At 42.4% G+C, this 69968-nt stretch overlaps 1 protein-coding gene across 1 annotated transcript; it reads right to left on the bottom strand.

The window, feature by feature from the left end:
* Nucleotides 1–1078: 1078 nt before the first annotated feature.
* Nucleotides 1079–60115, bottom strand: RETSAT (retinol saturase). The gene is made up of 11 exons (XM_089692472.1): nucleotides 59897–60115; nucleotides 54344–54526; nucleotides 53582–53823; nucleotides 49009–49210; nucleotides 32528–32725; nucleotides 25077–25199; nucleotides 16157–16295; nucleotides 14021–14130; nucleotides 8828–8994; nucleotides 5592–5751; nucleotides 1079–1760 (listed from the first exon to the last, which is right to left on the bottom strand). The coding sequence occupies exons 1-11, from the start codon at nucleotides 60051–60053 to the stop codon at nucleotides 1615–1617; spliced, it is 1827 nt and encodes a 608-aa protein (XP_089548598.1). The 5' UTR covers nucleotides 60054–60115; the 3' UTR covers nucleotides 1079–1614.
* Nucleotides 60116–69968: the final 9853 nt, after the last annotated feature.

Consider the following 69968-nt stretch of genomic DNA (forward strand, 5'->3'; position numbering starts at 1 on the left):
TGGTCCAAAATTACTCCAGATCGTTGTGCAGGTCTGATCTGCAACTACAGGAAACGTTTGGTTGAGGTTATTGCTGCCAAAGGAGGGTCAACCAGTTATTAAGTCCAAAGGTTCACATACTTTTTCCTCCCTGCACTCTGAATGTTTACATGTTATGTGCAATTAAACCATGGCAACATCTAATGTTTGTGTAGTATTATGTTCAGCAGACTGTGTTCTTCTATTGTTGTGACTTAGATGACATTCAGAGCACATTTTATGCCCAATTCATGCAAAACTCCACGTAATCCCAAGGGGTTCACATACTTTTTCTTGCAACTGTAATTGAAGGACCAACATAATTTTGAGGAGATTAACTCTTCCCACAAAAGAAAGTCTTATTATGGTTATTTGCTCCTCTAAAAATGCATTCCAAGACAATCATCCCAAAAAGCATAGAAGAAGCAATGAGGAATTTAACTGAATTTCATTGTAACCCCAAAGACCCAATATTGTACAACAGCACATATTTGATGGTACTAGCAAAAGTATCTCACCCCTGGAATATATAGCCTTATTACCATTACCATTACCAGGCAGCAAAAGGTAAGCTGAATAATGGTATGATCAATGAAAAGCTAGCAGCAGTTTAGAACAATACATGTAGAAAATTCCATATAATATGGCAGCCATGGATTTTGTATTATTAACCAAAATAATTTTGATAAATGATTGCTGGGGTGCAGCTTCCCTCCTTCTTCTCAATTTTTAAACTTCTTTTATATTCCAGTTTACATCTACTCACATTCACAGCACCTGACTTGACCATTGTGTCCTCTAATTTTGGGAACCTCTAATACTCAGCCTACCCAACAGTCCATCAGACTGTATACTCTTTGATATGACATAACGTCTTCTCTATTCTCAGCAGACAGCAGATAATATATCAGCATTGCTACTTTTATCAAATTCTTTTACAATATCTGTATTTTTTTTTTCTGTACAATTTATACGATTTGTTTGCCTAATCTGTGCAATAAACCTGCTTGTGAAACAAAATCAGATTCATACATTTAGGTGAAAAAATATTTAACTGCAGTTACAAAGATTTATCAAATCTTTAATTAAATTTACAAAATGAAATATTAGCATGTAAAATTTTGCCCTACTGTCTAATATAGTCTTCACAATTCATTTTTAACACAGTGTATTTCATGATCCCATATAGGTCGGACATTGCTCTTAAGTCCATTCGATAATGGTTCTTGTTGGCAGCAAGTATGTCAGCTATCTGTATTATTATGGAGCCAAATATGATAAAATTGGCTCTCCAATGTAAAAGACAAATCTGTCTGAAAGGTTTAAACCAGGAGCCCTTTCATTGTGCACTATGGCTATCAGGCTAAAATTGCAGCATAAGCTAATTTTTTTTCCACACAAAACAGTAAGCATTTTTCAAAGTAAACAGCATCACATTCATTAGTGTACCCTATATTATATGTGCTTTCCCATGTGTGGCAAAGCACATAGATGTAGACAAGGCTTTATGGTGCTGCAGCATGTCCTTCCCTCTTGTGCCTCAACAAAATAAACACAACAGGGATTCTTCCATTAAACTGCTTTGTTGCAAGAAAATTAATCAGCCTTTTTAGCGGTATTTTTAAGGATTTGGTGTCGTAACTTCATTAGGTCGAAAAAGAGATTCCGTCCCAGGACTTCTGATGCACATAATACTGCCCCATTGAGAGCTCCGGCAAATCCACAGACTACGATATCTTGACCTGACACAAAAAGCAAATTAATTTTATATCTAAATATATCTGTATACACACACTGTATCATCTAATTTGTTTTTGCTAGTTATCTCTTCTGTCTTAGTTTGACTGTGTAATTTTATGTCTTTAGTTTGGCGTGTATGTAGCAGGGCGCGATCGGCTTCACAAAATACCCATCTCATAACTCATTGGGTAGCAAGTCCTAACTTCACTGTGTTCAAGCACAATACTTACAGTATTTGACACAGTTCATGCCAGCCCTTACCACACTACTGTGCCCACTACAGAAGTAGGAGCTGGTACATGAAATCAAAGTGCATCAGGGGACTATGCATCTGATACTTTTGGAAGTGTGTTGGATTTCTTATCTTGGTCACTAGGACAAATACAGGATAGCAAGGACACAGCAAAACATCTGGCAATGGTTTAAGCAAACTTTGGGAGTTTCCAGTAACCACAAATGACATTGGACCAAACAGAACAGAAATGGATGGAACCAGAACTCAGAAACTTATTTACACTTGAAGCCTCATGTTGGTGCTGACTAAATGTCCCCAAGCAGAGTACATGCTGTTGTTCGAACACAGTGTTCATGTATTTTTGTGCATTAACTACACCAACAGTGTTCAGTAGAGGTATATTCTTCAACCAGTAGATGGCAAGGTTTAGAAGTTTGTAGCTGCATCTATAGTTAAAACTCTAGGTCCTTTCTCTATAACAAAAGGTTCCTATTTCCTCTTTGTAGAGAAGCAGCATGTGGACTGTGCACTGTCTGTTTTGTAGGGCTATATACAGAATCTCTAACAGCTGTTATCCAACTGGAAGACAATCTAATGACTACTGAATCATGAAAATAAAGAATGTCAGGCTGTGGTGGTGGCTAGTCGGGGGTGGTGTTAGGGATAGGGTGGGGAAAGAGATGGTCCTGCAGGACAACATCGTTTTGAGGCTTTATGCAACAGAGGAGAGGCACATCTAAAACTTCTAGGCTACAGTGGTTGACCAATCTAGCCACAGCATGCAGATGAGTCAACGGACTAGCTCATGAAACCTGCGTCATCTTCCTTCTCCTAAGACAGCATGGAATATCTTACCCACCCTCATCGTTCTAATCAGTGCCATCAGCAGTGGGTGTATCCAACCTGATTCATTTTAAGTAACAAAGACTGTGGGTAAGTGTGGCAGAAGAGGGGTCAGATGTTTTGGGTAAGGATGGAAACAGAGCTTAACAAAAGAGGGTGGCCATGGGGGTAAGGGTGGTCAGAGGTAGGGTGACCAGCTGGACATGGTGCTGTGTATAAAGGTAGTAACAGAGTCAAGGAAGATGAGGACGGTGTTCAAGTAAGGGTGGCATGCAAGAGGTGGTTTGTAGAATAAGGAAATGTAGGGTAGGGATAAGGATAAGGTAATGGCCACACCCATCATCATCCTTTACATTAGCTCCGCCTACACCTGAAAATCCCTGCAAATGGACTGTTGCTGACCTTACCTATAACACCATCCTTATCTTGGCCAGCTATACCCAACAATACCCCCCCTCCCATTTGGATACCTTGTGGTCTGCATCAATAACACTCACAGCATGCATGACATGGCTCAGTGGCCAGCCTTATCACCATTCATAACTATCACCAGCCTAAAAACTCAGCCTGTAAACCAAACACTTCATATTCCTGATATGTGATTGTTCTACCGTGTGATTTTATGAAAAAGTATCCTGTTCTCTTTGTATTGCTTCCTTTGTGTGAAATACCTGGTGTTCCGAATAATTCCTCTGCTTTCCTATTAAAACCTAACCACACTAGGCAGGAGAGTAGAACATGGTCAGTTTTTTTGGTTGTGCTTGAATTAAGCCTGCTCTACAATGATCAGGTATTTGTTTTAATTTTTATATGTATACATAAATGTTTTGCCTTTTATTTCTATTTTAAACTGAATTTGTTGTTTTACAAGGTGAGGGTTTACATACACTTTAACTCCACCTGGAATTCCTCATAATACCCTTCCAAGGATCTCTTGCAGACCTTACCCTCAACACCTCCCTCATCTGGAAGGCTCTGTGGCCAGCCCTACTACCATCAATACCCCCCTCATCAGACAAGGTTCTGTGACCAGTCTTGCCATAAGTACCCTCCACACTAGACATGGCATGACTCTGTAGTCACCCACACACTAGACATGGCATGGCTCTGTAGTCACCCACACATATTACCAGCCTTTCCCTTAACATCGTTACCCACATATGGCAAGGATCTACGAACACCACTGACACTGTTTACCAGTCTTACCCTTTACACCATCTTACATTACATGATAGCAGTCTTTTAGAGAGCCCGTAGCCATGTATGCCATAATTTAAGGTATTACCACTAGCACTTCTTTTCCCACAAAATAGAAAACCCACAGGACACTGGTAAGTGTACCAAGACTCTGTGGGTTACATGGTAACAAGTCTCTAGAGCAACTTTAGGTTTTAGGTTGAATCTGGACTCAAACCCATGACCGACGGATTAAAACAAGTGGTGTACAAGACCAAAAGCATGGCCGCAGGACCAACCAACACGCCCGACAAGTTTCTCCACAATAGGCGTCCTCTGGGATTGGAGAGAGCATCCAATGCCAGGGGAGGGGTTGGGCTTTTGGTCTTGAACAACGCTTGCTTTATTCCTTTCAAATGTGAGTGCAATATGAGGCTTCTCCTTTGTACTTAATATATGTGATTGCTTGAGAGCTCTGCTTGGAGTAGGCATGCTTTCCTGATGTGGAGACAGCACTGCTGTATCATACTGATGGGGTCACAGAGCTATCCAGAGGTCTGATGGTGAGAGCATCAGCCATCCATTGAGAGATAAAAGACATGTGATCTCTGTAATTCAAGATTATTCCTGTTTGGTAACAGACCTTATTGCTTGAGAAGCACTTTATGCACTGCAGCACCGTTATACAATTTTGTGAGCAAGGAGCACTTTGATGGCACAATTTTATTATGGACTATGTTTATATGAACTTTTGGATTTAATTACACATTTTTTTAAATTAATAATTATGGCTACTAATTGTGCACCTTTTAGGTATCGATGTATAGGGGTATATACACTCACCAGCCACTTTTTTAGAAACACCTTGCTAGTGCCAAGAAAATATCCCCCACACCTTTACATCACCACCTTCAGCCTGAACCGTTGATCAGGATGGATCCATGCTTTCATGTTGTTTACGCCAAATTCTGACTCTACCATCTGAATGTCACAGAAACCAGTCTGCCCATTCTCCTCTGACCTCTGACATCAACAAGGAATTTTTGTCCACACAACTGCTGCTAACCGGATATTTTCTCTTTTTTGGACCATTTTCTGTAAATCCTAGAGATGGTTGAACGTGAAAATCCCAGTAGATCAGCAGTTTTTTAAATACTCAGACCAGCAAATCTGGCTACAACAACCATGTCACGTTCAAAGTCACTTAAATCCCCCTTTCTTCCCCATTCTGATGCTCGGTTTGAACTTCAGCAAGTTTTCACCACATCTACATGCTTAAATGCATTGAGTTTCTGCCATGTGATTGGCAATTTGTGTTACCGAGCAACTGAATGGTGTACCTAATAAAGTGGCCAGTGAGTGTAATTATGTTTCACTAATTATATTTATTAATTATGTGCATTGATTTATATTTTATTTCATCGTGAATATTGAGTCGTAGATATTTTTTCACTTCTGCTTATGTAGAATTTTAGGAGGTCAATTAAATCACCCTTATGAATATAGACTGTGTGTAATGGGTTTAATAAAAGATTTTAGAAACAAAAATAAGAAAATAGGAGGCATCTCCTAAACTTACCAGTCAGGTAAAGTCCCTTTATAGGGGATTTAGGTCTCAAGGTTGCTACAACTTCAGGATCCATCCTGGCAACATCATGTTCTACCCCATAGAATTCTCCCCGTGAGGCACCAAGGTAGTGCTCATTGGTGAGGGGAGAACCACTAGCATAGCAATCAATCTGTAAGACAAAGAAAATTGTCCTTAGTGAGAGGGCAGTCACCAGTATAGAAATCATCCTGTAAGGTGGAGGTATTGTTAGTGAGCGGGTATTCACACAGCAATCAATAATGTACCTTTAGATCAGACTGGCATGACAAATATACTGGTGTATTATATTACAGCACTATGCATTCAAAAAATAACATCATGCACTGGTGTCAGCTGTCTGGTAGTGCATTATAGAATATATCTTTGTGAATAATAAGAATTACTGAGCAGAAAAAGAAATGTATTGGCACGTGAAATAGTTTACAAAGATATAATTCAACTATGTATTTAGTGTTTCCCTGGAATTCTACATTAAAGGAGTATTCATTCTGGCACGTCATGTTCAAAAAGACAAAGGTCACCCACCTAAAACTGTGAGGTGGTGAAGTTTCTTTGGTCTGCAATTACGTATTAGAGAAGGAGCCATGATTATTTTAGCCTCTATAGCCTCTCTATATTCAGAGAGGTAAAAGAGGAAATCTCGCTTTTCGGTATATAAAAAAAGATTGTTATTTTGTCAGCATCATCAAATGTAAAATATTCAAGCATTGGTTGCTTGCCCTTGTCATTTTACATTTAAAGTGTCAATCAATGACTACAGAGGACTTTTTAATCCTAAAGTGGTTGTAAAGACTAAAGGTTTTTAACCTTCATGCATTCTATGAATGAAGGTAAAAACCTGCTGCCCCCTCCCCAATACCTATTTGAGCCCACTTTCCATCCAGCGATTTGCACGGGAGCCTTGGCTGTCCTGGGTCTCTCTCTCCTCATTGGCTGAGAAACAGCAGCAGGAGCCATTGGCTCCCACTGCTGACAATCACAGCCAGTAAGGACAGAGCGGGGCCAGGGCTAAACCGCGGCTCTATGTGTCTTATGGACGCATAGAGCGGGGCTCAGGAGTGAGCATACACCACTGCTCCCATAGTAAGCAGCTTGCTGGTCAAGGGGGAGGAGCCAGGAGCACCAGTGAGGTTCCTGAGAAGAGGAGGATAGTGACTGCTCTCTGCAAAACCATTGCACAAAGCAGGTCAGCATGAAATGTTTATTTAAAAAAAAAAAAAAATGAACCTTTAATATTACTTTAAAACATATAAAACCAACCTTTAGTGTTAGACCCCGGTCAGTTTTTTTGTTTTTATTGCTTGCAGACTGTGTCCACTAGGGAGATATCCCTTCACTTTCTGTCCGAGAAACACATCAGAAGTATATATGATACAGTAAAACCAACGTACTGTTAGTTTTAGACCCTGTCAGTTTTTTTTTGCTTGCAGTCAGTGTCCACTAGGGAGATATCCCTTCACTTACTGACCGAGAAACACGTCAGGACTATATATGATACAGTAAAATCAACGCACTTTTAGTGTTAGACCCCGGTCAGTTTTTTTTTTTCTTTGCTTGCAGTCTGTGTCCACTATGGAGATATCCCTTCACTTACTGTCCAAGAAACACATCAGGACTATATATGATACAGTAAAACCAACGCACTTTTAGTGTTAGACCCTGGTCAGTTTTTGTTTTTTATAGCTTGCAAACTGTGTCCACTAGGGAGATATCCCTTCACTTTCTGTCCGAGAAACACATAGGAAGTATATATGATACAGTAAGACCAATGCACTTTTAGTTTTAGACCCATCAGTTTTTTTCTGCTTGCAGTCAGTGTCCACTAGGGAGATATCCCTTCACTTACTGTCCAAGAAACACATCAGGACTATATATGATACAGTAAAACCAACGTTAGACCCTGGTCAGTTTTTGTTTTGTTTTTTTGCTTGCAGTCAGTGTCCACTAGGGAGATATCCCTTCACTTACTGTCCAAGAAACACATCAGAAGTGGATATAATATATCTGCAAAGTCACCTCTTAAAAACAGTGGTCATTAGGACTGGTATCCTCATTGGAAAATTTAGCTCAACTGTAAAATGTAAGATTTCCCATCACCCAGTGACAGAGGCCACCGTGACAAATAAGTCCTCATGCACACTGGATGTTTTTACAGCGGCTGTTTTTGGATTTTGACATTTTTTTCTACAGCTAGTAAACCCCCCAGCATGTTATCCTATGTGTCCATGCACACATAAACTGTAATCAATGTTTTTGAGTGGAAAAAATTCCAGGACTAGTGGGTTTCTAGCTGTAAAAACACTCTAATGCTGTAAGAGGCAGCAAACTGGGGTTTTCGCACTTTTTTTTACAAAAAAAAAATTTTTTGCTCAAAAAACGCAAACAAAATCCAAACGCTTCAAAACGTTGCTAAACACTAATGCAAAAGCACTAAAAAAACTCACATTTTTAACATGACTTTACACAGCTAACGTTACCAGCGTTATCCAAACACCAAGTGTGCATGGAGCCTAAAGAGATTGAAGCACCCCAGCAGGGACACAGACAGCTATAGTAATCTGATTTGTTTTTAGAAGCTTTGAAGTATAGCGAAAGGATTTTTTTTTTCATTAGTTTTTGAGTGGAGAGGGATTAGAGCATCTGTCAGGTTTTTCTTGCTGTCAGTGTCCCTTTTAAGAGAGATTCTCCCTCTATCTTTGACCTGGTTGCCTTTATCGCCAACAGCGAAGTAAAAAAAAAAAAATCCAAAGTTTAGGTTGTCACCAGAACAGGAATAAAGGGGAAGTTTTCCAATGGGGACACTAGTTCTGCTGACAACCAGGAAATTCATCACTTTGGAGGGATTTCTTCTCACTTCCTGTTTTGGCTATGACACATGAAGTGAAGGTAGTCTCCTAAATGGAATACAGATAACAAAAAGCCTACAGACCCTCACTTACCCTATCCAAAATTAAAAAAAACTATAAAAAAAACTATGAAAACGTTTTAGCTATAGGCATATTTGGAGCATGGATATTCAAAAGTCAATGAATAGAAGTAATACACTGTATTCTGGAGTCTTACAATTGGAGATACTTTATCACTGCTTCATGAAACCTTTTACAACTGCTCAAGTCTTTTCATTTTGTATTTAGGAGATGTTCCTCATGTCATTGGTCCCTTCCTGCTTCGATACATTCTCATTCATTCAGCCCTGTTACCCTCACCTTGTCTCGGATCTGTGGGAAGATCTGCATGGTGGTCTCCAGCATGGCCTCAGCAAATGCAGTCTTCATTTGTTCATAGTCTTGTCCACGTTTCTGCACCTTCTTGTTTTTCCACTCATCAAACCACTCATAGGGGGCGAAGGAAAGTGCAGTTAGTGTGGATTTACCTGGGATATCAATCAAAAGAGCAGTTAGTATAGTAGGAAAACAAAAACAAAGCATAGATTAACCATTTCCAGGGCTGTTTTTGCATTTTTTTTACATACATTAAGTAATCATTTTAGGCCTGAAGATTGGTTAAAACCCTCTCAACAGTATATACAGTATTTTATGAAAGCAAAGATCCTGGAGAATAAATTAACTGTAGCTCTGTTTTTTTTTTTTTTTTTTTTTTTTTTTTAATGCATGCGGTTTTAGGGCAACTTTTCAATAAAATGTACATTAACTGTTTCCCGTCCACCCTATAGCAGAAATGCTGCTACAGGGCAGCACGAGTGTGCAAAATCACGTATATATACGTGATTTTGCATTTATGAGTGGGGGGGGGGGGCGCGCGCACCCCTGTCCAGTAATTACCCGCCGGCGCCCAGTGATTACCGAGCATCTCAAACGGGGAGGAAGATTGCTTTATTTACAAACAATCTTCCTCCCTGTCAGCTCGGGCACACTGGTCGGGATGGCTGTGCACAGCACAGCCATCCCAATCAGTGTACTTACAGTGAAGCACACTGACACTACCCCCTAGTAAAACACTCCCTACATATAGTTAACCCTTTGATCACCTCTCATGTTAACCCCTTCCTACCCAGTGTCAGTGCTTTTTATTTTTAGCACTGATCACTATATTGGTGTCACTGGGGATGTCAGTGACACCAAGTTTGTTCCTCCCCAGTGTCAGAATGTCCGCCGCAGTTCAACTAAAAGTCATTAATCGCCGCCTTTACTAGTAGAAAAAAATAAATAAATCCCAGTATATATACCATCATTTGTAAACGCTCTAACTTTCACGTAAACCAATTAATTTACACGTGTTGGGATTTTTTTTTAGGAGACCAATAGTCCCGTATGTGATTGCATATTATAGTGACAGTTTCTCTTTACATCTTAGAGATCTATTAGTAGCATTGTGGGTTATTTACTAAACCTGGAAGGTCCAAAACCTGGTGCAGCTCTGCATAGAAACCAATCAGCTTCTAAGTTTTACTGTCAAAGCCTAATTAAACAAATTAAGTTAGAAGCTGAATGACCACCGTACACAGCTGCATTCAGATTCTGAGTGTATCAGTTTTAGTAAATCTCCCCCATGACATCTTTCCCTGCATTTTGCTAACTGCCGGAGTGCAGATCCAGACAATATCAACTACTTGTGACAAAATCCTTGTTGCTTCCAGGTTCTTACTAGGCAAATCAATGAATGGATGTTTGCTGGTCTACCGCCAAAGCTCTGCTATCCTGCCTCCATTACAGGGGTATGTCTGTTCATGAGGTTCATGAAACCGATCCAATGCCTGTACAGCCACTAGATGACTTCCATCTGAAATCAAATAGTTGGCTCACTACATTTACAGCTCTACAATAGTCGGGAGTGTTTGCAGAGCCCCCAACCCCTACTACTGCCGATGAATGACATACATTAATGGCATTGAATGGGTTAAAGTAACTCTAGGGCTGGTGTGAGGGGAAAGCAGAGGTGTTATTTTTTCAAATGCACCAGTCATATGGTTGCCGAACATGTCCAAGCATCTCCCTGTGGTATACAATAAATATACTTTCATGTCCAACAAAGCAGATCCACCAAAGGCTTCTTTTTTCTAAGGTGATGGGATGAGTTGGCTATCAAGTTCAGACACAAAGTCAAAGTTCTGCTAACCACTGCATCACATCTGAAGTTAGATGGATTGCTCTTGTAGGAAACCTGTATTAATATGGATGTTGCAGTTTGCAGAGCTCATCTACAGAAAATGATACCCATCTGGCTGTCACACTAATATTGGGGTTTTCAGTCATTTGAATGAATTGACCTGAACTATCATGCAGCTGATCAGGAGTTTTGAGTGTCTAATCTATAGGCCTGTTCTGGGTCACAGGTGTTCAGCAGAGACATCCAGGCAATTAGTACTCTCAGGGCCATGGATAAGGGGTAGCACTAGTCCTGCTGTATGCGGGCCAGACCAGCAGGGGGGACCAGGCAGCTGGGTGAATCAAAAGTGGGCAGGGAGGGTGATCGGCATGGTGGGGGGCAATTACTGGAACCGATCCCCTGTATGGCTCACTCTGCAGCAGCTGAAAGCTGGCTTCCTCTCTTCTCCCTCCCGCTGGCTTTAAGCCGCTGCAGAGAGTCATACAGGGGATTGGTTCCAGTAATTGCCCCACCCCCCCAGCGCACCCATCAACCTCCCTGTGCACCATATGTTTCCCTCTGCTGCCAAGGCCCCCCTGTGTGCCCCCACAGTGCTGCCGGCTTCCCTCCTCTCTTTTCCACTGGCAACTGTAAGCACACAATAGGATCCCTCAGGATGGAGAGTGGGGGTAAGGGTCCAGTAAATATGTCACATTTACCAGCCCCTTCCTTTCATGAATGGACACAGTGAGTGATCGGTATCGGTCGCTCACTGTGTTCATTTATAACAGAAGCATAATAAAGTGTGTTATTTTCGGGGTGGGGGTGAGGCCTGTCAGGTTGGCAGTATGGGGCCCCGTAGTCTCTAACAGCAGCCCTGAGTATTCTTAAAGAGAAAGTAAGCAATTGCAGCTTGAACATTTCAACAAGTACAAGTTTTCTTTAAAGTGGTTCTAAAGATAAAAGATTTTTTTTTTACCTTAAAGCAGTCTTTGCATTAAAGGTAAAAAAACCCACCTAAATACCCACCTAAACCCAGTCTTGGTTCAGCACTGTGCACGATTGCAGCAGCTTCTCTCTGTTTGCAGCAGCTCCTGCTGCTGTCAGTCGAAACCAGTAAGTAGAGAGCAGGGGGTGGGGCCGAGCCAGGATGTGTCTGAACTGACGCAAGCAGCTCGGCTCAGGAGCTAGCCCTCACGAGTGACTTCCAATGGAGGACACTCAGATGGGGAAGGAGCCAGAAGCACTAGCAGGAAACCCGGATCTGGGCTGCTCTGTGCAAAACCATTGAACAGAGCAGGTAAGTATAAGATGAGTTTAAAAAAGTTCAGCGCTTACAACGTGAATAATAACTACAACCCTTGATAATGTCATTTCTGACGAAACGCGTCGGTGGAGCTAGGGCGGATTTCACCATGCATGCGGACGCTCGTGGCCACCTTGGAAGTGGGCAAACGTGGCTTTTTGCCATTTGATCACCTATATACCTTATTTGACCACTCTATAACATGATGGTCAAATGTTTCCGGTAAGCCTCCCTTGAGCCCTGTGTGTGGTGACACGTTTTGCAATTGATTGTGTTTGGTCACTTTCACATTTTGATCATTTATGATTGCACCCATGGACATTTCACATAGAGTGAAGTGGAAAAGGCTGCACTTGGATATACAAGAACTTTTCCTGTGATTGACGATTGTTATCACATTCAATGACTTTTGCACCAAGTTTTTCTGCACCTGAATTTGATCATTTGTATTATAGAGTTGTTTTGTTGATATATATAATTGTAAGTATTATTCACGTTGTAAGAGCGGCACTTTTTAAACTTATATTTTGGATTCTTTGTATCGGAATATAGTGCTGGCGGCTTTTGTTTCATTTGGACCAGCGCAGATTCTGATGCTACCTTACATAGGTAAATATAACATGTTTGTTATGTTAAAGTTGTTGTAAAGGCTGGAGGTGTTTTACTTTCATGCATTCTGCTTTCATGCATTTCGTGCTGTGCCCCCCCCCAATGCTCACCTGAGCCCCCTCATGATCCAGCGATGTGCACGAGAGCCTCAGTTGTCTCAGGTCTCTCTCTTTCCTCATTGGCTGAAACACAGCAGTGGGAGCCATTGGCTCCCAATGCTGTCAATCAAAGCCAGTGAGCCATTGAGGAGAGGGTGGGGGCAGGGCCAAGCCATGGCTCTTGGTGTCTCAAGGACACATAGTGAAGTGAAGATGTACCAGTGCCCCCATAGTAAGCAACTTGCTATTGGGGGCACTGGTCAAGGGGGAGGAGCCAAGATCACTGCTGGGGGACACGACAAGAAGAGGATCGGGGCTGCTCTGTGCAAAACCATTACACAGAGCAGGTAAGTATGACTTTTTTTTTAATGCAAAAACTTTATTATCACTTTAATAAAAAAAACAAACAAAAAAAAACACAGAAGCTTTAATGTCACTAGAGGTGCAAGAAATATGACTGGTTGTTTTTTGCTACTGTATTTTTCATATTATTGACCTTCATGTTGCTTTTTTAAAGTGTGTTCCAATGCATTTTTGATAAAGTAAGGAGCTGTTTAAATTCTTTGTCAAGCTTTTACTGCTCTGTGTCCCTGCTGGGGGGAATCGCCTGTATTTGTCCTAGTAACCATTGTCAAGACAAAAAGTGAGAGGAATTTAAAAAAATGTGAGCCGTTACCAGAAGAAGAGGTAGAAAAAAATTCCCCAGTGGCAACAGCTGTTATTGTGATAACTAAAATAAGAATTTTCTTATTTCCTGTTGCCTTTCCAGAGCAGGAAGTGAAGGGAAATGTCCCTAGTGGGACATAGGTAGCGCAGATTAAAGTGATATTAAAGCTTAATTTTTTTATTAAATAATAAGCATGTCATACCTATCTGCTCTGTGCAATGGTTTTGCACAGAGCAGCCCAAATCCTTCTCTTCTGGAGTCCCCCACTGGCACCCCTGCCTCCTCCTCTTCAATGAGTGCCCCCCATAGAAGGCTGCTTTCTATGGGGACACTCCTGTGGGCTCTATTGACACACATAGGGCAGCTCAGCTCCACTCCCCGCTCCCTCTTTACAAATTTTATTTGGCTCCCGCTACTATCAATCTGCCCAGTGAGGTGTAAGAGCAAAGAGAGATGCTGCTCTCATGCACAGTGATGGACCAAATTTGGCCTTAGGTATATATAATGGGGGTGAGGGGGGAATTCTGTGATGCAGAAGATTTTTTTTACCTTAATGCAAAGAAATAAAAAAAAAAACTTTAGGCTTTGAAACAACTTTAATGTGAGAGGGGTTTTAACCCTTGCCTACTCTAGGCAACTTTAAATAATCCCATACAATCTTGAGAATTCTTACCTGGACAACGCTCCTCATGGGTGGGATCTTTTGCAGAAGGGGAAGAAATGTACAACATTGGGATGTGATTTGGAGCATCATCTGCAGAACTATCAAGGTATTTTTTCTCCCTGTATTGGAAATGGGCCCAGAAGACAAAAGCCTTACCCATGTGCAAGGAGTATTCAATAATCAGATAAAACAAACTGGTTTATAAAAATAGGATTTCTTATGGATGAACTTGAGAACAAGGTAGGTGCAAAAAAAAAAAAAAAAGTACCTAGCCTCATGTACCAGACGTTTATGAAAAGAATATACATTTCCCATTGCATTCTGATGCATTTATCATATCTGTCTATTTCCAGTGTAATTGAACATAATAGTGTCTTAGAAATTGCTTTGGGTCCATTGAGCATATGAGTTGTAGTTGGCAGCAGTGACTTTTCTCTGCAGAGACAGAGGTGGCCATTAATGCCATTGGTAAAAGGAAAGAATACCTACTGCATGCCATGACTGCAGATACAATGTATAAAACAGAGGTGGTCTGAATTTATTTATTTATTTCAGGTACTTATATAGCGCAGTGCTTCACACACACACGTGTGTGTGTGTCCCTAACTTACATTCATACATGCACATACTGGGGCCAATTTAGACAGGAGCCAATTACCCTACCAGCATGTCTTTGGAGTGTAGGAGAAACCAGAGTAAACCCACACAGGCACAGGGAGAACATGCAAACTCTAGGCAGGTGGTGCCGTGCTTGGGATTCAAACCAACGACCTTAGTACTGCCAGGTGGAAGTGCTAACCATTTAGCAACTTAACATTCTTGGATAGAGCATAGAAAATCATGTCCTGCAGAGACACATTACTTGAATGACACCATTACTAGTAAAGAGAAATATGGCACGCACCTAAATACAACAACATGATTCATCAGTGCCACTTAAGTTCTTACAGTCAGAATGGTCTATGTAGCAGTTATATTTACATATATTCTATGGAGTGCTAAGTGTAGGAATCTTTAGACAGTTCCAGCTATACTCATACATATTAGTTCAATTTTTGTGACGGAATAAAAAACTAAAAAGTATTTTTTAAAATTGTAATTATAGATAAAAGTTCAGCTTAAATTAATTATTTGGTTCATTAAAAATGGAAACCTTTTCCATACTATAAAACATACTGAAAAAAAAAAACTTAGCTCTTATTTAAGAAATACCTGTCACAAATCTGACCAAATTAAATTGCACATATGAAAACGGTAATAGGCAGTCAGTAGATGCAGGCAGCTGAGGTTGCATGGAAATCATGACTTTCCCTGTAAAAGTCAATATTAACTCCACCCCTTCACATGCCAAATTATTGGTCCTTAAAGTGTTACTAAACCCTCAACAGTAAAATCAGTCTGTATATACAGTAAAGCATGCTGGTTATACTCACTGTGGAACGGGTTAATCCTCCGCATTCTGTAAAAATGCTGTTTGATCCCGACTGATTCTGACCTTCTTCAAGTGCCCACCTCTTTTCTCCTGATAAGACATATGGTGTGGAGACACTCTGCGCATGCTCAGTTTGGTGTGTATTGAGAGGTTTTGTTTTTTTTCTTGGGAGAGTGCATGTGATCAGCACAGGGCCAATCAGCACTAGACGACAGAGGTCAGGGGTTCTGCATCTTTCTAGAGCAGAAAGAAAACTCTTCCTACAGGTTTTAACCAGTGCTTGGTTGAACACTGATAGAAATCACAATCATCGCTCTAACTGCTGATGAAAAAAGGTAATAGCAGTTTATTTACTAAAATAATTGCATTTCCATGTTCTGTGTACTGTGGGAGACCAGATATAGTGAATGCAGGGTCCGGGGTTTAGTAATACTTTAACTGCAGCTAGACAGGCCTAGGAAGGCTTGAGAGATTAAAATGTCAGAGCTCAAGCTCAGATTTGTATTTAACATCAGCCACCTATACCCCTGGATCTACAGATCATTTTGACATAAGATGTTTGCTGAAGGTAAACTCTATTTACGCAGTTATTTGCTCAAAGCTTTACATGGAACCTGTAGCTAGCCATTTAAATTGTGTGTTTATAACCCTTAGTTTGCTAAGCTGGTTAGAATCTATAAACCATAGTTGTATTTTAGGAGTCTGAAACTCACAGTTTCTTGAAGTCGGAGTCTGGCAAGTAGATGTAATTAGAGGCAGGAAGGTTGACGTCTTCTTTAGAGCCCTTAACACCAATAAAAAGGCTGAAGCCTCCTGCGCCATGCTTCACCATGCTCAGCTGGGACTGGATCCCTACAGGGAAAATTACAGTCACAAAGAAACGTTAAAGAGGAGCAATGCATGGTTCACCAGTCAGGGGAGTTTAATACAGATTTCCCTTAAATGTGAAATGTGGGCAGAAATGTACATGTCTATAGAAGGTGCTACCTTGAGCAAATGTGTTCTTGTTTCCATGCATAGGTATACTGTCAGTGTTCCAGAATTACAGGCCTCATCCCCTTCACATCCATGAACCATCCTCTAACTGTATGTGGCTAGCTATGTGGGCATTTTTATGTTATCAAGATACAACCCTCAGCATAGCCTCAACTTTAGCCACACACACACCCATCACTTCCTGCATTTCTGTTTACATAATGAACAATGTAGTGCTGCTTCTCTGCACGGATGTGATGTGTGGCAAGAGCAAAGGCCTCCTGGCGCGCACACAAGCAGCGCATTTTTCCAAGGGACGCAATGACATCACTGGGGTTGAAAAACCTTTGACTACCGTATTTTTCGCTCCATAAGACGCACTTTTTTCACCCCAAAAAAATGGGGGAAAATATCTGTGCGTCTTATGGAGCGAATATGGAGCGGCCGGCCCGGTATTGGAATACCGGGCCAGCCACTCGGCTCTATTGTGCAGAAGAACCTTCTCCTCCGTCCTACCTGTTTCTCAGTCTCAGTCCAGCAGTGTCCTGCTTTCACCGGCTGTCTTCTCTATCTTCAGTGTGGGCACCCGGCTGTGGCAGCTTGCGGCTTCACAGCCGAGTGCCCACTGCGCATGCGCAAGAAGCACTGCGTATTGTGAATGGCCCTGTAGTCTTGTGGGACCTGTCATGTGTCCCAGAAGACTATGGGGAGGGGGGAGGACAACTCTGCAGAAGTTGGAGCGGTACCTGTCAAATGCGGGTACCAACCCCCCCCCCACTCCCCAAAGGTCTGTAGTCACTGGTCATCTCCTGTAGTGTGTCTGCAGTCTCTGGTCATCTCCTGTAGTGTGTCCGCAGTCTTTGGTCATCTCCTGTACTGTGTCCACAGTCCCTGCTCATCTCCTGTAGTGTGTCCACAGTCTCTGGTCATCTCCTGTACTGTGTCGGCAGTCTCTGGTCATCTCCTGTACTGTGTCGGCAGTCTCTGGTCATCTCCTGTACTGTGTCGGCAGTCTCTGGTCATCTCCTGTACTGTGTCGGCAGTCTCTGGTCATCTCCTGTACTGTGTCCGCAGTCTCTGGTCATCTCCTGTACTGTGTCCGCAGTCCCTGGTCATCTCCTGTACTGTGTCGGCAGTCTCTGGTCATCTCCTGTACTGTGTCGGCAGTCTCTGGTCATCTCCTGTACTGTGTTCGCAGTCTCTGGTCATCTCCTGTACTGTGTCCGCAGTCTCTGGTCATCTCTTGTAGTGTGTCCGCAGTCTCTGGTCATCTCCTGTAGTGTGTCCGCAGTCTCTGGTCATCTCCTGTACTGTGTCCGCAGTCTCTGGTCATCTCCTGTACTGTGTCCGCAGTCTCTGGTCATCTCCTGTACTGTGTCCGCAGTCTGTGGTCATCTCCTGTACTGTGTCCGCAGTCTCTGGTCATCTCCTGTACTGTGTCCGCAGTCTCTGGTCATCTCCTGTACTGTGTCCGCAGTCTCTGGTCATCTCCTTTACTGTGTCCGCAGTCTCTGGTCATCTCTTGTACTGTGTCCGCAGTCTCTGGTCATCTCCTGTACTGTGTCCGCAGTCTCTGGTCATCTCCTGTACAATGTCTGCAGTCTCTGGTCATCTCCTGTACTGTGTCCACAGTCTCTGGTCATCTCCTGTACTGTGTCCGCAGTCTATGGTCATCTCCTATACTATATCCGCAGTCTCTGGTCATCTCCTGTACTGTGTCCGCAGTCTCTGGTCATCTCCTGTTCTATATCTGCAGTCTCTGGTCATTTCCTGTACTATGTCTGCAGTCCATTGGTTCAGAATATTTTTTTTCTTGTTTTCCTCCTCTAAAATCTAAGTGCATCTTATGGTCAGGTGCGTCTTATGGAGCAAAAAATACGGTACATAAACAGTGCCATTGTAATCTCCACTTTGCATTTGCAAATCCCTCTCCACAGGCTCCATTAAACAATTGCCAAAGTTAGCAGGATCCTGGAGTTCAACTTCATCATTTTGAGCTTCTTCTCAAAAGGTTACCTGAAAATAATGTGTTTCAATTTGCTAATTTTCCTTGCTTCCTCTGAAATAGAAACTGGTGCCAGAGGTGCAGGTCTATGAGTTCGGTTAATGTGGCGCACACCACTCGCATTAGCTATAATGGCATGGGAAGCCTAGTTATTCTGGGTGAGTTGGATCTTTGCTGATAATGCTAGCCATTTTCTTTACTGTAACATATGTGCACATGTGGGGCCTTCCTGAGCTTAAACTCAAAACTCCATATCAATAGAATTAACAGATTAAAAGGTTAAGTTCACATTTTGCACCATGTTAAGTCTGTATTCCAGGTGTAACATGTAACATGGTAGAAATGCCTCCCCTCTACACTGATTCTTCCGTCTACTGCCCCCCTACCCATGACAGTGTGTGGGGGTTCTTCTACCCCACAGCTGCTGTCACATTCAAAAACAGCATGGCTGGCACAGCTATAGTATTCATTCACAGGGATCTGTAAACAAATTAATTACAAATCCTCTCTTCCACTTCCGGACTTGTATTTCTGAATGAACTGATTGTGGTAATCATCGCACTCATAATCCACTGAATTTTCCTCCAACTGACAGCCCATACAGAGATACAAGCAAGGAGCTAGAGGAAGAGTTTACAGGAGCCTGTTCATAGGTGCAATGCTTTGCCGGCTCCTGATGAAAAATAAATAAATATCTATCCATCTTTTTATCTCGGGTAAAATACTGTAAGTATTGAACACGTCACCATTTTTCTAGGCAAATATATTTCTAAAGGTGCTATTGACATGACATTTTCACCACATCAGTGAAACCCAATGTGATCTATACATACAAAGAAACAAAAACAAATAAGTTCAGAAATTAAGTTATGTGTAGTAAAATGGAATGACACAGGGCAAAAGTGTTGAACACGCTAACTGAAATTTATTTAATACTTCGTACAAAATCCCTTGTTGATAATGAAAACTTTAAGATGACTCCTGTATGAAAAAACTAGTTTCATGCATTGCTCATGTGTGATTTTGGCCCATTCTTCCATACAAACTTGTCTTCAAGTCTTGAAGGTTCCGTGGGCCTCTTCTATGAACTCTGATCTTTAGTTCTTTCCATAGATTTGCTATTGGATTTAAGTCAGGTGATTGGCTGGGCCATTCTAGCAGCTTTATTTTCTTTCTTTGAAACCAATTGAGAGTTTCCTTGGCTTTGTGTTTGAGATCATTGTCTTGCTGAAACGTCCACCCTCATTCCATCTTCATCATCCTGGTAGATGGCAGCAGATTTTTATCAATAATGTCTTGGTACATTTTTCCATTCATCCTTCCTTCAATGACATGAAGTTTGCCAGTAAAGTATGCTGAAAAACAGCCCCACACCATGATGCTCCCACCTACAAACTTAACTGTTGATATGGTGTTTTTGGGGTGATGTGCAGTGCCATTTGACCTACAAACATGGTGTGTATTATGGCATCTAAAGAGTTCAATTTTGGTCTCATCTGACCAGACTATATTCTCCCAGTATTTCAAGGCCTGTGTAAATGTTGTGCAGCAAACTTTAAACAAGCTTCAACATGCTTTTTTTTCAACAATGGAGTCTTGAGTGGTCAGTGTGCATACAGGCCATGGCGGTTATTGTTTTCTTTATAACAATTGTACCTGCTAATTCCAGGTTTTTCAGAAGCTCTTCACAAGTGGTCCTTGGCTCTTGGACAACTCTTCTGATAAATATTTTTATTCCTCTGTCGGAAATCTTGCAAGTTTATGGTGAAATGATGTTCTTTCAACTTTCGGATTATGGCCCCAACAGTGCTCAATGGAACATTCAGAAATCCTTCTGTAACCAATGCCATAAGTATGTTTTGCAACAATAAGGTTGTGAAGAGCTTGAGAGAGCTCTGCGACAGGTTGGTAATGAAAGTGTACAATTCAAACGCACACGTTCCTGTGTTAAAAATTACTGTGTGTATAAGTTGGTGCTGCAGCAACCGTCGGCTGGAACCGAACAGAATCAGCAAGGGAGAAAGTCACCAGCACACCAAGGATCACCTACAGTCATGGCCGAAATTGTTGGCACCCTTGATATTTCTCCAGGAAATCATGTATTTCTCACGAAACGTATTGCATTAACACATGTTTTGCTATACACATGTTTATTCCCTTTGTGTGTATTGGGACAAAACAAAAAAAGGGAGGAAAGAAAGCAAATTCGACATAATGTCACACAAACCTCCAAAAATGGGCTGGACAAAAGTATTGGCACCCTTTCACAACTGCGGATAAATAAGAATGTTACAAGCATGTGATGCTCCTGTAAACTCACCTGGGGCAAGTAACAGGTGTGGGCAATATAGAAATCACACCTGAAAGCAGATAAAAAGGAGAGACGTTCACTTAACCTTTGCATTGTGTGTCTGTCTGTGCCACACTAAGCATGGACAACAGAAAGAGGAGACGAGAACTGTCTGAGGACCTGAGAACCAAAATTGTGGCAAAATATCAACAATCTCAAGGTTACAAGTCCATCTCCAGAGAACTAGATTTGCCTTTGTCCACAGTGCGCAACATTATCAAGAAGTTTGCAACCCATGGCACTGTAGCTAATCTCCCTGGTCGTGGACGGATGAGGAAAATTGATGAAAGATTGCAACGCAGAATAGTCCGGATGGTGGATAAGCAGCCCCAAACATGTTCCAAAGACATTCAAGCTGTCCTGCAGGCTCAGGGAGCATCAGTGTCAGCGCGAACTATCCGTCGACATTTAAATGAAATGAAACGCTATGGCAGGAGACCCAGGAGGACCCCACTGCTGACACAGAGACATAAAAAAGCAAGACTACAGTTTGCCAAAATGTACTTGAGTAAGCCAAAAGCCTTCTGGGAAAACGTCTTGTGGACAGATGAGACCAAGATAGAGCTTTTCGGTAAAGCACATCATTCTACTGTTTACCGAAAACGGAATGAGGCCTACAAAGAACAAAACACAGTACCTACGGTAAAATATGGTGGAGGTTCAATGATGTTTTGGGGTTGTTTTGCTGCCTCTGGCACTGGGTGCCTTGACTGTGTGCAAGGCATCATGAAATCTGAGGATTACCAAAGGATTTTGGGTCGCACTGTAGGGCCCAGTGTCAGAAAGCTGGGTTTGCGTCCAAGATCCTGGGTCTTCCAGCAGGACAATGACCCCAAACATACGTCAAAAAGCACTCAGAAATGGATGGCAAAGAAGCGCTGGAGAGTTCTGAAGTGGCCAGCAATGAGCCCAGATCTAAATCCCATTGAACACCTGTGGAGAGATCTTAAAATTGCTGTTGGGAAAAGGTGTCCTTCCAATAAGAGAGACCTGGAGCTGTTTGCAAAGGAAGAGTGGTCCAAAATTCCGGGTGAGAGGTGTCAGAAGCTTATTGATGGTTATAGGAAGCGACTGATTTCAGTTATGTTTTCCAAAGGGTGTGCAACCAAATATTAAGTTAAGGGTGCCAATACTTTTGTCCAGCCCATTTTTGGGGTTTTGTGTGACATTATGTCATATTTGCTTTTCTGCCTCTGTTTTATATTTGTTCCAATACATACAAAGGGAATAAACATGTGTATAGCAAAACATGTGTTAATGCAATACCTTTTTTGTGTGAAATACTTGATTTTCAGGAAAAATATCAAGGGTGCCAACAATTTCGGCCATGACTGTATATGGGTCCAAACATTTTAATGAACGATCACAAAGTTACAGCAAGGCAACGTTTTGGAGTCTTGCAGAACCCCTTCATCAGGCATGTGACCATACCATGACCTTGGTAATGAGACACCTTTTTATAAGGGGCAGGATTGCTTTCTAAATACTGATAGATTTCAGTTGGTGTCTTGGCTTTCCATTCCTTTTTGCACCTCCCTTTCTTCATGTGTTCAATACTTTTTCCCGTGTCATTCCATTTTATTACACATAACTTAATTTCTGAACTTTTGTCTTGGTTTCTTTGTATGTATGGATTGCATGAATTGTTACTGACAAGTGGTGAAAATTTCATGTCAATAGCACCTTTAGAAATATCTTTACTGAGAAAAATGGTGACATGTTCAATGCTTATTTTACCTTCTGCGTATATATGATAAATGCACATTTTCTTCTTATGGATTGCCTTTATTACCAAAAATTGCCAAACCTTAGTGAAAAAAAGCTATATTTCCTGATGCAATTTGTTAAACTGAACAATGTGAGGGCCTGGAAACTTCATGGTTAAATTTCTCACTATCATGAGGTGAGGCACAGATTGGATGGATTAATGATTAATAAGAAACTTTGGCGTAGATCAACACCAACAGTAGAATTCTACAGATTTGGTTTCTGGCCATATTATCCTCATGTGAACTTCAGAACTTTAGTTTTAATTTGGACAGTTTGTATAGGGGCTTGTTTGGGTCACTGCCTTACCCTCTTTTATTCCCCCTGTACTTCCTTTTCCTTCTTTCCCTCTATTGTTCTTTGCACTGTCGCCTACAGAATTTTGTATTTAAATTTCATCTAACACATTAAACTATTCAATGTTTTCAGATCTCCAAGCTTACAGTAATACTTGGCTTTTGGCATTATGAGATATAATGAGTAATTTCTAGAATACCGATATCCTGTTTACTGTACAAATACCAGTAGTTATAAAAGTAACTCAGCAATTTAATGATTCAGCCACGTCCATTCTTTGTATATACAGTTGTGCTCAAAAGTTTACATACCCTTGGAGAATTGGTAATATACAGTATGTACTATTTTTAAAGAAAACATGAGTGAGCAGGCAAAACACATTTATTTCTTATTGGATTTATATTTAACTATAGGTCATAACATAATGACACAATTATAAACCAAAACATGGCAACAAGTGAACAAATTAAATGACCCCTGTTCAAAAGTCTACATACCCTTAGTTCTTAATACTGTGTATTGCCCCCTTTAGCATCAATAACAGCGTGAGGTCTTTTGTATAAGTTGTCTATGAGGCCCTGAATTCTTGTAGGTGGTATAGCTGCCCATTCATCTTGGCAAAATGCCTCCAGGTCATGCAAAATCTTTGGTCATCTTGCATAAACCCCAGGTTTGAGATCTCCCCAGAGTGGCTCGATGATATTAAGGTCAGAAGACTGATGGCCTCTTCAGAAGCTTCCTCTTTTCTGCTGTATCTACTAGAGAGCCAACTTGGCCTTGTGCTTGGGGTCACTGTCATGCTGGAAGGTCCAAGGGCATTCCATGCGCAGCTTTCATGCAGAATAATGCAAATCGTCTGCCAGTATTTTCTGATAACGTGTAGCATTCATCTTCCCATCAGTTTTCACAGGATTCATTGTGCCTTTAGATCTCACACACCCCAAACCATCAGTGAGCCACCACCATGCTTCACAGTGGGGATGGTCTTCTTATTGCTATAGGCCTTGTTGACCCCCTCCAAACATAGCGCTTATGGTTGTTACCATAAAGCTCTATTTTGGTCTGGTCACTCCAGAATAGTGTGCCAGAAGCTGTGAGACATGACAAGGTGTTGTTGGGTGTATTTTAACCAGGCTTTTTTGTGGCATTGGCACAGTAAAGGCTTCTTTCTGGCACCTCAACCATGGGGAGGGGGGGGGAGTCAGCAGAAGTCTAATCAGTGGGGGTGAGCAGGTCGAGTTCGCAGAACAGCTAGAAAACTGACCACACAGAGCTCTCATGCCTAATCAGGTCAGTTTTTAATAGAGGGACTGGCAGAAACACTAGTTATTTCATACAAGGGAAGTAATATGATGACAGAATACTTTTTCATACAAGAACATACTGTATATATGTTTTTCTTTGCTTGTATTCTGGTTACCCAGGACTAGTTAAAGTTGAACCCAAGGCAAACCACTAGATTCACCTTTGTAATACATATGTAGGAACTGTTCTACCTGCTAATCCAGTCTTCAGATTTACACAGCCCTGCCAGACAGCAGAGCCAAGCTAGTTACATGATTTTTCTCAAGGAAGGAAGGAAGGGGAGAGCGCCTACTGAGTGTAATATAAGGACATATTTATTAGTTAAAAACAATTGGCAACTCAAAAGAAAAAAAAAAGACTCCCTCTGTCATCCCAGTCCTGTGCCTGTCTCTCTGTGAGCAGTGTCTGTCCAGTGTGTGCAGATATTAGCATGTTCCTTATTAGCATAGAGCATGCTGCACCCCTATTTCGCTCTTTCTGCTGCCCCTTCCTCATCACATCCAAGCCCATCTGCCTGGGGATATCAAGATGCTCATACCATGCCCAATTCAGGGATTTACATCCTTTTTTGTCCCCGAAGAACCCTTGAAGTAATTTTCAGGTTCTGGAACCACTGCTAACAACAATTCAGTGTGTAGGATGCCTCTTACCTTGGTGGCCAATGGGCACAATGCCCCCCGTACAGTGGTGATCAGACTGCCACTCTAACAGACAGCTAAAAGGACTATCAGTGTCCTGCAGCTGGCTCTGCCAAGTGGTGTTGGCCAAGAACTACTCAGGAATGATCAGGTGGGAAGTCGATCAGCCACAGCTCTAGGAACCACTAACAACCCCTGGAGGAACCCTGGTTGAGAATGACTGCTCTGATAAATTATGCATTTTATATTCATATCTCTTATTTCTGGCATACAGAACATCCACACACTTCACTCACCTGGGAGTGCTCTGGCCTCGGGAGGTAGAAGTTTTTCATATGTATTATAAATTCCAGCATCAGAAATGATAATAGGAGCAAAAATATTCACTGGATCCATGCCCTTTCCTCTGACAGAGACACCTGCAATGGATGACAGCAGTTATGATTTGTGAAACTTGTAATTGGCATATCTAAACTTGGAAACAAAAATTGTTGCAGCATACTAGTCCTTTGATGTGGTGGCTGCAATTGTTTTCTTTTCACCTGATTCTGCCAGTAATACCCTAGAGCAACAACACTTACACACTGTGCTGTATTTATAGAAGAGCAGTGTTGTCGCCCTAGGGCAAGAGTGTATTAGGACTACATAACACTTTTCATACCCTCTCCTCATCTTCATAATATAGGAGGGAGGTATTCTGTAACCCACAGAGGTGATCGCTTTAAAAGGCAAACTCCACTTTTGTAGGGAAAAAATATAGCAAATAAAACAAAAATACTACAACATATAGAATTGCAACACAAGCCATATTGTTTTTAAAAATGACCTTTTCCTTTTCAATCTGCAGCGCTGTAATTTTCTGTAAAATTCAATGTAATATGGCAACCTGGAGGCACTCTGTACACAACTGGTGTAGAGAATGCCTCCAGAAATGTTGTTTAAGTTTGTGCGATTGGCTGACTGATTTTCTCAGAAGTCTGCACCACAATAAAAATCAGATTTTAGGCATCCTTTCATTTTAGGTGTGATGCTCCTAAAGGGTTAAACACTTCTAAAGGGATGCAGACCCTGCAACTTTATTTATTAGAGCACTGTAAGTGCATCAGCTGATTAACAATGAAGAAGTCACTTTCATTCAGAATCAGTATCCGAAAGACATAGAACAAGCTGCTTATTCTTCGGAGCAGAAACATATAGGAATCTGCAAAAAAGTTTCTTCAAATCCTTGTAATGTACATTGACCACCCAAAGAAGATTGTCTTTAACCGCTTGCTGAGCACAGATAGCCGAATGACGGCTTAATTGTGGCCGGCCAGTTCTGGGAGGGCGTCCTATTACGTCCTCCCAGAACACGCCCTCCCGCGCACCCCCAGGGGCGCGAACCTGGTGATCTCCATGATCGCTGCGCCCTACGGACACAGCTGATCATGTGATGTGGTAAAAGGCCAATCACAGAGGCTTTTTACCATGTGATAAGCCGTGTCCAATGATACAGCAGATCACCGGGTAAATGCAGTTGCCGGTTATCGGCTTCACTTTCCTCGTGCTGTCACCGCGTGAGGAAAGTACTGCCGATAACCGGCAATTGTCAAAGGATGGATCTGCACCGATCATCTGGGGACTGATGATCAGTGCCCAGCAGTGCCACCCACCAGTGCCGCCCACAAGTGCCCAGCAGTGCCACCCACCTGTGCCCAGCAGTGCCACCCACCTGTGCCCAGCAGTGCCTAGTAGTGCCACCCACCTGAGCCCAGCAGTGCCACCCTCAAGTGCCACCCACAAGTGCCGCCCATCAGTGCCACCCATCAGTGCCCATCATTGTTGCATATCAGTGCAGCATCATCAGTGCCAGCTCATCAGTGCCACCTATTAGTGCTGCCTATCAGTGCCCATCAGTGCTGCCTATCAACGCACATCAGTGAAGGAGAAAAATTACCTGTATGCTAAATTTTATAATAGAAACAAAGCAAAATGGGTTTTTTTCAACATTTTTGCTCTTTTTTTGTTTATAGCGCAAAAAATAAAACACCCAGCGGTGAGTACATACCAAAAGAAAGCTCTATTTGTTTGAAAGAAATGATAAAAATTTCATATGGGTGCAGTGTTGCATGACCACGCAATTGTCATTCAAAGTGCGACAGCACTGAAAGCTGAAAATTGGCCTGGACAGGAAGGGGGCATAAGTGCCCGGTAGGAAAGTGGTTAAAGCGCAACTACAGGTTATAGACCTCCATGATTAAGCTCCATGGGCGGGGTGAACCGCTTGGGGGCATGGCTATGGATGAAGATGCCTGAGGTTGCTTTCACTGGTTTAGTAATGGCTTTGCTATGTGTTTGGGACCTTTCTCTATGCACATCCACAGTATATAAGGAGTGTAGATGGACTCCTGCCCAGCCAGCACCCATTGCAGGAATCACCATGTAGACTTACAGGGGCTTTAGCGGAGACCTTACATTTTATGATGTTCCAGGTTTTAGTTAACTTTAGCTGGTCCAAACAAACTATTTACTTCACTAACAGATGCACCAGCTGTGCGTGTGTATGTATATGAACTGTATGGAGCCTAAGCTACATAGAGTATGCAGCACTGTGTTCCAGCAACGGGATGGGAAATGCCCGGCCTGGTTCCAGGAACAAAATCCACATGAACAGCCATTCACAGAAAGCTTTGTCTTTTATGAATCAATACAAAGCTTCCTCTCTTTGGGTGAGGAGAAGATTATGAAGTCATCCACCCATCTCTCCACCTCAGCCATTTAGAAGAATCCTTGTATTCATTCAGAAAATACAAAAGGTTCCTGTGAATGGCTGAAGAGTGCTCAACCCAACTCTGTTTTGTCCTGGGAGCGGGATAGGAAGTCCTCATCCCGCTGCTGGAATACAGCGCTGTATATTGTATGTATCTGAAGCCACATACATGTAGCACAGACCCCAGACTGGGCTGGCTATTTAATCCCAGGTTATATTCTCTGATAGGCATACGGTAGCCAGGCACATGGTAGTTTACAGTCACTCAAGTCAGGAAACAGGCTGTGCTTGCCTTTTTGCACTTTATTTGCTGACCAAAAACTTGGATGGAGTGAGGATGAGCCTTGAGATGCTCCAAAACATCTAACAAAACTGTATTGGAGGACTCTAAATCTGACTGGCTCCTTTAGGGTGAGAACCACCCTCTTGGATGTGAAGGTATCTAGATTCCAAACAGGAACTCCTCAAGAAGAGTATAATCCTGGATGTACTGCTGAAAGCGCTCCCAAATGGGCTAAGAAAGCCTCTGGAATCCACATGGCAGGTGCTCACCGTGCCCTGTATTGCTACCTTCAGTAGCATTCAACTTCTGTACTTGTTGCCTGTGTCCTGCATCCTTAAATAAGCTTTCTACATGCTTTCAGGAGGCTAGGTCAGAGGTCCCCCAGCCCAAGTCAGAGCTGGAACCCCAGAAGGATTTCTTTGGTGGTGCAGGTAGTCTTCCAGGGATGCCTCCGCCCTCAGACTGAGTCTTACTCCCCAGAAATAAGAGAAAGGTGTTCCAGGCCTCAGCCTATTTATACCCCTCTCAGCTCCCTACTGGTGACTCACTTTCCTGACCAGGGATTGGCTGAAGAGGCATGAATAAGTAGGCCAAGGTCAAAGCTCTTCTGCCCACTATATTCCAGAGTTCAGAGGAATGCGGGGGAAAGTAGCTGAGCTTGCACCAGCAGAACCAAAACAGAGACTAACAAATGATCACTGCAGAACCAAAAACTAAATTTACCTAACACTAGTAGCCTACTAAGGGGCACTACATACAACACCAGCCTCTTTATAAGGTATACCTTGCTAGTGCCAGGTTGGACCCCCCCCCCCTTTGCCTTCAGAACTGCCTTAATGCTTTGTGGCATAGATTCAAGGTGTTGGAAACATTCCTCAGAGATTTTGGTCCATATTGGCATGAGTTACTGTTCCTTTTCTAATCATCACGAACCAGTCTGCCCATTCTCCTCTGACATAAGGCATTTTTGTCCACACAACTGCCACTCACTGGATATTCACTCTTTCTCGGACCATTCTCTGTAAACTCTAGAGATGGTTGTGCAGAAAAATCATAGTAGATCAGCAGTTTTTTTAAATACTCAGATCAGCCCATCTGGCAAAAACAAGCATGCCATGCTCAAAGTCACTTAAATCCCCTTTGTTCCCCAATCTGATGCTCTATTTGAACTTCAGCAAGTTGTCTTCACCGCCTTCAGATGCCTAAATACATCGAGTTGCTGCCATGTGATTGACTGATTAGCAATTTGTGTTACCAAGCAATTGAACAAATGTACCTAGCAAAGCGGCTGGTGAGTGCAGTTTCTACAGAACACCTAGTAGTGAAAATAATATTTTGTTTGGACCAGCTTGGCTCAAAATAAACTATAATGTCACTAAAATTAAATAATTTCATTAAATTTAAAACTTCACTAAAATCTGGCATTAGGCTTTAAGATTTCAGTACTACATTGTCAGCTCATCTCAGGAAGTTAGGCACACATTGGATTTCTGACAAGATCAATTAGTATTTTTCCATACTTGCAGTGTTTTTAAAGAGACAAAACATGGGAAATGTATGTATAGAAGAGATACAGTGTCTTTTAGTAGTAGTCGCATTCAGCTGGACCTGTGTTGAAGAAGTTTTGTAGCTTATCCAATATACCTCTTCAGTTCTTAGTTCCATTCAACTGAAATTATTCTGTAATGTTCTAATTACTACTAAATATCCCATTGCTTGGATACACGAGAATCTTCATAGATTTATAGGAGAAATGGGTTTCTGTTATTTTTTTGTATACATAGATTTTAACACCTCAATGACAAAGCACACTGGGTGCTCTGTGCAGAGAAAGTGCTGCCAAGAGACTACAGGAGAATGAAACTTCCGAAGGGCTCACCATACAAAGCCCCAGGGCTGGCAGACGTGACATGATTAGATGTTCATCAGCAATTCAGACAGGTAAATTCGTGAGAAAAGAACACATCATGTAGACATAATCATGGGTATTAAATAACACATTCCATAACCCAGATCAACCATTTAGAATTCTTCCTACTCTGATCTAACTTCAGTAAAAAGGAGTTGGGATGGGCTGCTGCTGGTTACTGCACTTTTGCACTGCTTTATGGAAAAAAGATTGTGACGAGAGTCACTTTGGGTGAGGGGCCCATGGAATCCATCTCACTTTGGAGATGTGGGGAGACCCCTGTCTCAGCTCCCCATATCCCTCTTATGTGTAAATCACCCTGTGCCTGTTAGGGGTACAGGGTGATCTGGCCTAATATTGTGTGGGTTTTGTCTCAGACTGTGTAGACATGTTTAGGAGATAGGTGAGGTGGGGGTTGTGGATTGTTTAATGTTATGTGTATTAGCTTAGTAGGGGGGGTCTCTCCAGCAGCCCTCCCTCCTGATGGGACTGTCTGCTGGTGTGATGTTTGAATACCTGTGTGTCTCTTGTTACTAAATGTAGATTGCCCTGCCCTGTGTCATTATGCAGGGAGGGGGGGTGGTTGTCCCCTAAGTGCATATATCTTGTATCTGTGTTCAAATAAACTAGTCTACTCTGGTTTACTTCAAGACTGGTGTCGTCTAGTCTTGTATGGTCTGCTGTGGTGTCTGTTGTCCGTGTTCGGACAGGGAAGCAGTAGTCTGACGGAAGTACCCAAGCGCAGTCTGGGGTCGGTTCCGTTACATTGCGACTCCCGTCACAAAGATGTATGCCTTTTCTGCCTGTAGACTTTTTTTTTAAATACTGCAAGAACTCTGCTAAGAAAAACAGCCTTACATGCAATTAATACCACTGAAAAAGTTTCTTGTTTCACCTCCCCATCTTAGAGTACTGAATCTAATGTATTGGACATTGCTGCAGGACAATAGGATAGTGTCTATTATAGGAAGCCTGCACTGCAGAAGTAAAGAGGTGGCCATTGCTGAACTCTTTAGTAGCTTCTGTACATCCTATGTAACCAACTTAGATTTTATATGCAAATCTGGAGCTCGGACTTCACCCCAGTTTTTCTGACCAGCATCTCAGAAAGCACTAAAATCAAAAGGGAGCCAAGCAATTAGCTTTTCCAAAACTAGGTCTCTTCCTGATGTACCTTGGGAACAGGAAATTGGGTAAATCTTCCTAAGGACACTTTTCACAAGGCACTGGTCTTTGAGCGCTGACGCGCCTTGTCGTTGCGTTAGCAGCCCATTAAAAAGTTAATGAGCCCAAATAATGGAGCTCAATACAATGCAAAGGATGTTCTGCATTGTGCTGCTGCTGCTCTGTATTATTTTATAATGTGTGTTGCCTGGTGGGAATGAGCCCTAAGGCAGGCCAGAGATTATGCTCTTTTTTTTTTTCTTTCAACCAAAAAAACATTATTTGACTTCCCCAGTGTTGATGGTGGAATCCCACCCATAGAGCTTTTGTATTCTGATAATGGGGAGAATTCCCTGCCATCAGAGTACAATGATTAACCACTTGCCCTCCAGAGGATTTACCCCCCTTCCTGATCAGGCCACTTTTTGCAATACGGCACTGCGTTATTTTAACTGACAATTGCAGCTCATGCAACGCTGCACCCAAATTAAATTTGTGTCCTTTTTTCCCCACAAACGGAGATTTCTATCGGTGTTATATGATCGCCTCTGCGGTTTCTATTTTGTGTGCTATAAACAAAAAAAGACTGACAATTTTGAAAAAACAAAACAATATTTTTGACTTTTTGTTATAAAACATATCCAGTAACAAAAATTTTAAAAAATCAAACTTAGTCATAAATTTAGGACTAAATGTATTCTGCGACATGTCTTTCCTAAACAATAATCCCGATACATGTAAATTAATTGGTTTATGTGAAAGTTATAGCGTCTACAAATGGCAGTATATATACACTAGAATTTTTTATTTTTTTTAATACTAGTAATGGCGGCAAACAGCGACTTATAGCGGGACTGCGGAGGGCATTCTAAAACTGGGGGGGGAACTGACCAACTGTCACTGACATCCCCAGTGACACTAATACAGTGATCACTGCTCAAAAAAAGTACTGACACTGTACTAATGACACTGGGCAGGAAGGGGTTAACATCTGGGGCAATCAAATGGGTTAACTGTGTGCGTTTTACTGTGTGATGTGCTTTACTATGTAAGCATGCTGCTTTGTATTGCTCTGCTGTGCAGAGCAATACAAAGCAGCATGCTGGAGCTGATAGGAGAGAGATCTGTTAAAGATGACAGTTACAAAATTAAAACATGACAGGGGTTCCAGCATTTACCCAAGGTTCTTAAAACGTAAACAAACTAGCTGCAAATCTGCATAAAATTAATTACCCATAAAAGAGAAATGCTTTGATGTTATGGTGACCATACACTTTGATTTTATTATCCAATTGATCTGCAATTTGATCAAACACAAAAGAAAACAAAAAAACAAAACAAAAAAAAATGTCAAACAATCGGCTAGGCATATAAATGATCGATCATGTTGCATCGCTTGGCAACACTGCTATGGTTTGTTTATGAATTAGATTGCATTTCGACCAGATTATGGGATTGCATGGCAAAAAAGAGATGCAATTGATAACTTAATGATGATATCTTCCAACTACTGATTGAAATCTCTTTTCCCGTGTGTTGTATCAAATGGGTTGTCAACTATAGATTGCTTGAAAAAGAAATCGATCATTTAACAAATCATGCATGGCCACCACCACCACACATGTATTCTTATCATACTTACCACATGCTCTTCCGTCTCCATTGAGTAGAATCTTCTCCACTGTTGCTCTTGAGAGCACAGCACCCCCAGCCTTTGCAATTGTTGGAGCGAGATGGTATGTGATTTCACTGGCACCTCCAGTTGGGTACCAAGCTCCACGCATGAAGTGGTCAATCAATACAGAGTGTAGAGCAAAACTGGCTTTATCTGGGAAAACACCTGCAAAAAAAAAGAGAAGAGGAAAAAAGTTACTATAACCAAATTACTTCATTTTTAAATTTCTTTATTTAAATAGAGAAATAGAGATCCTAATAATATTCAGAATATCATCACATTTTTTTTTTTAAGATAAAAGCTAAAACTATTTTGAGATTTTAGATGGAAAGGGGAAGGAATAGAACCTCTCATGTTTTCATTGGTATCTATGTCCCCGCTGGAGAGACATCCTTTTGGTTCATCCTAGTGACCATTGTCACAGAGATAGAAAGTGATGCGAAATCCAAACAAACAGGGAGGGAAAACCACTTGATCCAGTGACCGCTGTATAAAAGAGTGCATCTCTCCTAATCTTGGAGATATTTTTCTCTCACTTCCTGTTGTATGTTTGGACAGGAAATGCAAAGAAATCTCTCCAAAAGGGACATGAAATCTAAACAATGCACATAACTCTATAGTGTTTACTTGCCTATCTCCAAAGCACTAAAGCCAGCAAATGATGGATCGAATCTTTGCTGGTTCAGCAGGGACCGGCTGAGATCCGATCAATCTATGGTTAGGCCGTTTGTACTACAGTTGATCCATAAATCGACTTCAGTACAGCCAGACTGCCGCATATTTTTCATACGATCACTGCCAGAGGCTATAGGCTGCAGGGGAGACTCCTTGGCAATAGTGCTGCAGGAGGGATTCTCCCATCAACATAGTCAGTCAGTGAAGTCAAGCAATTTTCTCTCCTGCAACCCATGGTGGAAGAAGAGTAAAATTGTAAAATGTACGACCTATTTAAGTGTCATATCTCTCTTCTGTCTCGTTTCTCTATCTGCATTAGTCACTTCTGACAAATTTCCCTGACACCAAGAGCTAAAAAGGTGACAGGGGACAGATCTCCAGCATACAGCCTGTGATTGACAGCCTCAGATCTGTTCCTGTGTGCAGGGGGGTGTGCACCTTATCTCCAATCAGAACTCTTGTACGCTGTGTAACTGCAGCTCCCCACCCCCCCTGCATTGTGAGTCTGTGAAAAATCATTTTCATCTCTTGATTTTTACAAGGATGTACTGCACTAATGTATACAGATACAGGTACAACTTACGTAGAGGATTTGTTGTAACTCTGTATCAACTGAGGCCAGTCACTTCACTGAGTATACTGTACGTAAGGGTTTACAACCACTTGAGCCTGGGTTCACACTGATACAGTGCAGAATTCACACTGGTTTCTGTGCGAATTCCACACCGCATCACAATCGCATCCCATTCATGCGAACCGCTGTGGGTGTGTATGTTATGTTAACAACGCCCCGAAATCGGTCCGCAAAACTCGGTGAGATGTGCAAAATCGGATCACATGGGGAATCATTGACTGGGACCCGGTGATTGACAGCAGCGAATCATGGCGCAGGTAGGGCGCGTGCGCACCCCCTACCCAGAAATACAAAATCACGTGTATATACGTGATTTTTCACACCCCTGTAGCAGTATATCTGCTATAGTGCAGTTGGGAAGTGATTAAGGATGAACTCTGGGATGGTGTTAAAATCTGCACAACAGCCATGTGTAGATGGTTAAGTAAAACTGTTAATGTGATTTTATAAAAAAGTGTGCACTTTATATATGTATCATTACCCCTTAGGATTCATCGAAAATTTGGGTCCTCCTACAGTCCTGCACAGCCAGGCATTGCACATCTATACCAAGATTTGCACCAGGAGACAGAAAACCAGTCCTTGAGCTTTATTTTGAAGTTTTATTAAGGATGTAGAACTTGGATGAGGTAAGGGGTATATGGGATGCCCAAGGGAGGACAAACATCCTGAACTAAATTACAAGTCTTTATGCACACAAAAATCCTCTTCTGGAGAGCTAGACAGCATCTCCCAATGTACCTCTACAACCCCAGATACTCCTCAATTCGGCTGTATGGAAGAATCCCTGGACAGGGGATCCAGTAGTAACTACTAGAGGGCAATAGACCCTGCTGCAGCGTGAGTTATGTTTCCCACCAAAATGCTCTCTCCCCAATCTGGCCCAGGGGGTGTAGGTGTACTCACTGAATCCTTCTCCTGTGCTGCTGTTGGGTAGGTGGCTGCTACCAAGCCTATCAGCTAGGCCACTCCTTCTCTGCCGCTTCTCTTCTTTTGGCTAAGATCAAGTGTAGTATCTGTTCTTATCAGTGTCCAGTGGGGGTGCTCCCGGCCATTCTAGCTTTGCGGGGATGGCTGTTGTATAGTACCCTCACTGGTATGATGGGGGTCCGGAAGGCTAGTACCGGAGGGACAGAAACCAGGGAGCGCCATGATTCGTTCTGGGGCCTTGGGAGTAATTCCTCTGGGAAGACTGGAAAGACCCAGTACCTCCTGATTTGGACGGATCTACCTTGGTCTGGCCAGGGGCTGGGGACGCAAAAAGTCCGCAAACTCAGTGCCCCCTGGGGAAGACGCTCTCAGGGGTGTCACTAGTAACACTTGGGTGTGGGACCCCACGGTGTGAAGATGACACATGGCCACTGTTTTTCACCTCTTTTTGCACAGCGCCCTAAGGACCAGGTCTTTTGGTTAAGTCCAGGGCAATTTTTGCTACGGGCCTCAGGGCCTGGTCTGTGCACAATTTGGCACGGTACCACTTTTTTATTTTCTATTTATTTAATTTATTTCACTCCCACGTTTGTCACTTTTTGCTTTACTTATGTGTGTGTTTTTCACGGATGGAGGGTGTGGGTCCTCGGGCCTACCCTGAAGTCTAGGGGGAGGATGTGTGGCCTTTTGGTTCCTTCCTCCCCTGATCCCTAGGGGGCTTTCTCTTTGGGAGAGCCCCCTGGCCTAGTACTGGATGTCCGGCTTCGGCTGGACATAAGGAACGGTGGTCCACCAGGCCTTTTGGCTAGGAGGACCAAATGGGAACCTTGTCCCTGTCAGGAGCTTCGTGCCCCGGGGGATCAGGGTAACGGTTCAACCCCTCCGGGGGTAGGACAAACACACCCCTAAGTGCACTTTTTCGTGTGGTGTTTGCACTTGCACATTTTTTGTGATCACTTACGGGTTTTTCGTTGTAGTTTGCACGTTTGCGGACTTAAAAACTCCTTCTCTGCCGCTAGGAGGTCCTCTCTGGGGGGACCAGTGAAGTCCACAGGTTTCTACCTTTCAAGGTTCCTCCGCCTGGAAGTGAGCCCCTTCCAACCTGGGCTCCCTCCCAGGCTCCTGCATCTCAATCTCAATTCATCTTCCACCAGCACCCTCCTGCTACTGAGCAGGCTCTCTTACTTTTAGGGTTGTCCTGGCCCCTTTCCAAACTCCTGTTGGGGATTGGCCAGGTTCCCTCAAGAGTACAGGCCAACCACTCCTCAGATCCACCCATTGCCATTAGGCCTTCCTCCAAAGCTCTAGAACAGGGGGAAATTCCAGAGGGGCTGGCCTGCAGAGCCTCTCAGCCCTGACCACAATTTGACACCTGGGCTGCTGCTCAGCCCCTATCTAACCACTGAAATCTAGGTCCCCCTAGCTACCTAGGAGGGCGCTACATATATAAATCTCACATTTTAAAAATCTGTTACATCATTTCTTACACTGCTTCTTCTTCAATCTCAATGAGTAGGTATCTCAGCAATGGCAATGTCACTTCCTGTTAGTGTTTGTCAATGTTCTGAGACTACAAATCCCATCATGACCTAGGATTTAGAGGTTTATGAGGATAGGACCTTGGGTGTGTGTGTGAACGGAGGATCAGTAGTGTTGTACTCATAGGACTGACACCGCTCACCTACAGTGCCTTGAAAAAGTATTCATACCCCTTGCCATTTTCCACATTTTGTCATGTTACAACCAAAAACGTAAATGTATTTTATTGCGATTTTATGTGATAGACCAACACAAAGTGGCACATAATTGTGAAGTGGAAGGAAAATGAGAAATGGTTTTAAAAATTGTTTTACAAATAAATATCTGAAAAGTGTGGCGTGCATTTGTATTCAGCCCCCCTGAGGCAATACTTTGTAGAACCATCTTTCCCTGCAATTACAGCTGCAAGTCTTTTTGGGTATGTCTCTACCAGCTTTGCACATCTAAAGAGTAAAGGTTTTGCCCATTCATCTTTGTAAAATAGTTCAAGCTCTATCAGATTGGATGGAGAGCATCTGGACAGCAATTCTTGCAATTCTTAAATTCAAGTCTTGCCAAAGATTCTCAATTGGATTTAGGTCTGGACTTTGACTGGGCCATTCTAACACATGAATATGCTTCAATCTAAACCATTCCATTGTAGCTCTGGAAGGTGAACCTCCACTCCAGTCTCAAGTCTTTGGCAGACTCTAACAGGTTTTCTTCTAAGATTGCCCTGTATTTGGCTCCATCCATCTTCCCATCAACTCTGACCAGCTTCCCTGTCTCTGTTGAAGAAAAGCATCCCCACAACATGATTCTGCCACCACGTTTCACGGTGAGGATGGTGTGTTCAGGGTGATGTGCAGTATTAGTTTTCCACCATACATAGCATTGTTTTCAGGCAAAAATGTTCAATTTTGGTCTCATCTGACCAGAGCACCTTCTTCCACATGTTTGCTGTGTCCCCCACATGGCTTCTCACAAACTGCAAACAGGACTTCTTATGGCTTTCTTTCAACAATGGCTTTCTTCTTGCCACTCTTCCGTAAAGGTCAGATTTGTGGAGTGCATGACTACTAGTTGTCCTGTGGACAGATTCTCCCACCTGAGCTGTGGATCTCTGCAGCTCCTCCAGAGTTACCATGAGCCTCTTTGCTGCTTCTCTGATTAATGCTCTCCTTGCCCGGCCTGTCAGTTTAGGTGGACGGCCATGTCTTAGTAGATTTGCAGTTGTGTCATACTCTTTCCATTTTCGGATGATAGATTGAACAGTTCTCTGTGAGATGGTCAAAGCTTGGGAATCTTTTTTTATAGCGTAACCCTGCTTTAAAACTTCTCCACTTTATCCCTGACCTGTCTGGTGTGTTCCTTGGCCTTCATGATGCTGTTTTATTCACTAATGTTCTCTAACCTGTGACCAGGATTATTTACAGAACAGCTATATTTATACTGAGATTAAATTACACACAGGTGGACTCTATTTTCTAATTAGGTGACTTCTGAAGGCAATTGGTTCCACTAGATTTTAGTTGGGGTATCAGACTAAAGGGGGCTGAATACAAATGCACGCCACACTTTTCAGATATTTGTAAAAAATTTTGAAAACCATTTATCATTTTCCTTCCACTTCACAATTATGTGTCACTTTGTGTTGGTCAATCGCATAAAATCCCAATAAAAATACATTTACGTTTTTGGTTGTAACATGACAAATGTGGAAAATTTCAAGGGGTACGAATACTTTTTCAAGGCACTGTACATTGCTCTGCCCTCCTCTACTTTCCCTTGTTTTGTGGCTACACTGTACATTATAACCCCTCCAGTATAGCATGTGATGAGATTAATTTGCACAACCTGCAGGCATAGATGGAGACTCCTGGTTCATCAGTGAAAGTGTGAGGTCATCATAGGCAGGAAAGGCTAGGAGTCTCCCTTCCCAACAATTTAAAGGTATAAGTTCCCCTTTTCAACAAAAATAAAAAATGCACATTTTTATGCATGTAAACAAATATGCATTTATTATTTTTGGTTGCAGGAGCCTGTAAAGCATTGCACCAGCGATCAGCAGGTCTCCAGCAGACCTGTCAGTATATCTGCTTGCCTGTATAGGATGTACAGGCAAGCAGATATACAAATAGGAAGATTCAATGAACTACTACCGTGGTAGTTCTTTGAGAACTACAAGCCGACAGCTGCTAAGGTAGGGTTGCCACCTCATCCCTTTAAAACCGAACACATATTAATTACACAGGTTCTGAGGCTAATTTAATGCAGATAAGGCACTAGGTGAGTTTAATTACCACCTTAATCAGCCACAGAACCTGTGTAATTTAATATGTGTTTGGTTTTAAAGGGATGAGATGGCAACCCTGCGCTAAGGCTGTTGGAACTTATAGTTCATTCATTCACAGAACACTGTGAATTAACCAATTCAATACCGGGCAATTTTACACCTTCCTGCCCAGGCCAGTTTTCAGCGCTCTCACACTTTGAATGACAATTGCGCGGTCATACAACATTGTACCCAAACTAAAATTTTATCATTTTCTTCACACAGCTAGAGCTTTCTTTTGGTGGTATTTAATCACCACTGGGGTTTTTATTTTTTGCTAAATTAACAAAAAAAGACCAAACATTTTGAAAAAAACAGCATTGGGAACATGGTATATGTTCCACCCTAAAAACAGGTGAATCATGCAACATGTTCCCAAAGGTGAACTTATCCTTTACGTATGCAGCACAGTGGACAGATCAGACTGGGTAGTCTGAGAATCCTAGGTCTGCCCACTGCAGCGGGTGGCAACATACATATATAGCCGGTTGCTTTACAAGGGACTACAGTAGGGAATGTGCAAGATCAGTGGCAGAAAGAGGGCATATCAGCCAAAGGATTTGAGGGGGATAGAGGGCTATAAATAGATCATAACATTTTTTCCTGGAGTTCAGTTTTAAAGCTGGCCATATACTATGGTAATTTCACCCAGTTCTTAATGAACCATCAGAAATGTTCTCCATGGATGGCCCTGTCACCACCCTCCAGCCCAACATTTTTTCAGCCAAACAGCAGCAGCAACCAATCAGATGCAGACACTGTTTGGGTTTTCAGGCTGCAATAGGTGCAGCTGTAGATTCCACCTATGCTGTATAATGTGGATGGAAGATTCAGGCTGAAGGAAAGAGAAAACAAATCTAAGAGTTTATGGCTTTGAATGCCAGCAGGACAGGATTACCCAGCAGGGTGCGTATAACACCAGCTTTATACATCACTATTTAGTGCATTGCTGCCTCTGACTTTGCTTATCTCTTCTGTTTTAGTAGCGATCAACAGCATATCCAATAAATATGATAATAATTTGAAGGTTGCACTGTCCAGAGGTCGGCCTCCTAAAGACACAGAATATACAGTCAGGTCCATAAATATTGGGACATCGACACAATTCTAACATTTTTGGCTCTATACACCACCACAATGGATTTGAAATGAAACAAACAAGATGTTCTTTAACTGAAGACTGTCAGCTTTAATTTGAGGGTATTTACATCCAAATCAGGTGAACGGTGTAGGAATTACAACAGTTTGCATATGTGCCTCCTACTTGTTAAGGGACCAAAAGTAATGGGACAGAATAATAATCATAAATCAAACTTTCACTTTTTAATACTTGGTTGCAAATCCTTTGCAGTCAATTACAGCCTGAAGTCTGGAACGCATAGACATCACCAGACGCTGGGTTTCATCCCTGGTGATGGTCTGCCAGGCCTCTACTGCAATTGTCTTCAGGTCCTGCTTGTTCTTGGGGCATTTTCCCTTCAGCTTTGTCTTCAGCAAGTGAAATGCATGCTCAATCGGATTCAGGTCAGGTGATTGACTTGGCCATTGCATAACATTCCACTTCTTTCCCTTAAAAAACTCTTTGGTTGCTTTTGCAGTATGCTTTGGGTCATTGTCCATCTGCACTGTGAAGCGGCATCCAATGAGTTCTGAAGCATTGGGCTGAATATGAGCAGATAATATTGCCCGAAACACTTCAGAATTCATCCTGCTGCTTTTGTCAGCAGTCACATCATCAATAAATACAAGAGAACCAGTTCCATTGGCAGCCATACATGCCCACGCCATGACACTACCACCACCATGCTTCACTGATGAGGTGGTATGCTTAGGATCATGAGCAGTTCCTTTCCTTCTCCATACTCTTCTCTTCCCATCACTCTGGTACAAGTTGATCTTGGTCTCATCTGTCCATAGGATGTTGTTCCAGAACTGTGAAGGCTTTTTTAGATGTCGTTTGGCAAACTCTAATCTGGCCTTCCTGTTTTTGAGGCTCACCAATGGTTTACATCTTGTGGTGAACCCTCTGTATTCACTCTGGTGAAGTCTTCTCTTGATTGTTGACTTTGACACACATACACCTACCTCCTGGAGAGTGTTCTTGATCTGGCCAACTGTTGTGAAGGGTGTTTTCTTCACCAGGGAAAGAATTCTTCGGTCATCCACCACATTTGTTTTCCGTGGTCTTCCGGGTCTTTTGGTGTTGCTGAGCTCAGCGGTGCGTTCCTTCTTTTTAAGAATGTTCCAAACCGTTGTTTTGGCCACGCCTAATGTTTTTGCTATCTCTCTGATGGGTTTGTTTTGTTTTTTCAGCCTAATGATGGCTTGCTTCACTGATAGTGACAGTTCTTTGGATCTCATCTTGAGAGTTGACAGCAACAGATTCCAAATGCAAATAGCACACTTGAAATGAACTCTGGACCTTTTATCTGCTCATTGTAATTGAGATAATGAGGGAATAACACACACCTGGCCATGGAACAGCTGAGAAGCCGATTGTCCCATTACTTTTGGTCCCTTAAAAAGTGGGAGGCACATATGCAAACTGTTGTAATTCCTACACCGTTCACCTGATTTGGATGTAAATACCCTCAAATTAAAGCTGACAGTCTACAGTTAAAACACATTTTGTTCGTTTCATTTCAAATCCATTGTGGTGGTGTATAGAGACAAAAATGTTAGAATTGCGTCGATGTCCCAATATTTATGGACCTAACTGTATGTCTTTGTTCATGTCATGCCATATTTTTTCCTCTGTGCAGCCACCTTCAATAAAAATCACTGCTCCCTCTGCTACCTGACACTGGAGGTAATGTATTGTTAATCAGATTTAACCGTTCATTCCACCTCAGGCAAATATCTAGATTTACCCTGGCAGATAATCGATGTGACAGTATGAGAGCTACACCTATCCTCACCTGCCAAGATGCAGCCTATCACTGATCAGACTGCAGCACTCACCACCAGCCACACCTGAATTCCCATTCAGCTTCTTGCTTCTAACATTTCACATTGGTTTTTATTTGCCTGCCCTGTAATTAATATACTGATCATCTACACATCATAGCTGTGCCCTTTAAATTCTTACATTCTATGCAATGTTAAATCTTTAGGGTCCATTCACACCTCAACGTCTGCGTCAAGTGAAGGTAAATGCACATGCTTCGATGTGCACGGGCATGCTGCTTTGTGTTTTAACATGCACAGTGTTACACTTTATTACTTTAACTTCAGGAAGAATAATTTTTTGGTGGAAACTTCATGAGACTGTTTTGATTCTTGCATTTAGGCTAGGTTCACATATGTGCGGGTGGTGCCGCTGGGGATCTGCACAAAAATCCATGCAGCCGCACCACCCGCACAGAAGAATGCGGACCCGTGGGCGGGTGCCATTAATTCTAATGGCACGTCGCCCGCACTGGAAATTGCAACCGTACTGCAAACCGAAGTTCCCGTACGGGCTGAGTTTTCAGAAGTGCAGAGACTTCTTTTCTGTGTGTCCCGGGGCACTGCAGTCCATTCAAATGACTGTGCTCTCATGCCCACGCAAAACCTGGACCGCAGGAATGCACATATGTGAACCAGGGATTAGGTGTGGTTCAGTGTGCGTAGACGTGTTGCATTGTGCTGCAAAAAGTAGGGCCTGTTCTACTTTTTCCAAAACAGGGCAGAGCATATTTGCATGAGCCACTAGCCTCATACTAGTGTATTGAAATACACTGCTTTTACCAAGTATATGTGCTGGCATGAGTTGATCAATGTATGCCAGCACATGTGGCTTGAGCTGACCCTCAATAATGTAAAACAATAGGCACTACGTTACAGGTAAAGTGGTAAAGAAGGCCATTGCTTTTGCTTCTGATGTACGCTACACCCCCAATATTCTATATCCTTTACAATAAAAAAACTATTGTATGAGGATTTAATTCTTCATCTCAGATCAGATTTATGCACACCTCTTTATACAAGTTGTTTAAAAGTATAGATGAGCAACCAATTTGGACCCAGTTTTGCTTGATCAGAGATTTTGCAAATGGACAAAGTAAATGGGTGCTCGGTCGAGTTGAATCTCTGACAGCAGTGTTATGTGGAACATTTAGCAGCACTATTACTACCGCTGTTTAGTCCTCATGCACACTAGACATTTTTACAGCTGCTGTTTTTGGCTTCTGGTGTATTTTTCTACAGTCAGTAAACTCCCCAGCATTTTATCCTATGTGTCCATGCACACATAGGCTTTAATCAGAATTTTGTAGCGGGAGCGTTTTCTGGCTGGAAAAAAACCCCAGAACTAGTAGGTTTCAAGAGGAGTTCTTTAGCTGTAAAAACGCTCTAACGCTGATAAAAGCTGAAAAACACAGCTATCCGGCGTTTATGACCGGTTTTGAGTCTGAAGATTTTGTGAGAGTATAACTGCTAAAAAATGCTGAAAAATACTAAAAAAAATAAATAAAAAAAAAATGCTGAAAAAAGCTAATGCAGAAAAGCTAAAAAACGCAAAAAAAATAATTTTTATCACAGCATTCTACAGCTAACGCTACTGGGGATTTTATAATGTCCAGTGTGCATGAGGTCTTAGTGACAGCTTTCCCCCTGGCTGGTTGTTAGGAAGCAGGTAGATGCTGGCATTCTAACAGGCTGAGTGCTTTTCAGCTGTCAGCCTGGAAGGGAAAAAAAAAAAATACATAACAGCTGGGCGCTGTCATTTACAAACAATTTAAAAAGTTAAAACCCACAAGTTTTAACAGTTTTGCTGTAGCAGGGTATATATTATCTTGTAGAGATCCCACTTCACAAGAAAATTCAGGGCAACCCTCCCAGGCAAGATATTTAAAAGGAGTTTAGCATTTTTATGTTGCCCTTTAAGCATTATTAAAACCGCTCCCCATTTGTACGATTTCAATAAATGCAACTATTTAAAAAAAAAAAAAACAGCTCCCCACGAAACAGAATTTTTAAAACATTTATTTACCATTGGAGTGTGTTCTCTAGGAAAGTATCCAGGTCCCCAAAGCCATTTGTTTGACAACCCCTTGCCCTTAACTATTAGCCTAGAAAATAGTCATTACTGTTTTTAACATCCTACCCCCATTGAGTTCACCTTTTGGACAAAAATAATGAATGTGCATTTTTTTGCAGGTAAAAAAAAAAAAGTGCATTCATTATTTTTGTCCAAAGGAGCCTATAAAGCATTGCACCAGCGATCAGTAGATCACTGATGCCATGCAGGTCTCCTGCAGACCTGTCAGAATATCTGCTAGCCGTATGGGATTTTCGGTCAAGCAGATATTCTAACAGGAAGCTGCAATGAACTACCACGACGCTCCACAGCGTCGTGGTAGTTCATTGAAAACTACAAGCCCACAGCCGCTAAGGGTGCCTGGACTTGTAGGCACTTATTCACAGAACACTGAATGAGTGATGGGGCCATGTGGGTGGAGCGCTGTTTTCAAATCTGTCAGATAGTACAGAGAAACTTCTCCCTCTATTATCTGTCAGAGAGAGGGGGGGTGGGCGTGGCTTCGGCTATGAGAACATGTTACATGTTCCACCCTAAAAACAGGTGGAACATGTAACCTGTCCCAAAGGTAAACTTATCCTTTAAATAGGGTTCAGATTTAGCACCTGAACATCACCAATTTTTCACCAGTAATTAACCTGCCTCGAACTGAGCCCAGGCACATAGGCTATGGTATTGTTTATAGCAGGGGTCTCCAAACTTTTTAACTACTTGCCCTCCACAGAGGACTTAACCCCCTTCCTGACCAGGCCATTTTTTGCATTACGGCGCTGCGCTACTTTAACTGACAATTGCGCGGCCATGCAACGCTGCACCCAAATGAAATTCACATCCTTTTTTCCCTACGAATTGAGCTTTCTTTCGGTGGTATTTGATTGCCTGTGCAGTTTTTATTTTTTTTGCGCTATAAGCAAAAAAAGACCGAAAATTTTGAGAAAAAAAATATTTTGGACTTTTTGCTATTAAACATTTCCAGTAAAAAACTGAAAAAAATCAAATTTCGTCATAAATTTAGGCCAAAATGTATTCTGCGACATGTCTGCTAAAAAAAAAATCCTGATACATGTAAATTAATTGGATTACGTGAAAGTTATAGTGTTTACAAATGGTGGTATAGATAATGGGATTTTTTTGACACTGGGGGGAACTAACTTGGTGTCACTGACACCCCAGTGACCCCAATACAGTGCTCAGTGCTAGAAAAAAAAAAGCACCGACACTGTACTAATAGCACTGGGCAGGAAGGGGTTAATGTGAGGGGTGATTAAAGGGTTAACTGTGTGCTGGGAGTGTTTTACTAGGGGGCGGGGGGTATGTTCTTCACTGTAAGCACACCAATCGGGATGGCTGTACTGTGCATAGCCACCCGGAGCAGCGTGGTTGAGCTGAAAGGGAGGAAGGTTGTTTGTAAACAAAACAATCTTCCTCCCTATCGGAGATGATAGGTAATAACTGGGCGCTGGTGGGTAATTACCGGCCGGGACCCGGTGATTGACATCTGCAGCTGCGAATGGTGGCGCGGCTAGGCCTCCTACGCCCCCTATATATATATATATATATATATATATATATATATACATACATACACACACGTGATTCTGCTCACCGGGGCCGCCCTGTAGTAGTATATGTGTTATAGGGCGGTCCTTAAGAGGTTAAAGAAAGGGACAATTTACTCTCCTTCAGACATTAGAGGGGCTGTACTGTGCCCAGTGGGAGTAAACAATACCTGTTCTTTGGTATTAGGGGGAGAAATAGTTGGTGTTGTTGGGAGGAACAGTGCTCCATTTTTGTTGTCAGTAGAAAAAATGATGCCCCATCATAGGTGTCAGTTGAAGGAATAGTGCCCCATTGTTGATGTCAGTGGTAGGAATTATGCCCCATTGTTCATGTCAATGGCAGGAATAATGCTTCAAGGGCCAGATAAAGGCAAGCAAAGGGCCACATTTTGGAGACCTCTGGTTTACAGCAACAGATCAAGCCATAAAACTAAACTCTGTGCAATTATATAAAACACACAAAGTAATGCAATTCTGAATTCACTGATACATCATCATCTTAGTGTATTTTTCTAAATACAAGCAATACTTGAATCTGATCTGGTATCAACCTTTTGTAAAACCCAGCACAACAGAGCTCAAAGAAGGGAAGGGAATAGCAGCACAGGGAAAGAGTAGTGACATGACCGCATCAGTCTGCTGCTTCTCCTTTTACACTCCAGTCACAAGCTGGAGGGAGGGAGGACAACACCTGCAAGTAAAAGTAATACTGCAGCAGAGAAAAATGAGGTCTCCTGTCCCATCAGGGAGGTCTTTGAGGCAGAGCTGTGTAAATCTCAGGACTGGATGGAGAGAAATACAAATCCTGCGGCAGGTAAAACCGATCCCTTATACAGTATGTATTTCACACCACACTCCATTTGTCCTTTCCTCCATTTTTTTTTCTTTTTTTTTTATAAATGAAGTTTATTGTATTTCAAACTTCTCAGCACAGTTATCATATCAGAGTTCCACCTTTTGTCTATCCCTGATATGCTTTATAAGTGAATATGACTCATGTGGCTATACAGATATCAAGCTGTAGTGCATATTTTCCCAGGCAATGAAGAACAATGTAGTGTGTATTTATTCTTCAGGCACTGAGAACAATTAAGGTCTATGGACAGGGCAGGGCCGTCTAATGCGGGACAAAAGGGGCAGCTGGCCCAGACCCATTCATTGTCCGCACTGCCCGCAAATAGTTGGTAAGTGGAGTTAGCTACCAATCAGGAGATGAGGGCAGAATTGAATGTTGGGGGTGCTAGTGATTGGTTGGGTTTTATGTCTGCAGTCTGTCTGTGTGGTGTTTGGCCAGCTCAATAAGGTAAACCTTGTCCGGGAAAAGTGCCTGTCAGGAACAGTCAGACCGACCCCTCTCCCTCACCATGTCCTACAAGCTGCAGACCATCAGCTCGCTGAAGAACTTCTTAGCTGGAGGGTTTGTCGGGGTGTGTCTGGTGCTCGTCTGACATCCTCTGGACACCAGGAAGATGAGACCACTGGGGATGGGGGGTGTCAATGCAGGGGTTCTGTGTAATGATGGGGGTACTATGGAGGGGTTTTGATGGTACATATATTTTTTGATAGATTAGGTTTTCAATAAAGATTAAATAAGCAAGTTTATTTTTAATTGTTGTTGGGAGGCTAGGACCCTTCAATTCCTGACTTTCAGTGATTTCCACATCCAATAAAGTAGTGAGCATATAGCTTAAAAAACAGTATGAGTATTCAGTGAGAAGCTGGAAGCTTTAAGCTATGCGCTCCACCATACTTCATGAAGGAGCCCAAGAAAAATATGTGCCCATGGTCCAATCAATATTAAAGATAACCCTGGGGCAGGGAATGTGTTCTAGGCATATCTTGCATACCTCCTAACAGTCCTGGATTCTGCAGCACTGTCCCAGATTTTCATACAATTCCCACAACAACCCCACTGTCCACATCACTATTCTGCACAGCCGGTATGGGGCAGAAAAGAAATTATAGTGGAGGTCAAATAAACAGCAGCTGGTCCACAATTTACAAAGTGTACTTCAGCCAGTCAGGAGGTTCTGGCGCTGCCATGTGACAGCATCACCCCTTTTGTGACTGGCTGCAGTTCCAGAACCACTAAATGGTTACAAGTTAGAATGATGAAGTACACTTACTAAACTATCCCCCCATACTTACCTGAGCTTGATCTCAATCCATTGATACGCATGAGAGCAGTGGCTCTCTTGGCTTTCTCTCCTAATTGGCTCCTGCTGTTGTCAATCACAACCAGCGAGGAGTGGTTGGATGTGGGGCAAGCCATGCTGTGTGTTACAGTGGTAGTAAACCGCAGCTATAAAACTTTTATATATATATATATATATATATATATATATATATATATATATATCCTCCAAGGTAATGTCATAATATGCTAGTACGCATCACATACTAGCACACTATGAAGGACTTACCTTAAAACAAAACCCTCCAGCAGTGCACTGTCACCACTGCAGAGGCTTCCATCTTCACCCGGTCTTCCTTCTGAGTTCACGAGCTCAGGCCATCTGACTGGCCAGCCTGCAATGACATCACTCCTGCGCATGTGCACGGGAGTCCTGGGCCATGGTACGGGTATGCTGTTCCTTCAGAGCACATGTGCCGGCTCTCAAAAAGAGTGAATATCTCATGCAAGTTTAGGAGATATTCATTTTACCTAGAGGTAAGCTGTATTATAAGCTTACCTGTAGGTAAAAAAAGTATTAAAAAAAGTTTATTACCACTATGGACATAGAGCGGGGCATTCGGTAGGGGGGAGGGTAGAAGCCAGGAGCACTGGAACCCAAGAAGAGGAGGATTGGGGCTGGTCTGTGCAAAACCACTGCACAGAGCAGGTAAGTATAACAGGTTTTTTATTTAGAAAAAAAAAAGTCATAGGTTTACAATCACTTTAAGGAATACAGACTGTACAGTGTATATGCTATAGAGGTTTAGACTATTTAACCATGCTCATTTAAGCCACGCCTAATATTTAGCACAATTTAGCCATACCTACTTTCACCATGACATGCTCCATGCACCACACATATTCTCTGTCTCAGGGTGTCCCTCATTCTTAAGTTACAAAGTTGGAAGGTATTCATTCTGTGTCAAGTATATTTTTCTTTTGTAAAAAGAACTAGTATAATGTACTATTGTATGTTTTCTGCTGTGTATGCAGAGCTACTTCATAGTGGATCCAACTACCAAATTAAGAAACAAAAAAAAAAAAAAAATTTAATGGTTCCTATAAGGAGATTTCTGACTCCTCTAAGCATCCTTTGCATCCACCAAGACACGTCCAAAGAGGGACAAAAAAGGGGAAAAAAATAAATAGAAAAAAAAGTAAAATTGTAAATTGGAGTGTTGAGTTGGCCCCTCATTCCCTGCTGCCTTAGGCCAGCCAGAGACAGTTTGAATGTTGGCCATTTCAGCAGGAACCGGCTGAGAGTCAAACCATGTATGCTCATGCTGAATGTACCAAGTTGATTGATCGATCAACTTGGGTACAACCTGCCTACCGGATTAACTTGTGATTTTCACTAGCGGCTGCTTTAGCCCTAGCAATAATCACTGTCTTCTCCTGACAGGTACAGCTTCCCCTGCAAGTAGAAGACAATAGTTTGGCAGGAGGGATTCCCCTGTCAGCACTGTTTGTGCAACCCGTGGTTGCAGGAAAGAAATGGCCTGCCTTAGACTCATGAACAGTGTTTTCAGTAATGCGGTCCTGTATTTTAATGCCTTCCTGTTCTCCATGTTCACAGTTTCAGTTGTTTGTTGCATACATACCATAGGTGCCAAAGATGTAGCTAAACACAGCTTGCAGCTCCTTATTCTTGGTGAACTCGCTGACAACCTCTGTTACACTGCGAGAAGCATAGCGGAAGAATGGGGACAACAACTTCACCAGGCCAGTTCTGCACAAGAAGAGGGCAATCGGCAAAGGCAAGTACTTCAGGACACCCAAGTCACTAACACGATGAGCAACTTTCTGCAATGAAAAAATGCAATTAATATACCCTGTCTGTATTGGCACTTGCAAGTGCATGTAAAGTTCATACTCAGAAAACATCATATTCATTATATATATATATAATAATTACCCATATACAACTGTAATAGTATTCTGCGTTCAACGTATGTGTAAACCCTCACTGTGTAAAACAACCATTCAGTTTATGAATAGAAATGAAAGGCAAAACATCAATATTATCAATATTTTTTTTCTGCTGTTTCATAAGCAATACCATTTAGGCGCCGTATGCAGATGAAAACAGAGCTGGGAGAGGAGAACAGCAACCCACTGATCTTCCCAGTGAATAGCTGTGTGTGTGGGGGCAGAAACCTGTTCATTATAGGAGAGCACACTGAGTTTGCAACACATCTAAAGAACTGACCACGCTGTGCTCTCTTGCCTAGTGTGGTCAGTTTTTAATAGGATAGCAGGGAGACTGGCAGGAACACCAGGGATATCACACAAAGGAAGCAATACAAAGAGAACAGGATACCTTTTCATGGTAGAGTAGAAACGTGTCAGGAATATGAAATGTTGTGTTTACATACTCTTGAAGGCCAAATAAATCACAAAAAAGCAGATTTTTGCTCCTCACATTCACATCGAGGAATAGACTCTTTGGGTATTCAAGCTAAGGTGGTATTGGTGTTGTAATCCTATGTCAAATAAAAACTATATCATTTGCCATCATCACATTTTTAAAAATGAGCTGATATAATTTCATAAAACGTATAATTGGTGTAGCCTCTGACAAATTGCACTAACTAGTCAGAGTTCCCATCAATGTTGACTCTTATGCAGGCCATACATGGGTCGAATTCTGAACGATTTTTCGTCCGAAAATCGAAAACGTCGTTTGCTCAGTAATCCGATGGTGCCATCAATGATTTCGAAAATCGTCTGACCAAGTCATAAAGTTCACCCCATATAGCAGGCGAAACTTCTGTTCCTTCCAGGTCATGGCTCATGCGCCTTTTCTTTTTTGGAAAAACGACAGTACGATTTGACCATCATTGAGTCGAAAATCGGTCATTTTTCATGAATTTTCCAACATGCCCAATCACCAAAAAGGGGAGGAACCACGATAATCGGCTGGTGCCATTGACCCACTAACAGAGCGAAAATCGGCCGATTATTCTTAGGTCCGATTTTCGGACCAAAAATCGGTTGAATTTCGACCCATGTATGGCCGACATTAGTACAAAAAAGGTTTTAAATTTCCCACAGTGGTCAGGGCCAAGAAGGCCCAACAAGTACCTAGGCCTGGTCATGAAGGCAACCAGAGTCATTCCAGGGAAAGATGAGGCGTAAGAGTGAGCAAGATCTTATCCATAGTCCTACTGTTCCTATTTAATAATAATAGTATTACACATTTCCTGACATAAAATATGGGCATTAAACATTACTGACATCCAAGATTACCAGTATAATTCTTTTTTGTGATTCTTGAAATATACAGTGTGAACTTGGGCATATTATATACATTTGCGTTTACATTATGCGTTATTGCGTTTGTGTATACATTTATGGGACTATTCTTGGTACGACCAGTTTCCAAATGGCCAACAAACACATACTCTCAATCTTATACACACAGCCTCTTGTTCATGAACAGCAAACTGTGACTGTAGATTAGTCCATTTTCTCTGTCACGGAGCGGCACTTAGTATGTGGAATTTTACCACTGAAGTTTATTTAGAATGTATTGATAAAAGTGAATAGCAGGACGTCTCCCAACATCCCGTGGGAATTTCAGCACAAAGTCATCTAAAGAAGGTGTGGACCTTATTTATCAGCGATCTTTATTATGGTGTGTTTAATTGCTCTAAGATTCACATTTTTTTTCTCTGCTATTCCCTACAGAAAGTTTTGTGTAAGTATTTCAAGCAGTTTTCAATAAAAATACTCAGATAAATTAGTATTAATGCAAAAAGGAACACAGCAGGGCGCCAGGTCAGTGAGAGTAAAAACAGTAGAACTTTATTCAAAGAGCACTTACATTTAAAACTTCCACAGTCAGTGTCCTGAGTCAGTACAATATACAGAGACAGCCAGGGGCGGACTGACCATTCAAGCACTCGGGCCCCATTAAATGCCCCTGGTACCTTTTATAGGCTTTTTTGGGTGTGTTTTGAGTGTGGGCAAGGACGCAGGGGCCCCATGATCCCCAATTGCCTGGGGGCCCCATGAGTTGTCAGTCCGCTCCTGGAGACAGCTCTCTCCAGGGTGGTGGAGCCGACTTGATGAAGGAGGTGGAGCCAGTGGTGTATTTAGGTTTTGTGCTGCCCTAGGCAACACAACAATCGTCTACACACATGGACACCGATCAACACAAACCCCCATTCCCCCTCCCATGGAGAGAGAATGACATTGACCAACAACAACCCTGCACCCCACCTGGGAGAGCCTTCCAATACCCCCCTCGGCGATAGAAATACACTCATCTTCACAGCTCTTCACATCCCCGGGAGTGAGAGCCAGGCTCTACATACACCATCAAACAGGTCGCAGCCTCTCTTGGATCCCACCTGGTTCCCATGATGCACATGTCCCTTCTTTCATGCCTTCTTCTAGGGGGAGGTGCTGCCCTCCTGAAAAATGCTGCCCTAGGCAAGTGCCTTGTTTGCCTTGTGGCAAATACACCCCTGGGCGGAGCCTCAGAAACACGTTGTGGCCAGCTCACCTGTCTCTCACGGTACCTGTCAGTTAACCCGGCCATCTGGCGGGATCTCACAAGGAGATGCCGTGGACTTCCATCTCCAGTGGGTCACTTTTTATGCCCTGTAGTGATTGTCGGCTCCACCACCCTGGAGAGAGCGGTCTCTGCACATTGTACTGACTGAGAACGCTGACCGTGGAGGTTTTAAATGTAAGTGCTCTTTGAATAAAGTCCACTGTTTTTACTCACGCTGACCTGGTGCCCTGCTGTGTTCCTTTTGCATATTTACTGAGGGATTCCCCACATCCTTGGCGAGGTGCCGGTGATTGTGTGTGCCTTAGCACATTTCCTCAATCAACTACCACCTGGAAGGAGTGTTTAACTGACAAACGCTGATTCTTGCACATTTGCTAGTTTTGTTACATTGTATCCTGTGACATTTGTTACTTATTTGCCTTCTTATGTGGATCCTTTATTTGTTCAGCATTCACAATTATATTCCACAATCATTAGAGCGCCGGATATGCTTGTAATTTTTACAAGGTGTCATATAAATTAGTACTAATGCCCGATCTACACTAGTGTGGGCCGCATGGCCCGCGTTTGCACCGGCATAGCAGCCCATTCATTTGAATGGGCTGTTGTGCACACATTTCACGCAAGGAAAAAGGTGCATGCACCTTTTCTGAAACGCATCCGCATGGAAACCACATGGTCTTTTTTTTTGCATCGATTCCCGCACCCGCAACTAGCCTGCAGCAAGAGGGCTAGTGTGAACCTAGCCTAAAAGACAGGTCAAACTCAGATGAACATATTCCCATTGTGACAGTGCTAGGCTCTGCCATGATGTTAGAAAAGGTAAATGGCACACAGGGTTCTCTCAGATGCAGATTGAGGGGCTCTAGAATATGTGTTCAGAGTGGAGAAAATTGAGTTTTCAGTTTTCTCCAGGTTTTGTACTTTCTGCATTGGGTTCTGGAGTCCAGAGGCTTCAAAGAGTTTTGGGAGGGAAGAAACCTCTAAACCTATGTCCAGGTCTTGCCAGAGACAAGGAGGCCGTGTGTGCACAATGATTATAATCAAGGACCTAGCAGTGATTCAGGGCTCCACACAGCAAACAGGAGGTCAACTGCACAGTGGTCAGGGCGTATGCCAGAGCATCAGGGGCTGTGAGACAGGTACAGAGTGTTGCATGTGAGCTCAGCAGTGCTGAAAGACTGTTTGAGGGGCCAGACAAAGGCCTAAGCTTTAGACTTGAGCAGCGGTACTGCAAGAAGGCTTAATAATTTGCTTTTGTATATTAAATTGTTGTTGAAAACCCCTGCAAGGGTAACACTAAAGTAACTTTTGAACTCATACTCTTCCTTTTTTTAAAAGTGGGCCATCAAGCCCTGAAACATTGTTTCCTAGCTGGATGAACTGACTGGAAAACACTACAAAACCCTGCAATATCACACCATCTACAATCTATATCAGCATGATGCCCAGTGTGAATAGAATGTTAATTTACACCTCATTTAATAGCTAAGGGTATGATGCTCTGCATACTTCTAGCTGTTGGATCTCCTCTGTCACTTACAACCTTCCATGACTAGGCAATAATAGAAATGCTGAGTCATGTAAATAACCAATGTGTGTATATGCGGTCACAGTCAATTACCAAGGACACTGGATCTCAGGACACATACCTTAACGAGCTTCATAAAATTTTCAATGGCCTTTTCCTCTCCCGGAAAAGCCTTTTTCAGCTCATCAATATAGGTCTGCATGCCAGCGTACATATTATATCGACGGCCATTTGTTACATCCCCAATTAGTACCACATCAAATGGGTCGTCCATTGGTGACCACTGCAACTGACCATCTGTCAGCTGATCCACCAATATCCGAAATGGTGACCGTTCATTGAGCTGACCAATGTAGTGTATTCCTGAGGGATAGAAAGCAATGTCAGACACATGTCAGACTTTCACCTAGAACAATAAAAGATATAAAAAGTGCCCATTCACTACATGGTCACCAAAAAAACAGCTGAGATTTCTGGCTTTTGACTTAAACATGCCATTTGTGGCAGATCTCTCTTGTTTGAGCAGCAGAGATTTCTAAGGACTCTTAAAAAGTTTAAAGATAGCATCATTATTATCCCTTGGCATATACGTGTTAACACAATTCTCATATGAAAATGAGATCACGATTGCCTGATTTAGCCATTTACAGCAGAACTGGGCAATAGTCCTTATTTTGAGTCTCTTACAGATCCCAGCAGCCACTGTTTGAAAAGAACTATCAATAGGCACGTCAACCAATTACATTTTCACCATTCCCCTCCTCAACAGTTTCCTCTATCTTCCGTATCAAATGAAATAAATTTGCCTGTACAGTCAAGATAAGCATGCAGATTTATGGCTCCATGTGACCGCTAAACCCAACAACCCCATCCTCACACTCACCCACATCAAACTCATAGCCTTTCTCATTGAAAGTATGGCAGCAGCCTCCTAGTTTTCCAAGCTGTTCAAGGACCAGCACCCGTTTTCCAGCCCTGGCAAGTAGTGCAGCCACTCCTTGTCCTCCAATTCCACTTCCGATAACAATGGCATCCAGTTTCTCTGGTACTTTTTCAGTAGAGAAAACTGCATAAAAGAAAACACAAAAAAATGTAATGAAATAAAAAAAAATTAGGGCGAGGGAAGGACAGAAAAATCTGTGGACGTCTTCAGTTATTTGTTTACCAAGGCATTCATACTGTATTTACCCACTTGGCCTCCGGAAGGTTTTACCTCCTTCATGACCAGGGCTTTTTTGCTATTCAACACTATGTTTAATTTAGCTGACAATTGTTCAGTCATGCAACATCGTACCCAAGTATATTTTTATAATTTTTTTTTCACACAAATAGAGCTTTCTTTTGGTTGTATTTGATCACTACTGTTTTTATTTGTTATTATATAAAAGGAAAATTTTGGAAAAATTATAGTTTATACTTTTGATTATAAAATACTGTATATCCAAAAAATAAAAAAAAAAACCCAAAAAACCAAAACAAAAAAACAAACATTTCTTCATAAATTTAGGCCAAAATATATTCTGGTACATGTCTAGTAAAGGCTACAGAGCTTGGCTTTGGATACTTGGTCCCCTTGCCATGTCTTCAACCAAATCGCTCTTCTTGCCGTATTTAACAGGGCGGTAGATCTAGCTGTCAATTTGATAGTTTCCACTGAAGCGTCCACCATGAAGGCTACTGCTTTAGATAGCACCAGGAGAGATTTAAGAATCTGCTCCACCAATGTACCCTTCACCAGGTGGGCTTTTAGTTGGGACAACCATACATCAAGTGTGCAGGCCATGCAAGTTGTAGCCAATCTTGGCCTGAAGTTCGCTGCACAGGCCTCCCATGCTCGCTTGAGGTATCCCTCCACCTTGCAGTTCATAGGGTCCTTCAGTGCTCCCCCATCATCAAAGGACAGGTCAGATTTCCTAGATACCTTGGCCAAGGATGCGTCCAGCCGAGGGCATTTTTTCCATAAGTCAGAGTCCTCCTCCTTAAATGGGAATCTCCTTTTTCTATTGTTTGGAAGAAAGGCTCTCTTTTTTGGTTCCCGCCATTTCCTTAAAATGGTTTCCTTCAGTGTGGAATGTACTGGGAAATTGCAGACTTGCTTCTTCTGGAGCCCCACATAAAGTTGATTGTGGAGTGTGGGCACCTTTTCTTTTTCCTCAAACCCCAGTGTATCATGAATAGCCTTTAACACCTCCTCTGTCTCTTCTGTGAGGAATAAAAACTTCTGTGCTTTTTCTTCTCAGATTTCCCTTTCTTAGGATTCCTGTCTAGCTTGAGGAAACTGAGGGTCCATCACTGGTTTGCCCTTTTTAACTATTGTGGATCATGTGTTTCCTGTCTAGGTGGAAGGAGCTTATCTCTCGAGTAGCTGTCCTGGAAGATGATTAGGGAAAATCCTTATATTAAGTGTATATTAACTGGTTTGTGCGAACGTTATAGCATCTATAAACTATGGTGTATATACTGAAATTAATGCAGCTATAGGCGCTATTCTTGCAATGACAGTGTTCAACAACTTATATTGTGACTGTGATAGTGTTGTGGGTAATCTGGTGCTAACAGACACTGGCTGGGAGGGACACTAACTGATGTCGCTAGTCACAGTGATACAGTGATCAGTGCTTATACTGTACACTGTACTGACACTGGCTGGGAAGGGGTTAACATCAAGGGGTTACCTGTGTGCCTAACAAGTGTAATGTGTGTAATATGTGCTGCTTTTACTTACAGATCTGGCTGTTTTTTTTTCTCCCAGCTCTTCGGGGAGAAGAAACAGCCAGATCATTGTTCTGTTTACATAGTGTTCTATGTGTTTGTAAACACAGAACTCTGTGCTATGATTGGACACAGCCGATCAGCATGATTCAGCTGAAATCATTGGCTGATAAACTCATGCTGTATCCAATTTATAAACATCCAGAACTCCATGTAAACAGAACAGAGATCTGGCTGAACCCGGAAGCAGGTGGCAACGTACATGTAAATTGCCAAGCCTGCAGCTGCCTCCCACTTGTGGTAGATTTATTGTGAGTGGGCGGAGAACAGTTAATATGGGATTGGTTTAGGTGAGGGCTCCTTACATGGCTGAACATACAGGATGCTTGTGTGCACTTGGGAGGTGCCAATGTGGAATTTTGGTACGTTGAGTTGTTTCCTTTTTTTTGTGCAAATTTATTGTAAATTCACAAAGCGGTAGATTACGTTGCACTAGGGTGCATTAAAATAAACACCGCATGCAGTACTTTTTTCATTGCACACTACGGCACCTCGGTGGCATGAGCTGGCATGGTAAGGAACAAGGCTTTTTCCCAGCATATTGCAAAAAAAAAGGTAGCATATTAGTTACTAGTCCTTAGAGGAGGTGCCTGCATTAGTTTCTTTTGTTGAGTTTATTCCCCTTTATTTTCGCTTGGTCATCCTGCACATAACATACTTCTGGGTGGCTACATTCACCTTCCCCCTATCTATAGAAGGAGCTATGGAGGTCACTAGGAAAGATACAAATCCAAACCTGTCTGAGCTATTCTGCTGGAAAGCTATGATTGGACAGCCAATCATAGGTGGTGTAGGCATTCCCTACCCTGTAGCTGCATGTATGCAAGGGGCGTAATGATTGGCTGTCAGCTTTTAAGGCTTCCTGGCAGGATAGCTCAGAAAGGTTTGGAAACACCCTAAGCTCATTCGTAGTGGTCACCCAGGCTGGACTTCAAACAAGCATGTCTTTGTTCATTTCTGTTATATGTGGAGTGATGGGACTAGTAGTTTGCATAAGAACAAAAAATTGTTTGCGCTTCCAGATTTTCTCACAGGAGGCAAAAGGACAGTGCACTTCTGGCAAGATCAACATATACTTTCTGTATGTGTTAAAATGTTTTCAGGCTGAAAAATGAAAGCTAGGGGCTCATTCGCATGGATGCAGAAAGCTGAACACCATGAAAAATGAGTATCTCTGTGCCTGAAATTGACAGGTGTTCACATACAAATAAATGGCAGGCTGTATAATTGTAACTACCCATCCAATCTTTTGCATGTGTAGGGTCAGGTGAGTGGCCCTGAAAACTGTCCAGCAGTACACATTCATGCCTGTGCACAAGTGAACACTGGGATGTGCTGTTACCAGCCTGTCATTGTTACAGGTGGCAGTACACAAACAACTGTCACTTCCGGGTACAGGGATTTGCTCGTTTTTTCGAATCTGTGTGTTTTTGCGAATGAGTCTTAATGCAACCATGATACCCCAGAACTGATAAGTGACAATATATTACATTTTTGTTCTTGGGTTGGGTTGTGTGACCTTTATTTAAGGAGTGCCAGTGATTACCTCCATTTACTATACAGAATTCCAAAGTATGAAACAGAGAAAAGGAAATATCTGTGATATGTACCGTGAGACAATCATAAATGAGTTTTACGTACCTTAAGTTCTTAGTCTTAAAGCAGCATTAAACCCAAGACCAAAAATGTTATATATTGCAGCTCACCAATCATTAGATGTTGTGACTGCGTTAGTTTTCTTTTTTAGGGCCTGTTCACATCACAAACAAAAAAAAAACTACAAAAAAGTTTACACCACACTCTGTTCCAGTATGGTTCTGTGCAGAAAAAATGCAGCATGTTCTACTTTTTTTTCTGCACCGGAAACTGACTGCACTGGTGTGAACTAGGGCTATTGGAATACATGGAAAACACTGTGCAGTAATTTTTGATGCACTGGACTGCATTTAGTGTGAACTAGTCCTTAGGCTCTTTTCCCTGGTGATCTGGCCAGTAACACACCTCGTAAACACTAAACATATTGAAGCCAAACTGCAACGAAGGCTCAATTCACACTGCTGCGACTTGGGATCTGACTTGTGAGACCCCAAGTCGCATAATATGTGAAATCCCATGTTAGTTAATAAGAGCACTACTGAAGTTGCTCCGACTTTAGACAAGGTTCCTGTACTACTTCAAGGCGACTTCCATCTGACTTGCCCCTAGAATTTAATGGAAGTTGCCTCTAAGTTGGATCCTCATCTATATTGATGTAATTTGAATCTGACATTAAATTCTCATTGGCCATAGGCAAAGTCACATGGCATGAAAGCCGCTTCAAAATCACATCAAACTAGTACATCCAGTTGCCAGTAAATTTCCAGGAAGTCGCCTGGCAAAGTTGCACCGAAAGTCACGTGACTTTCAGGTTGCAGTACTGTAAACCAAGCCTCATACTTTTAGAACATTAGTTCACCTTTTGAAAGAAAAAAAAAAAGGTAAATTTTTTTATTTTGCATTTTTTTTTTATTTTTCAAAGAAGCTTGCAAAGCATTACACCTGTGATCAGCATGTCATGGGTGCAATGTCGAGCTCCTGGATAGCTGTCAGTCCGTACAGGTTGGCAGTTACAATTCATCTCACAGGAGGTGACAATGATCAATGAACTTCCAGAACGCTCAGCAGCGCCCTCGTAGTTCATTGAGATCTACAAGCCATCAGCTGCAATGGCTGACTGTACTTGTAATCTATTCATTCACAGAAAACTGTGAATGAATGACATGACCATGTGGGCAGAGCCACGTTTGGCCATGCTCTTTTGAAAAAGTGACAGCACGTGTGAGGAAAAGATCCCCTGCCCACTGTCGGCAGGACCTGGAGTAAGCAGCAGTAGCTGGAACATGTTCCACGTTCCACCCTACATGTAACATATTCAAAAAGGTGAACTTATCCTTTAAGCAGTTGCAGCAACAGCAGCATCAGTTTTTTTTCTTTTAGGATAAAGGTTTTACATAAATGCTGTTTATTGTAAGCACCCCTATCAGTTGTAAATGGTTTGTCTCAACACTCTAAGTGCTACATCTTCAAGACAGCTTGTTCTGTTGAAAAAACGACAGACTTACTGGCCAGATCACCAGGTGAAAATAAAGGAAAGAAAGCCTAAAAAAGAAAAAAAATTAACATCTAAGAATTGGTAATCTGAAATATAATAAATATTTGCTTTTGTGTTTAACCTACTGAACCTCGATAATTTATATATGTTTACTTTAAAAAAAATTGGAGAAGTGAAATATTTTGCCCCGATTGCAGAAAAAGTTGATAAAGGTGAACTTGATGAATGTTCACCGTTTTGTTATTCCGCTGTCCTTGGGTCCCTACTCGTCACATGATTGGGACAAGTGCCAGACTGTTCTGTACACACCAACCCCCACAGAAAAGCATCTACTGGAACAAATGTAACAATCTGGGTAATAATAACCTACATCACAGATCAGAACACAGGAAGAGTCATTCATTTGCAGTTGATGCCTTAATTACAGAAATCCCTGACAACAGCCAATGGGGGACTATCAGGGTTATAGCACTAAAACCGGTTTAATTGATGATTAAGGTTTACTTAACAATTCAGTACAAAGGTTAAAAGATTCATTCCGGTTAAACGATCACCCTGCCCTGTTGCTCTTACCATTCTTAATCACCTTTCTCTTGGCAGCTTTATCAAACACCACCGGTCCTGGGGGTCTCCTGGTGTCCCTAGCCAAAGGATTGGGTCCTCGGCCCCCCAGCCAGGACTTGAGGATGATGAGAATGACAGCGAGCCCGAGGATCACATAGAGCCACATGCCTGCTGAATGTCTCCTGTTTGAAGCCGAGATCTGTCTTTTGTATACACACAGAATGGGCAGGACTTCCTCCTGCTCTGACTCCTCCTGTGCCTGACAGCAACAGAGGACACAGGGCACTGGGTGTAGAGAACAGATTAACTGCTTGATTGCAAGTGCCAAATGATAAAATGGACTATCTCGGCACCCAAAGGACAACACAGTCCTAGAAAACAATAAAAATTTTTATTAGCACACGAAGACTTTTTTGATCAGACATGTATATTAATCTATTCTAAAATCACAAAGATTTAACAGCTCTTAGATTGTAAGCTCCAAGGAGCAGGGCCCTCCTAACCCCCGTATCGGTTCCCATTATATTGTAAAGCTCTGAGCAAACTGTTTTTTGTTTTATAAATCCTGAATAGTAATAATAATAATAACAGCATGGTCTCATAATTCATAGAGGTTATGGTTGTTACAATTCCACCCCCGATAGGAGAAAATGTTGACTCCTCTACATGTAATCCGCGTCCTCGGGAGAAAAAGTCAAAAACTACTCTGAATAGAATCATAACAGGCAAAATAAAATATCTCATAGGGTTTCAAGTGACACATGTTACATATTGATATCTCAAAATCCACAAATAAATTGCTTATCAATGTGAGCTCATGCCAATTGGAAAAGGCCAAACAGGGGCACCAGCGTGTCTCTCCCATGGCGGCCACGAGGGGCAAAATGATAGGCACGGTGGCAGATGATTTTTTAAATTTTTTTATGTTTTTTCAGTCGCATGGGTGGTTTATCTGCCACTGTCAGGGGTGTATTTGCCACAAGGCAAACAAGGCATTTGTTTAGGGCAGTATTTTTTAGGGGGGCAGCACTGCCCCCTGGAAGAAGGGACATATGCGGCATGGGGACTAGGTGGGATCCGAGAGAGGCTGCGGGCTGCTTGATGGTGTATGCAGAGCCCGATAGTCGTTCCTGGGGATGTCCAAAGCTGTGAAGGTGAGTGTCTCTCTCTGTCACTGGGGGGGTGTTAGTGGAAGGCTCTTTCGGGTGGGGGTATGGGGCAGGGGTGTTGTTGGTCACTGGTGTTGGTCGGTGTTAGGTTCTCTCCACCGGAGAGAGGAAGCATCTGATTTTTGTGTTGCCTAGGGAAGCACAAAACCTAAATACACCACTGGACACCATGCCCATTATTTTGCCCCCTGTGGCCACAGAGGGGGAAACATACTGGTGCCCCTGTTTGGCCTTTTCCAATTGGCATAAGCTTACATGCCATGCTCTCTGGTTTTCCACAGTACACAGAACATGGAAATTCAAATATTTTGGTAAATATAAACTGCTAAACACCTTTTCTCATCAGCAGTATACAGTGAGGAACATAAATATTTGAACACCCTGCGATTTTGCAAGTTCTCCCTCTTAGAAATCATGGAGGGGTCTGAAATTCACATTGTAGGTGCATTCCCACTCTGAGAGACAGAATAAAAAAAAAATTCAGGAAATCACATTGTATGATTTGTAAAGAATTTATTTGTCTTGCACTGCTGAACATAAGTATTTGAACGCCTAAGAAACAGCAAGAATTCTGGCTCTCAAAGACCTGTTACTGTGTCTTTAAAAAGTCCACCTCTACTCCACTCATTAATCTAACTTAGTAGCACCTGTCTGAGCTCTTTAAAGACACCTGTCCACCCCACAGTCAGTCAGACACCAACTACTACCATGGGCAAGACCAAAGAGCTGTCAAAAGACACCAGAGACAAAATTGTGGACCTCCACAAGGCTGGAAAGGGCTACGGGGCAATTGCCAAGCAGCTTGGTGAAAATAGATCAACTGTTGGAGCAATTGTTAGAAAATGGAAGAAGCTAAAGACGACTGTCAGGCTCCCTCGGACTGGGGTCCATGCAAGATCTCACCTCGTGGGGTATCACTGATGATAAGAAAGGTGAGGAATCAGCCCAGAACTACAAGGGAGGAGCTGGTCAATGACATGAAGAGAGATGGGACCACAGTTTCAAAGGTGACTGTTGGTAGAACACTACGCCGTCATGGTTTCAAATCATGCATTGCACGGAAGGTTCCCCTGCTCAAGTCATCACATGTCCAGGTCCGTCTTAAGTTTGCCAATGACCATCTGGATGATCAAGAGGAGGCATGGGAGAAAGTCAAGTGGTCAGATGAGACCAAAGTAGAACTTTTTGGTCTAAACTTCACTCATTGTGTTTGGAGGAAAAAGAAGGATGAGTTGCATCCCAGGAACACCATCCCTACTGTGAAACATGGGGGTGGTAACATCATGCTTTGGGGGTACTTTTCTGTGAAGGGGACAGGACGACTGCACTGTATTAAGGAGAGGATGAATGGGGCCATTTATTGCGAGATTTTGAGCAACTACCTCCTTCCCTCAGTCAGAGCATTGAAGATGGGTCGTGGCTGGGTCTTCCAACATGACAACGACCCGAAGCACACAGCCAGGATAACCAAGGAGTGGCTCCGTAAGAAGCATATCAAGGTTCTGGAGTGGCCTAGCCAGCCTCAAGACCTAAATCCAATAGAACATCTTTGGAGGGAGCTGAAACTCTGTGTTGCTCAGCGACAGCCCCGAAACCTGACAGATCTAGAGGAGATCTGTGTGGAGGAGTGGGCCAAAATCCCTGTTGCAGTGTGTGCAAACCTGGTCAAGAACTACAGGAAACGTTTGACCTCTGTAATTGCAAACAAAGGCTTCTGTACCAAATATTAACACTGATTTTCTCAGGTGTTCAAATACGTCTGTTCAGCAGTGCAAGACAAATAAATTCTTTAAAAATCATACAATGTGATTTCCCGAATTTTTTTTTTTAATTCTGTCTCTCAGAGTGGGAATGTACCTACAATGTGAATTTCAGACCCCTCCATGATTTCTAAGTGGGAGAACTTGCAAAATCGCAGGATGTTCAAACACTTCTGTTCCTCACTGTATAGCAGTCTTGTGACTTCTATCAGTGTCCAGTCGAGCACTGGTTCAAGGTTATAGGAGGAGTTTTCATTCTCCTGTGACTGTCCCATTAGGCTACATGACCCCTGACCCTCTGTCTGGACAGTGCTGATTGGCCCTATGCTGATCACATGAACCCTCTGGGGAAAAAAAAAAACACTCTAGCCATACACACTAAACTTAGCATGTGCAGAGTAACTCCTAGAACTCTGTATCATCAGGAGAAAGATTGGGGAAAGCAAAAGAAGGGGAGGATCAGAAGAAGTCAGGATCAAACGGCCTTTTTACACAATGCGGAGGATGAACCGCTTAGGTTCCACAGTGAGTATAACAAGCATGCTTTACTGTATATGCAGACTGATTTTACTGTTGTGGGTTTAGTAACACTTTAAGCATGCTGACTTTTAATAAACACACACTTACCTGTCCCAGGGTCCAGCGATGTGCTCACCCAAGCCGTCCCTTCTCTCCCTCTTTTTTCCCTAGCTCCGGTATCTCAAGTGTGGGCACAAGGCTGTAAAAGCAATCATTTCTCCTTCTCTCTGGCTGCATTCCTGCAGCCATTGAGAAATACTGTGAGAGCTGTGATTGGTCACAGCTTATCACATGGTACAAGGCTGTTGTGAATAGCCTTGTACCATGTGACCTCTGTGATCATGCACAGATTTCACAAGTAGTAAGCAATGATGTGAGGACGTGACATCTTGTTTACTACTATTCATGTGACCACTGACTGGCCAATCAGTGATAACATGAATCGAGACCTCACATAGAGGTCCCGTACAGTGATCCCAGGGAGCGCGCACAGGCAATGGATGCGGGGGGACGTTTAGAAACATCCACCCGCAGGAGCTTCTTTTGAGGTGACAAACACGCATAGGGCAGCCCATTCAAGTAAATGGGCTACTCTATGCGACATGCAGAAACGTGAAAATCACAATGAAAAAAAAAAATCGCATAGTGGGAAGGCTCTGAGATAATGTGACCGGGGCCTTAAGTACAGTGAAGGACACTTCGGTTGCATAGGATTCATCTTGTTCACTGAATTTCTACACTTTGGTAGTGATAATATGTAGGTGAAAGGTTAGTAGTTCTTGCAAATGTGAATGGCACTAGGTAACCTCGTGGCCTTTCACCTACTTTATAGACTAACGTATGTGAGCAGTATTATGGGATGATTTTGTCAGCAGATCATCAGGCACAGAGCCAGCAGTATACTATGCAGACTATTCCCTACAAATAGATTGGACCTGCTACCATTTGACTTAGTTACTCTTCATAAAATACTTTGCTCATAAAAACACTGAACTTCAAACCTGTAATAAATAGATGGTCAGTCCGCCCTGTGAGAACAGGTAGGCATCGATAACCTGAATAAACCATTGATGTATAAATCCTGACTTCCCACCAGAGATCCTGTCCTGGACTGTGTAAGAGGGTATCCTAGTAATGTTGGGGGTACACATCCAAACCTGCCATATAATCATGAGAAAGTGCAAAGACCTTTTAAAGGGGCCACTTAATTGTTCATTATTATCTGGCAGATTAGGTGTACACATTAATGTAGCCTGTAAGTACAGGAATTTCCAAACTGTATGAATCTAAACACAAGGACAAAAATGTAATATAGTGCAATAGTCCCTTATTCATCTCGTTTGTCTTGTATTTTAACCTTGGGATCCTAGTGACATCACTGACCCTAGCCATGTCCATATATGGACATTGATGTCACTTGGGAGACCCACCCCTTTGTATATCTGCTATCATCTGCTGGGCCTGCCATTTGGCAGGAGTAAAATGATTGGCCTGGATGTGTTCATTGGTTCCAGTGGTTTGGCACCATGATTGACATGGATCTACAGTACATCACTGAACAACATGATTGACAATGAATTTACATTGTAGGACATTTTGTAGGATTTTCCTTTATTAACGGACTTGTCAAAAACTGTCCCTGTTGTTTTTTTTGGGTTTTTTTTACTGTTTACATTTATTTTGTGAATGTGTAGGAGTACTATGTACCCTTTACTCATTCACATAGGGGGATGCTGGTGCCTGGGGGCCGCTTTTTATTAAAGGAGGCTTCCAAATTCCAATAAGCCCCCCACCTGCATTCTCCCACAACCATTGGGCCAGGGTTGTGGGAAAAAGGCCCATGTTCTCATCGACAAGGTGCTGGCAGGATACCCTCCAATGTTGAGGGCATGTAGTCTGGATTTGGTTCAAGAGAGAGGTGAACACTCATCTCCCCCTTTCCTGGCCTGCAAGGCTACATGCTCTAATAAAGGTCAGGTATAGATTTTTCTGGGGAGATCAATCTAATTTGTTTTTGCAGGGGTCCGCCTTTAAAATTCATTCCAGACTTGAAGGACCTGGTATGAATTATAGGGGAACCTCCTATGCTGTTTTTTTAAAACAATATACCCACCCCTTTGCTTATATGGCAAGGGATTTCCAGACATGTAAGTGAATGGGACCAAGTAGCGTCATGTGTTATTAATGACTTGGCTATGATGCATGTACCGGCATTCTTAACAGCCAAGGACAGCTGGAAGCTGTCATCTATATTATAGGTAGTAATGTGTGCCCGAACACAACCTTCATCCCTAATTGCTTATGCTCCTTATTATGAAATATGTTAGGGAAGTTCTTAGCTCCACAACCCACATTAGGTGGTAGGGCAGCTATAATGACTGATTCGGGGACAAGGATGGCTGAATGTATGATATACCCACCACCCTCTGGCATGGACTACCATGCAAGACACCATCTTTCAAGATACATGGCTGGACACGTCTGGAAGCAGCTGTACAGATTGTATTCCCATGATGTGCTGATTCCAGCGCCAACAGGATCTGGAAGAATTTATTTCTCTTCAGGTCATATTAGAAATAATTGGATCAGGGGCGGACTGACCATTTGGAAACTCGGGCACTGCCCGAGGGCCCGGGGTCAGTAGGGGGCCCCATGAGATGCCCCTGGTACCTTTTTCATAGGCTTTTTTGAGTTTGGGCAAGGACACAGGGGCCCCATGATCCTCTATTGCCCGGGGGCCCCATGAGTTGTCAGTCCGCCCCTGAATTGGATCAACAATAATTGATCAGCATGGCTAAAGATTACATAAGTTATGCCCTTACCAGTTATGTTACTCAATGGTCCAGATGGAAATCCATCTACGTTTTATCTCCTATGAGGGTTATCTCCTATGAGTGCTAGCACCATCTAGTGACCATAAAGCAGTATTTTCCTGAAATACCGTAAGCAAAGAAAAAAAAAACACATTATGGATACTAGATGAAGCGGATGATCATAGAAAAGAAAAAACATTACAGACAATACATATAACTTTCTTAATGCCCATGCATATAGTTAAGAAATTTGTAAATGTTTTATACATAGACTACTATGTGTCTCATTAAAAGTATGTTTTTAACACAGTGGAATTTTGTCCAAATCTTCATACTTACATAAAAAGGATTTTGTTGTAGTCTGCTCTTATAACTACCCCTCTCTTCCCACCTACTTGATGGATGTCAGACAAAACAAGAAGAGGTGTTCTCAATGGGGAAACAGGAAGCATTTAAAGTGTATGTAAAAGCAAAACTCCTTTTATATATTGCAAAAGGGGCAAACGCTCTGGTGACAACCATCTGATATGGGAATTCACCACACTTTGGAGATAATCCATTTCTAAAACAAATTCAATAAATAATGTCCATGGCCTATGCCCTTTATTAGGATGTATCACAATCCCTGTTACTTAGACAAGAGCACATTCAAAAGCGGTTGTTCCTCCCAGACCAGTGCCTCCATGGCAGCCCACTGAAATTGGGAAGGCCAAAAAGTGGGGGGAGGAAGAGTCTCTATGACCTTACTCCTAATTTTAGTGAAACATCCTCATTACACCTGTAGTGTGGAATACAAAGACTCTAACCTTGGAGGCACTGGCATGGGAGGAATACCATAACACCAATATCAGACAAAATCACTTCTATCCACTAAAGGAGTACCTATATAATGTCTACAGAGACATTATCAATTACAGACTCAAGGTGTGACATGCAATCAATTAATCCAGTTAGAATACAGCAAGAAATGAAGGTGGATGAAGATGGGATATACATTTGATCTAACATAAATTTGTATAGTTAAGTATGGGAAACTGAAAAAAGATATCCCATGTGACCTCTAGTGGGTTGTCTGCTTTTGGCATCTGTGGTACAAGACACATGTAGCTTTTAATAGTGGGGTTGGCTGGCTATAGCCCTAACATTTATTCATAGTCTCCTGAAGAAGTCAACATTGTTCATGAAACATGTACAGAGTTGTACTTCTATTACCCACTTTCAGTCCTTAGGCCATTTATAAACGGACTATGGGTGAAGTGGTTATACTAGGGTTATGGTTGAGGCTACAACCATGATCCTGGTATTGGTTTTTTTCAGCAGGTGATTCCCTACAAAGAAAAAGTAATCTGCATGGCTATAGAACTTCTGGATTACTTTTACAGGTGGTGGAAGGGATTAAATATCCCCAAATATTCTATTATATGGGTTGTATCACTTGCCCCCTGATTGTCTATCTTTATGTTGTCTTTCTGCATTTTTTTTTTAATCCAAACAAATTTTATTGTCAAGATAGAGAGAATGGAATAGTACTTACAGAATCCACAATAACATTACTGCAACAGCAGGAGTACACATAAACAGAACAACGTGGATATGCAGATCCCATAATAAACAGAAATGGTAATCAAACAAAACAGAGACCACAAAGATACAAAACTTTGACAATACCTTGTTTTTTCCTTTTTATGTCTTATTCCTTCCCATCCAGATGTAAACAGAAATGGGGGAAAGGAACAAAGCCCAAAACATGTCTTCAAACAATAGAAAAAAAACAATCATCAACAACAATCTCTGGTTCACCTGAGACATGTCATCAAAAAGAATGGAAAATGCACATGAACTCCCCCAGGGGGAGGAGTGGAGCCACGCACCTAATATAAAATATCACACCTGTAGAAGTCGGTCCACTATCAAATGAGGAGGGGAAAGCATTGCGGTGTTGGTATGTGAGTTTCTCCCGTGGGAGTAATGAATTAATATAATCTATCCATTATAAATTATTTTAGCGCTGCACAATTATCTTATCTTAATAATCTATCCATTGCTTACTAGTTGGAGGAGCCGATGATAACCAATACTTCGCTATCAACTTCCTAGCCAGATATAAAAGTCTAGATACCATAATATACCCTCCTGGTTGGAACAGTTCTTAGTCCAGTGCCCCAACAGACAATGCAAGGGATCCTGGGGATCAGTATATTGCAATACTAGAGAAATAAATTGGAGGACCTCACTCCAATATCTATGCAACTTGGGGCACCGCCAGAGCATATGAATTAAATCATCCTGTTGGACCCTACACCTTGGACAATCAGGTGAATTCCGGCTGCCCCATCGATACAGTTGCACAGGGGTCCTATACGCTCGATGGAGAATAAACAATTGAGACAATTTATGAGAGGAAGAAAGAGATATTCCCAGAAAAGATTCCAGGGCAGCATCCTAGACATCGCCAGCAAGCTCTCCAATATCCTGGGCTCACTGTGCCTTGCTCCGGAGACTAGCTTGATCCTGTACTGTGGACAATAGCTGGGCGTATACCCAAGAGATGAAATACAAATTTCAGGCCTCGATCCCTCCAGTCATGGAAAACCTCCAGTTTATCCAGTTCTACATATTGCGGATTATTCCACAAGGGAGTACAGGAAAGAAAGCCGGTAATATGAAAGGACGCTTTTACCGTATTCCAGACACACTTTAAGAGGTCCGCAATTGGAGCTGTGGATGGAAGGACCGGTAGAGCCATCTCAAGATGAGAAAGAGTCAAAATGGTGGGTTTAGGAAGGGAAATCAAACTAATAATGGGATCAATATTATCAGACGAATCCCAGCCAACCAGGTACTGCAATTGGGCCACCAGAAAATAAAGTCTGGGCTCAGGAACCGCCAGCCCTCCCGACTCCTTGCCATATTGCAATGTGGACAATTTTATCCTAGCTGCTTGTTTTTTCCAAATAAGACTCCTAAACTGGGTCTCTATACAATGAAACAATTTCTTAGGAATCCATATGGGATAATTTTAAAAAAAAGTTGCGGGGCCCAAATCATTTTAATTACATTGACCCTACCCACCACCGACAGAGGAAGTTTGCAATTTCTTCAATTTCTGCTGATGGAGTAGACAGGGGCATATCTACTGCGAGGCAAACAAGGCATTTGCCTAGGGCGGCAATTTTTAGGGGGCGGCACCGCCCCCTGGAAGAAGGGACCTGTTGAGCAGTGGCGGACAGAGCCATGCAGGGCCGCCATCAGAGGGGTACGTTCGGTACTCTTCTAAGGGGATGGGAGAGAGAGGGGGGGGAGAAAGATAGAGGTGGGGAGAGAGAGGGGGGAGAGAGAGAGGGGAGAGAGGGGGGGAGAGCAAGAGAGGGCAGAAGAGAGGGGGAGAGAGAGGTTGAGAGAGAGGGAGGGGGAGAGAGAGAGGGAAGAGAGAGAGGGGGGTAGAGAGAGAGAGAGGGCAGCACAAAATCTAAATACACCACTGGGAGTAGAGGTAAAAGGTTAAGAGAAATATACTGCTTAGGATCAGGAGAGACTACCACCCCCAAAACTTAAATGTAGGACACTACTTGGATGTGTTGTGCACAGGCTGGGAGGGGGAGTTCTACAGGATCCACGGGCATCAACACCGATTTATGCCAATTAATTTTAAAGCCGGAAAACCCACCAAAGCGTTCAATAAGGGACATAACAGCATCTAAGGATGTGGAAGTATTACCCAAATATAACAGTGTGTCATCCGCATAAAGGGATATCTTTTCCAAAAGAAAACCCCTTGTAAAACCAACGCTAAAGGTTCTAATGCCAAAAACGAACACAA

Source organism: Staurois parvus, unplaced genomic scaffold, assembly GCF_062004578.1.
Source record: "Staurois parvus isolate SC_StPar_1 unplaced genomic scaffold, SC_StPar_1.0 ptg000586l, whole genome shotgun sequence".
Taxonomy (NCBI): Eukaryota; Metazoa; Chordata; class Amphibia; order Anura; family Ranidae; genus Staurois; species Staurois parvus.

Excerpts from the sequence above, each read along its gene's own strand:
- RETSAT (XM_089692472.1), bottom strand. The coding sequence starts at position 60,053 with ATGTGGCTCTATGTGATCCTCGGGCTCGCTGTCATTCTCATCATCCTC. Across the intron at positions 49,211-53,581 it reads ATTTTATGAAGCTCGTTAAG|AAAGTTGCTCATCGTGTTAG; the intron begins GTATGTGTCCTG and ends TTTTCATTGCAG. Across the intron at positions 14,131-16,156 it reads GACTCCGACTTCAAGAAACT|GGAGAAAAAATACCTTGATA; the intron begins GTGAGTTTCAGA and ends TTTCCAATACAG.